Source organism: Coptis chinensis, chromosome 2 (assembly GCF_015680905.1).
Source record: "Coptis chinensis isolate HL-2020 chromosome 2, ASM1568090v1, whole genome shotgun sequence".
In the NCBI taxonomy this organism is placed as follows: domain Eukaryota; kingdom Viridiplantae; phylum Streptophyta; class Magnoliopsida; order Ranunculales; family Ranunculaceae; genus Coptis; species Coptis chinensis.
Genome location: NC_141457.1, coordinates 8473492 through 8530763, shown reverse-complemented (window position 1 = coordinate 8530763; position 57272 = coordinate 8473492). Strand labels below are relative to the sequence as shown.

The following is a 57272-nucleotide window of genomic DNA, read 5'->3' as shown; positions in this document are numbered from 1 at the left end:
AATCATAAACACATATCTGTATTGAGCTTCTCCCAAAAGTAGACAGATCCCTCATTTAATGCCATTCCTTCATTCATATAAAAAATGATTTCGTGCTCAAGTATAGACGTCCTCCATTCTCCTATCTCAGAAGAATATGTACTAATTTCAGTTGACATGCGATTGCAGCTCACGATGGAAATCACTTTGAATTTCATCCGTCCACTTGGAGACTCTCCGTTGGTATTGCAATACAAAAGACTAGAAATCCGATTCAGGCACATGATGCTCCTTAGGCAGGGCCACACATTGCTTACTAAGAGGATTGCACACGAATTTGTTACTAGTGCCTAGTGCGTGAATGCCAACCTAGTTTCGGCTTTTCCATGCAAAGTAAAAGTCCATTAAGAGACGCGGCCAAAACATAAGTATTGCATTTAAGAAAGCTAAAATTAAGATTAATAGACACATCTGGATTAAGTTTACTAGAAGAAATATTCAAGATGGTTATTATTGTAGATGAAACCAGTGATGAGTGGAGGGAATGATCTCAATCTTTCTATGAATGTAGAATCCGTAATCAAGAACTTCCAACGTCTGCATACACACTTTGATATGAATATTGATTTTGCAGGAAGTCGGATCAGAATCTCTGTGATCAGTTCGTTGCACAAGAAATTCATATTCTCCATTGAACTATCAAACAAATAATTTATATAATATACAACTTCCAATACATAACCACTCATATTATACTATAGAACTTGCTGCTGAACATATTCAATCCTCACTTAAAACTTGACGTCAAACACAACCCCGCAACAAGCTATATCTATGCTTTCACCAATTGCCAATGGTTGAGATCCTTAACACTTGCCTCGTTTTTATTTGGTAAAAACTGTAATAGAAGGCAGGTTAGGTAACTTAGGTTCGCTACCACTGACTGAAGTCAACTTGATCGACGACTATTACATTTACTGTAGCAACTGTGCAATACAAAACAAATTAAGTTGTGACGCCGGGTTTGCTGTGGTACTCCGGCATGGTAGCCACATTGTTCAGTAAAAGGATTTGTAGACGAGATAGCAACACACGTCTTTCTGTGGATTGTGAATACGAAGTATAATCCATTATGAGAGGCCAAGAATAGAGGTAAACAATCTTCACAAAACCATGATAGAAAAAACCAGCGATGAATCTTCTTATGAAGCTCCGATACGTAAACAATTGCGTAATCAAGATTTTCAAACGTTTGCAGATACACTTTGATGGGAGCAAGACTTTTTCAGGAACCCGGATGAGAATCTCTATCATGCAGCCCACTCATTACCCTAATTTAAAACCCCTTGGCTCATTTATAATGCGTATGATTTGAAGGTTCTTCAGTATTATTCTACTCTAATAATGTTCTAGTGTTCTGCGTTCAAGACCTCCAACTTATCCTCTGATTTTTATTTTTTTTACAGCAACTGATTATAAATCAAAGTTCAAGCCATCCTTTATGGACGACTAGGATTTTCATCTATCAAATAGTTCATTTCCAACGCCGAATCAAACTAGTTCAACTTTGAATTATACTTTTATCGTAACCAAAGTACCAAACATTGATGCATCTACTTCTCAAGGCTGATGGAGTCGAGCCATTTTCTATTCCCGCGCTCTCATTCATAAAAATATGCAAGCTCAACCAGAAAAGAACAAAGAAAAGAAACAAGGTTAGAGCCTCAAAGGCCTTCGAGCTCGACCATACTTCAATTAAATACCCTGCGAGGAGTCGTAGACTCCCAGTGATGTGTGTCTGTAACTTGCTGTACAAAGTACTGATCTCTGTCCAATGTCCATCCATAAAAAAGATGAAAAGATTTGCAAACTGAAACTCTGGGAAACGTCCATATTTTCGACTTCTGACATTTTATCGCTTGTTTCTCTGCTTGAAGGTTATTTTGCAAACACTTTAAAGATGAAAAAACATTTTTGAACAATTTACCAAAAACCGCAAGACAGAAATATTCCTTGAGAGGAATTTCTGTTGTAACCTAATACTTTTTTCTTCTACTTCCTCTTTTTTCTCTTGTTCCCCTTTTATACTTGGTTCATCCCCTAGTCTGCGCTCTATCCTTCTATACTAGCTTTTAGTATAGCGTCTGCAGACCAAAGAACTATGTCACTATTCTGAGACCCAATGGTCTAAGACATCAAATGGGGTCACACAGAATTCCAATGTAGGGATTGAAGGAGGTAGGTAGGCGAATCCACCCTGCTGCCCCAAAATACGCTGTTCAGCTGACATCTAAAATGCTGGTTCAGTACATAAGCCACTCATCCGTCATCTAAGTGCCAGGCAAACTTATGCTTAAAGCAAAATGATGTGATGCCCACTTGTTACTTGTATAGTTGTATAACTTAATTCACTCCGCATCTAATAAGTCAGCAAAGTTTTTTTTTGGTAAAGTATAAGTCAGCAAAGTTCAACCTACCAACCACTGCGTTTAAATGATTTTGGAGGTGGGTTGAGGCCTGTAGGTGGATTTTCCTACATGTGACCATCTAGGATTAGTTCAGGAGTCCACCCACCATCATGATTAGGGCCGCGTCTATGCTGATCACTGGTCACTCCTTTCAGAAAATGGCAGATATGAAGATAATGAGAGCTTGGAATCTGCTGATTCTTCTACCAAAAGCTCATCGTATTAGGCCATGTTGGTGGACACTGCCGGAAGAAAGCACAATTAAGATCAACTGTGATGGATCGACTGTAGGGAATCCTGGTTCAGCTGGGATTGGGTCTACATTTAGAGATGCTTCAAGTGACTCTCTTTGGTTATGTGGAAGAAAATAGGAGTTAATACTAATTATCTAACCGAGTGTTTAACCATAGTTGAGAGTGTGGAGATTGCAGTACAAAGAAACTGGAAGAATGTGTGGGTTGAATCAGATTCAGTAGCAGCAGTTTCTGCTTTTGGGTCAGGCAAACTTTCATAGCAACTCAAGACTAGGTGGAGCAAATGTATTTCTAAAATGCATCAGTTCACGATATCCTCAACTTGGAGAGAGGCAAACTTTTCAACATATCAGGCGGCCAAAAAGGCTAGAACTATGACTTCTGAAGCCCTGTATGTGTATCATGGCAAGCCACCATGGTTATATAAATGGGAGACTGCATCTAGTACCAACTTTAGGTTTGATTAACCGGGATATGTGCTTGATGAGATGCGCTTAGAGGCCTACCTAGTAGGGTTGCAACAACATCTCATTAAAGTACAATACCCAGTTTTTCATTTTTTTTCCTTTTACACTTTTCTTACTGTAATTCTTCCTCCCCTTTTTCCCATACTTAATATAATTCTTAGCTCACTTATCAAAACAATAAAAAAAAACCCTGCATTTTGGAGAACTGACATTGATGTATCTATTTACCAGATATGAGAATGTTCTTATACTACTAAGTAATAAACAGCATCAAATTACTGTATACCTCTGCCTGTGCATCAACCTATCACGACAACAGATACCATAAGCAATTAAGCATACATCTACCTATCACAACAACAGCTACCATAAGCAGAAACCTGGACCAAATGTTGTGCAAATTGAAAAGGCAATGCATAATTTTCTACATCTGATAAATAAGAATCGGACCAAATGTTGTACAAATTGAAAGGGCAATGCTCATTTTCCACATCTGATAAATAAGAATCAGCGCTCCTAGATTGCAGAACAGCAAAACATACTGGATAACTTACACAAGAAAAGGCTGAGTAAAGACTCAAAAGGAATGGACATGGTCTGGAACCGACTTATGAATAGATGAAAAACTTCCCAAGTGCAAGCCAATTTGGTCTGAGACTACAGAGGGATGGAGCATTTCAATCTGTCACCGAGGAACTGCAAAATCTAGGTAATGGACAAGAGGAAATAGAGAGAGATGATTAGTAGGGGAAATCCTCCACTCGACTAAAGATTAATACTGTTGAGTATAAAAGAGTGTCATAGGCGCTCACGAAAAAAGGACAAGGAGGAGTAAATGAGAATAAAAGGAACATAGTTTATGCAAGAACTTTACAGAACTTCAGATGAAACCAGAGAAAACAATAAAGAAATTGGAGGTGGTAGCTACTCAAGATGATTTCGGTGCTGAACTTGAAAGGAAGATCCAATCATACATCATATTCATATGTCCCACTAAAAGCTATGTTATCATGGGCGGAGAGGGGCAGGAGCTAGGCTACCCAACTGGCTCCTTGAGTGTCTAGGCGACACCTTTGGCACCTTTGACAACGTAGACTGATAGACAAAGAGAATGGCCTTTCAATAGCATCTAAAACAAGTTTGAACAAACAATACATAAATATACGCATGGGTTAGAAAAACGCACCAAGGCTAATGCCTCGAGGCACACCTCAAGCATCAAAGAGATAAAACGGCCGAGGCTATAACCTCTTTGCTAGTTGAAGAGGCTTACGCCTCACTGTAATGAGGCGTACAACTTGGTACCTCTGCATACCTCTGCCTCGAGGTGAATCAAGGCTTATTCAGCTCCTTCTAAATATAAACCTCTCTACAAATAGATTATCCTTTTAAAATTTAAACCTCTCTACCTTAAACTTATATACTAGTCCCACTCTACAAGTAGGTTATCCTTATAAACTAAACAAACCTATTGTTTTAATTAAGTAGCAAGAGCCTCACTGTAGAAATAAGTTGTCTGCCTAAACTGTTAGTTAACACACAGTCAGTCATGCCTCCACCATCCAGTAAGAGAAGCCTAAGTATCCAGAATCACTCCAACTCTCCATCTCCAATATTTCTAAACTGTTCATGTTGACATAATACTTGTATATTATGGCCTTCGTAATTTTTATTGTTCCTCGTAGTGCTGTGTCTCTTGCTTTGTTAAAGCTTTCCTCTATGCAGCTCCACCGAGTCACTTGCAATGTAAAGCATACAGCTGCAGTAATTTTTATGCTTGTCTAAGTAACATTATTAACAAGACCTGAGGTGCTTTGTTTTTCTTGATTAACGTACTTTCCTTCCAGAATTTTTCAAGTATTATTTTGAAAGAAAATGAGGCCTACACCTCATGCCCCTCTGAGGCTCACCGCAAGCCTCAAGGCATAATGATTGTCTGTTAAAACATTGAATCTACAAGCAAAAACATCTGATGGCATATCAACAATATAGGAACACCCACATCTATCAAAACTCAATGAAGGGATAAGTAACAGCACACATTTGCTTCCTACAAATTAACAATTGGCGAACATGTTCACGATAAAATGCACGAATCTGATCGTAAACTGTTAATATTCAGCACAATATCAAATAACTCTAATCATAAAAATAACAAGAAAACTTTCTCTTTCAATCCATACAACAATGTAGGATAAAGCATGTGATTACACTGGCATAAATTTTAGAAGAAATTGAGCACCTCGGCAGAAACAAAACAAATAGCTCAAAGTGTGTACTACAAAGTTATTGACTTGAACAAATTTACATTGGCAGTTCATAATTTTAAAGGGCCAAGAGTAAATTTGTCCTTTTCATAATGATAAAAGGATTCCACTGCACTTATTCTCCTTATACAGTCAGCAGCGCTGTCACAACGTTAGTACAAGTCCTATACGACGAAGCGACAAGAAAACAAAAGGTCAGAAAAAACGTAATGTGAAGCAATCATACAGTTTTTTTTACTGACACTCGTATATTTTATCGGTACTATTTGAGCATGAAGCAAGGGGTATCCAACACCACTTGATGCACTCTAGAGTAGCATATGAAATTCCGTAGGCTCTGCTTGGTCTAAAGCTAAGTTATATTGACAAGGATACGTGCATTGGTGTCCGACACAGAGACCTGTATGGGACCGACACGGGGACACGACTAGGAATATACTATTATCTTTTTTTTTTTAATTAGATGTTTTCAGAAGCACCGGTCAAAAAAAAAACATTCATGTTTTCGGAAGCAATAACTTGATTAAGTTGGCATAATTTTTATCCATACATTGAACAATGTAATGTATTCAAAATTTGGAAAAAATAAAAATAAATAGATATCTGAATATAAATCAGTTATTAGTTCTTTGGAGTGGCATAACAGTAATTCACATAGCATCTACGGCAGTGTATGTACAAAACTCTGTGTTTGTTAAATAGATAAAATGAGAATAAACTTGTGTTCTTTATTTTGACTTTCTATTTCCAGGTTTACATCCAATTTGTCTTTATCTTTTTTCTTTTTAAAAATGTAAATTTTATTAGAAACTGGTACAAAAGCACAAGAAGCGAGTGAGTACCTCACACATATCGGCGTAACTACATAAACAGAACAAGAGAACAAAGAAAAATCACCCTAATCACATGAGTCCACCTCCCCCGGTTCACCTAATGACATTAGTCCAATCTAACACCAAATCTCCGAAGTTGTTTTTTTTTTTTTTTTGAGAATTCTCTGACATCAAATCTCTGAAGTGCAAGTTTCTCCTATCCTCTGAATTGGACAGCCAGTACCATAATAAGCCCTTAACTTTCAACACAGTGTTTCGAACTAAGCCACGCCCCTGTGTTTCTGAAAACACTGTGGTTCCTAGTATTCCATACTACCCATATTGCCGCATATTGTAAAAGACTTGATAGCATTGAACCAAATGTCTTCCCTCTCCCACTTGGCCTATACCCAAATTAATTTATCCATCATCCTTTGATCATTGGGCTAGTAGTATACTCTTAGGATAGACTACTACTAACAATTGAATTGTGTCTGATACGATACAAACTTGTAAATTCATATGAAGCACAAAGCAATCATTTAAATTCTACTAAAGATTAAAATTTTACCTTGAGAAAGCCAACTCCAGCAGCTGGAATCAGCAGCAATGCTAGATTTCAGCCTAGCAGAAGCAATAGCACTGTGCAGTGGCATCAAAGACTCCACACATCCCAACACCATGGCAATCCTAAAAAAAGACAAAAAATAATAATTGAATTACAGAAATGATTTTAAGGGGGTTTAGGGTAATTTTACCTGGAAGTGCAAAAAGGATTGGCTCGTTTGGTACAAGGAAAGAGTGAAGGCATGGATTTGGGAGTTATTATGGTTTTAGTTGTTAGTGTTTTGGAGACAGATCTTGCACACTTCATTATTGCAGTAGACCTGCAGAGTGAAGCCATTTTCTTCTTCTTCCTTTGCCAAGACTCAAATGATGAGCTTAAAACCCCTCTTAAACCCTAACCAGTTTTTTTGGGCCGAACCATGGGCTGAAAATGAGGTTTTCGTAGACTTAATAGTTGGGCTCGATATATACGGGCCTATATAGTTAACTACACCAAGTCCATGTAGTGTATATGTTACGGAAGAATATGGCATGATTTTCATTTGCTTCAGCGTAGTTGCATGTCCTCCTGCACTTGTACCTATGAATTGTGAAGCAACATTTAGTGGGTGCATGATGTGTGGAGTCAAAGATAAGGAGACATGATGTTAATGACAAAATAAGCGTTTAAAACATGTGTTAATTTGTGGCCAATGGGAAATACACATTATCTGTGTCTATGGGACAAACCTTTTTTATATATCTTTACATTTTTACAAAGAAAATAATAGCAAACGTATAAACTTTTTTGTCCCAAGGTGACTTAGTATAAAGTGAAATATTTTTCAGTATTTATGAAATCACCTTTCGGCTTTGTCTTTTGTCGGATGGTAATAAAAATTAGGTATACACAATTTGAGGGTGATGCTCTAAAACCTCAAATCTAATATCTGATTTGATTTTTATTAATTTCGGGATGGAGAAAAATACATATCACGAGATGTTTAAATTATCCGGAATGTTGCCGAGATTTTGTCCTCTTCCCCGCCAAAACCACGTGTCAAAGAATCTGAATCCAGAACAACCCACCACTTCCCTACTCCCAACTTGCTCAAAAACGAACCCGCACCACATTCCCCCTCAATAGATTCACCATTCGATTCGAGCAACATGTAGTAAATCAAATTATAAAAAAACAAGGCATGTACTCATTTCCCATAACACAACCACCAACAAAAAGTAGAAGTATTCGAGGAGGAGGAACTGATTCGTTTTATCCACTTAACATTAAATGCTTAGTAATAATAAGCCCATTTGAATCCCCACCATCACAACAAAGGATGCGATTTCCTAAACGTCTTTCCTTCTCTTTCATTTCTCGTGAAACTATAAATTATAATTTCTCGTCCTCATTCCTTGTCCGCTTCCACTCACAACACCAACACCAACACCAACACCAACACCACAGAAAAGATCGTCCTCATTATAAGATGGATGATGGGAATAATAGTATATGGTCGTCGCCAGGATGGGGATGTAAGATTGATATTGGGAGACAGATATTTTGTAACAGGTCATTAAATATGAAGAATATTGTTGCTGTCGGCTTTGATATGGACTATACTTTGGCACAATACATGCCCGAGACGTTTGAATCTCTTGCGTATGGTGGGACAATTACAAAGCTGGTTTATGATCTTGGCTATCCTCCAGAGGTATACACGTTTGTTTTATCAACTAACCATACTTGATTATTATTATTATTATTATGTAACAATCTTGTCTTTCTGCAGCTATTGGACTGGTCATTTGATTGGAAATACATGGTTAGAGGTTTGGTTGTTGATAAGAAGAGAGGCAACATCTTGAAGGTTATTCATTCTCATTACTTACTAGTTTCATCTTGTGTAACAGTTATTGGATCTTTCTTTACTGTCAACAAAATTTTTATATGTATGCACTCCAAACTCCAAACTCCAAACAAACTGGACTAGCCTTGGACTTGCATACACTATGTTGATGCTATAGTTTGTTTTGTAAAACTCCCTTTTTTTCTCCTACATTGTGGATACCATAACTTTACTTGTTGTTTCTAATCTCTTTGATTTGCAGCGAATTAACTGGTGCTTGCTTGTGGTGCAGATGGATCGCCATAAATATGTGAAAGTTGCTTACCATGGCTTTAGTGAGATGTCCAAGGAAGACAAAATGGCTACTTATGGAAATAGCTTTATACGTGAATCATTTGATGAGCCTGACTATGCTCTTATTGACACTCTTTTCTCGCTGGCAGAAGCTTACTTATTTGCACAACTTGTTGACTTCAAGGATAATAATCCCGGAAAAGTTCCTGATGGTGTTGGGTATGTTTGCGACTCTTTGTAAAACTATTTACATTGCATATAACAAGACTTCTGTGGTTATATAGTGAAAGCGTATTGCCTTTAGATCATGCAAACTACTATCTTTATCTTTTTGAAATGTTTATTCCAAATTTGAAGTATTGTGTCATGTCACTGACATTGGTCAATTTTCTTATGTGATTTTACCATTGGCGTATAAAATGTGATTTTGTTTTCTTGGAAATTGTTAGTGCTGATTGTAGTCTAGTTCATCGGCTCACTATACTAACATACAGACTTGTAGAGATAAGTCTGAGTGTGTGTTCTGTGATGTTTAAACATGTTCATGTGTTTTGTTTCCTCCTGATAGCCATTAGACATGTTTGTGTTGCTATAGTGTTTAAACTCAAAGGAAATACTATTGTATAGGAGCTGGATTTCTTGTCTTATATTTGTAGCCTGGTGAAAAGTTACTAAAATTTGCAAAATGTGGCTCTTAGTCATGCTTTAGCATTAAATAAATATTTTTTATCTGAAACCTTTCAAGTTCAGATTGTCAGATAATTTCCTGTCTGTAACTCTTGTTTACTGTTACATCTGATCAAGGTGAATGGATCAACAACAGTCCCTGGGGTTGTTACATTGGTCCGCAAAATTCAGCTTATGATATAACGACCATGAAACGATATTCTCTTCTATTTTCCAGGCCATTTTGTCCAGCTTCTTTTTCCCAGGATGGTACAGCAAGTTTCTCTGCTTTTTGGCTTCATGAAATGCCCCATGACTTTGTATCTTCCCTTTCTATCAAGTATCAATCAACACTGGGAAATATTTCTCCCTCTTACAAAGTTACAATTTACCAGGTGTTTAAGGTTTTTTGCTTCAACTAGCATTGAGCTCCAACCTATGGCTTTTCCTTCTTCATATGTGCCCACGTTATTTAGTTGTTATGTCCTGGAGGTATCATACCTTTATGATGACTCTCTCTCTCTACAATATAGTGTGTGTATGTTTGATTGAATATGTCTACTTTGTTCCGGGAATATGTCATTTCGGCATTTGCTTTGGTTTGACCGCATTCACATGAAGCATGCATAATATCACCTTCTCCTTTTAGCATCCTTACTTACCCACATGCTTTGTAATTTGTATCATACTTGCAGGTATTCGAGAATGTATAAAGATGTTCGAGCTGCAGTTGACTTGTGCCACAGAGATGGAACTTTGAAACAAATGGTTGCAAAAGATCCTGGAAAGTAAGAATTGAACACGATGAATGACCGTTCTTTATTTATCCATCAGAATTGAGTTGACTACTCAAGTGTCAAAACAAGTTTTCCCCAAACTGCTTCAAATGGGAATTTTGGAACAAATGTTGCTTGTTTATCCTTAATCTTGTGCCACTGAAGAAAAAAATTAATTGAAAAAGGAAAAGGCTGGAAGGTGTTTTGGGTGTCGGACCATAATTTGTTATCCCAGCCATGAAAAAACAGATAGATATCAGGAAATCATTCTAGAAGAGTTGCCAAATTAGCTACTTCCCACTTAATAAGTTTTTTCTGACTTGTACTCCTTTGCGATGACATTGCACTACGTTCTTGAGACTTGGGTATTCCAACCAAATTGATATTTATGGTTTACAGTACATCAAAGTGTCTCATTGCGACAGGTGCACCTTACTTTTCTTCAAGCTCTTGCCTTCAGCCCCTTTTTTTTTTTAACACTTTCATGTGTTAAATTTGTACACACCATAAATTCCCATCCTAATCCAACATCAACCACCAATGCATGATCAACCAAAACAAATAGCTACACCCTCCTACAAACCAGTCAAAAACTTGATATAAGATTTCGTGAAGATGATCTTTCTTTGCTTTCTACAGAGGCATTTTTTGTGTGACAGTAGTTTGATTAGGAAGCAACTACGCGTTGTTCACTCCATAAATGTCCTTATTCTTGCATGAAAGATTGCTAAATATATGTGCATCATACAAACACACTTGCGTAGTTTAACTTATCTATTCAAGAAGATGCATAGTGAAGGTGCAATACCTCAAAGAGTTTGCTTATATGTTTTTTATGTCATATAACATTTTTCGGATCTCTGTCTAGTTCACCAATATTTCAAGAATTTCCATAGATGAAATGTATTATTTCGGCCTTCTCACACATTTATTTATAAATAGAAATAGTAGGGTTTATATGCTTAAAATTCAGGTCTGGGGTGCTGTCCACCCGAACCCCCAATGGACCTTCGGTCACCCTCGGGAAATGTGAAATGTCCCCTAAATAAAAGAACTATAACAGTTGAATGGTTTTAAATTTAGCCTTTTCTATTTTGTAGAGATGGTAATAATCGTTGGGACATGGTATAACGTATAGACTGATTATAGATCATCATTGACAACATTTTCAAACTATTGTAGCGCTAAACCCCTTTTTATTTTTATAAACGTGATAGGAAAAAGATGAATCCTCTGTTATTTAAAGGTATTCTCAAGGCATGTTCTTGTGTTATGTCTTAAATTGTAATTTTTTTTTCACTTAAAAATAACTTATTTTGCCTGATGTGCATTTATTAGATATATCAATGAAGATCTATCTATAGTACCCATGCTAAAAATGCTTCGAGATTCTGGTAGAGCAACATTCTTGGTAACAAATAGGTATTCAATGTCTCTTTTGATCAATTTTTTGAATATTCCACCTATTGGATTCTATAATAAGTCACAACCAATTAACTTCATTCCGTGTTTTTACTGCAGCTTATGGGACTACACGAATGTTGTTATGAATTTCCTGTGTGGAAAACGAATTGTGGATGGTAGTTCACCATGCAATTATGATTGGCTTGAGAACTTTAATGTTGTCATCACAGGAAGGTTCACTTTTTCCCTTGGACATCTTTATCCTCAATGAATTGGTTTTTGTCTTATATCATGTTATAGTTTTAGTCCTAATAATATATTTCCATTATCTTATAGCATTAAGTTTCATGTATCTGCTTTTCACTAGTTTTCACCTGAGTGCTACTGGGCGAAATGTAGTTGGACTCTATTTAATTTTAGCAGGAAGAAATTGAAACGAACTTAATGACACAAGTTGTGCGCAAGAAGTTCAAATGGAATGTGTTTTTTCATTAATCTTCTACGTACTTGATCACATGATTAATAGTGATTCCATGTATCATGTGTATTAAAAAGTAATCTTGGTTAATGTGATATATTACAGAATTTAGAGTTATTTCTATGTCATAATTTTATATAATTAAATTTTCATAACAAATGTTCTTTTGGGCACACTACAGACTGGTTTAAATGTGATTGTGTATTAGCTCATGGTTGTTAGCTTTGTGCACACATTAGTATCATGTAATAGATTTATTTTCCCTGCTGATTTGAACTTCTATTGATCAAATATAAGAATATAAATTATGATAGAAAAGGATGAGTGGCATAATTATGGAAACTACGTGTGTACTTTTGTTGTGTGTCTTTTCAGATTTGTATATCTTAAACTTTAGGAGCATCCAATGTGATGATTGAAGAGGCCCAGGAACTTAAATATTGTTATGCAAGGCTTTCAATGTCCCATGTGGGACTAAACTAAACATCTCAACAGAGTAGTAAACTAATTCCAAATTTACTATATGATTGTCAAAGGCTGTGTTTTTGCTATGGACTTTTCTTTTAATTTATTTTTCATGAATAGATGCAAATTTATTTTTCTTTAATATATATGACACGTTTGTTATTTTGCACCTCAATGCACATATTTTAGATAAACATTTTACTTATTTATCTTCTATCTAATATATACAGTTCAAAGCCAAGCTTTTTCCATGAAGATAATCGTTCAAGTCTGTTTGAAGTTGAACCTGAGTCTGGGATGTTACTTAATACAGATAATGGCAGTCCTGTGCCTCAGGTCAGTGAATTGAAACCTTATGTTTGTCTAGCCTTATCATATATTCTTAGTTGTTCTTCCCTTTATTTACACAAGTTGTGTTCTGTTAAAGATGGGCAACACTTCACCAAGATTACCACGTAATGGACTTAAAAAGGCATGTCGTGTTTTCCAGGTATCAATATAACCTACATGACTACATCCTTTGTAGTACATTTTAGGAAATACAACATCAGCTTGTGTTAATTCATTTTTATGATCAAGGACTACTAATTAGCCATATATATAATGGATAATTGATACCGAAGTTGTGGTTTTCTCAATTTAGGGTGGGAGCGTTGGTCATCTACATAGATTGCTTTCAGTTGAGGCCAGTTCACAGGTGCAGCTTCACTTGTCTGCAATCATTTGACTTTGAGTGTTGTTTTCTTAAATTTGTATTATTTCATGCATCCTTTTTTAGACTGGCTTTAAATCTTAAGGTTTATTTTGTTTTATGCTGTTGAATTTAACTGTCAAAGTCTCATCTTCTATCATTTCATTTAAAGTTTTGAACAGATTTTAATGGTGAGGTACTCAAATACCTATTGGCATTTCCCCTCTTCATTCTTGGCAGGTTCTTTATGTGGGGGATCACATATATGGAGATATTTTACGCAGCAAAAAAGTTCTAGGTATCCTTCAAAAAAAGCCTGACCGTATTTGAATTTTCTTTCTCTCATATCAATGGTTTGTAGATTTTTCTTTGCTTTGACAGTGGAATAGAGATATCCACGACTTAGTTTAGTTTTTGTTCGTACCGGTTCCATCTATAATAGTAGGCTTTGGTTGGTGGTGGTTCTGATTTCTCTTATAGGTTGGCGAACAATGCTTGTTGTGCCAGAGCTCGAAAGTGAGGTGGAACTCCTTTGGAAGTCACGGGATATCCGTAAGGTGTGATTACATTCTTATTAGAAAACCTTATTTATTTGTAGTTTACTTAAATCTATGAGCAGCATAAGCTAGTAAAGGGGGCATCAACTCTTAGAACTAAATTTGGGTTGAGTTGGAAATGTTATATCCATATTCTATATATAACACTTGAGGATTCTGGATGCTAAGTGCAGAAACTCCACCTCATCACAAGCTTATAGAAGTTGATGCCTTAAGTGCCATCACTGGTTGACTCAACTTTTTACATTACAATAATCTCTTACCTGACTTTCAAAAGTATTTGCGGTTCAGCTCCAACCATATGCTCCTAATAATGGCAAATGGAAGTGCTCCATGACCTTTTCTTAACCTAACAATGGGTCCATAGATAGTGTCAAACAGATATGAGATCCCGCACTGATCTCGAACATGTCCAAGCTGAGGATTCTGACTCAAAAAAGTAACCTTAGAAAAAGCAGAATGAACTAAAGTTACTACATGGTTCTAGGGAATTATGTGTGTAGGGTACCTTTTTCCTTGAAATTGCTGAAATAAAGATGTTGCACGACAATAAATTAGCTACTATGAGGTAACATACTTTGCATAAGGCAGTAGGTTTAACTATCACTGCTGTAACAGTGACGTCTATAACCCGTTTATAGCAGTCAAGTGGTTAACAGGATGTGTGGATGCTTTTAACCTTGCCGTTTCAGCTTCCATGCTTAAAAGCCTGAGGCGGTATATCATAACAAAAAAGGTCCTAAAAACAAAGTGTTTATTTTATTTTGTTTTATAAAGTTAGCTAGGGTTTCCCCGACCTGTATTACTTAATACTCACATCATCCTCTATAAAGACTTGAATTTTTCTATTTAATGGAGGGACAAAATGCAACAAGCTAATCCAATTTGACATGCTGAGACCAGCTAAGTAGTCAGCTGGTCTGTTTGCTTCTCTAAATACTTGGGAGCAAAAACAAAATAAAAACTTTAATGCAGTCTACTGTATGTGTCTAAGAATATCCCAAAATAAATTTAACCATTCGTGAAATATATTTCTTGTTAATCTGTTGTCACTCTCACTATTATGAGGATCATCAGGTATGTTTACCTTTTGTAATGATGACAAGTTACTGACAGTTGCTTGAAACTATGTTGAAGGTTGTTCAATCAGTTTAATAAATTTATAAATTATAATTACTCTTTCAGTTGCAGAACTAACTTGAGTATATTTGTGTAGGAATCTCAGCTGTTAAGGAAAGAGCGCGATCTTATTGAGGATCAAATCCATCACATGAAGTGGTCGTTGCAGTAAGTAATCTCCTGGATGAGGCGCTATACCGAAAAGTATTTTTAATCTAGAATTGGATACCAAATATTCAAATTACATTCTAATCTTGTCCCCTCCCCACCTCCCCATCCCCACCCCTTCTATTAGAAACCTGTGGGAAACTAAAATTTATTGCAGGAGCTGCTATTATAGTTAGTGAAGTTTGTGGGAGTACACCTTAGTAAATATGACCATCCAAAAAGTTAAAGTAAAAAAAGGCCAAAGTTTGTATATACATACTGAGAATGTACAGTAATTGTAGTAAATATGACCATCCAAAAAGTTAGTAAAAAAAAGCCAAAGTTTGTATATACATACTGAGAATGTACAGTAATTGACTAACTGACAACAACTTTGTTTTTGCATTTTGATTATAAATGCTACTATCAGACTGTCACAAAAAATGTTTTCTTTTGATTTCATTTTTCATTTTAATATTTCGCTCTTTCTTCTAACTTACTTTATTTTTGGTTTAGGTTTGAAGGTCTTGATGCTGATAAGAAGCTCATTTTCTGGTCCGAATTGAATGAATTGGAGGTTAGCCCCATAAACTTGATTTGACGTGCTTGTTAGATAAGGATATCTGTTGTTTATTTATTTAATCAAAATTTTGAAGTTCATCAAAGGAGACATGAAGTAGGATTTATTTAACAGTGGAAATTATTTGGGGTCAGCTAAAAAGAATCATTGTCATTGCTTGTAAGTCAAGTTAGTTCAAATCTGCTCCCACCATGGTGGTCCTTGCCCTCTTTCATCGATTCTTGATCTCTTAGAACTCATAATTTTCTTCATTTCTAACTGGATGCTCTTGCGGAATGCTTGTTATGCTCTGTTTTGCATTTGTGTGATTGGATCTGTATCTTCTTTGGGGAAAATGGGAAGTTCAGCGACAAACCCTGTCTTTATCTATACAATGTCACTCTGTTATATGTGCTGCACTTGTGCTGGACTTGGATGAAACAGTACTCTGTAATCTGTTTCAACAATTTGACATTTGGGAGGATCTAGGCTAACTTTTTTAGTGTTATTACAAACACAGGGTTGGAGAACTACAAACTTGTCAATTATGACTGTTTGGGCTAAATCGATTGACCAAGTATTAATTATGTGAGCCTGATATGTCGAAAGCATCTTCCAAAGGGAACTTAAGAAAGCTCTTTCTCTAGATATTTGAGTTACACTATTTAGAGAATAGAGAGCAACAGGCTGTGCACAAGTGTACATGCATTGTTGATTGTTATATACAAAGTGTGCGTAAATATTTTGCTAGAAAATATGTGTTTCTATGAAAAATTGTTCAATCTGTACAACTACATTTGGATTTATAATGCGAGAAACTGTAAATTTGGTGCAACTACATATCATCCTCAATGTCTTTTTTTGTGACTGGATTGAACTCTTATTACTGGCAATGTCAACAAGCATTAATTATTTGAAATCATCTTTATTGTTAGTCTCAAAGGGAGAAGTTACGCCTGCGTCATCAAAAGGCCCAACGAGAATGTCACCAGAAGGTGAGCAAAACTTACCAGAGATTCACTATCTGCTTTATACATGTTGAATTATATATGTCTGTCTGAAGGTTTATCCTTTTATTTTCTAATCTAATCATCATACCTCTTAATGGTATATGAATACACAAGTGAACTGTCCAACAAAGTGAAAATACTTTGGTCTGTATTCATTGTTGAGAATAATACCATCTGTAAAGGTGCAATTAGTATTATCCCAATGTGATATTCCACTATGTACTTGATATTTATCTATAAGAGAGGGGTCCAATCTGATCAACTGATTTATTTTTGGTGCCACCAATTTATACATTGAAGTTTGTAAGATAAGAGGTTCTCTTTTCCCTTTCCTCTCCTTGATCTATTCAAACCTAGGTTACATTGACACGGGCACGCGTGTCGGTGTCCGACACGGATACGGGGTGTCGGATACGGGGAGCAGTTGAAGATCGACACGGGGACACGGATAGGAATAATTAATTAATTTTTTAATAATTATAAATTTATTAAATTAGATGGTAAATCAGAAATTTGAGGTAAATTAAATACAATGTGTCTGTGTGTGTCCGACATGGATACGGACACGGACACGTGGATACGTATCTGACACAGATTTTTTTCAAAATATGGCGTGTCCATGTAACCTAGATTCAAACATTGTTTGTCCTTGAGCCTCTGCATGAAAACGTAGTAGTTTTGGTTTGGAGGCACACCTGGAGCAGTCACTCATACTCGGATTTACATTTTCTGCTTTGCCTTTTCAGTTTCACAAGGTTTGGGGACAGCTCATGAAGACTGGTTACCAGAACTCTCGCTTTGCTCATCAGGTTATATGCTTTTCTGAAGCTTTTCTCTTTAAGGTAGTATAATTTTATAGAGTATTTTGGAATTAGGATTATGTATTGGTAAAGAACTGATTTTATTTAGACAGAAAATCAGTTCTTGAATCTTCTTCCAGCAGTGGAACACTACGTAAACTTTGGAGTTTTCTTGCCCTCTCCTATCACTTTTAGTTATAATCATTTGATTTGGCGAAATCCAGCAAAGTATAATAATGTTCAGGAGATGCACTGCCTTATTACTGATTTCTGCTGAAAACAGGGAACATTTTCATGTTCACCTGACAACGGAGATCATGTTTTATATCTTCAATGTTTAGTTTAGAATTCTTTATTTTGTCTGATAGACAAATCATAGTCTCCTAAAATAATGGTTGGAGTGTTGGACCACAAGTCGTTATAATTACGATCAAATTATCGAGCCAGAAAGCACATTAGCTTGGAGCTGGAAAGAAGAAATCCTGATCCAGCACAATTTAATGTGAGAGTCATGGATTTTTTGGATAAAATCAACAAATATTAGCGAACCATACTGATGATAGTTTATTCAATTGGTGGCACTATGCCTTTCTTAGAACCTATTGGACCGAATTTTATCCAACTTTTTAAGCTGCATGCAAAACAGTAGAATTGTGATATTTTGTTATGGGGTGGTATTAAATACATAAACTATCATCTGAGAATGGCTATTAGATACGAAACCACCATCTTATAATTGTGCTTTTGGTTCTATGCAGGTAGAGAGGTTTGCCTGTCTTTATACCAGCCAAGTTACAAACTTAAGTCTATATTCTCCTGACAAATATTACAGACCAAGTGAAGACTTCATGCCCCATGAATTCGACATATTTGTAAACAACATGTAATGTGATATACTCTACAGTTTGGCTTATCGAACATGGTTTCCTGAAGAAAATATTTTGGGAGTCAGTGTAAGTCTGTGTAACAAGTAATTACAAGTTTTTATGTAACAAGTTGTTAGCAGTTTAGATATCTCTATTAGTAGCATCTCCTATAATCAACCTGGCCTCGTAAATGAATCTGGGTATTTTTCTTACACATAATACCACTTAATGAATAATTAAATCAAAACACCTATATACTATTTATATACTATTTAGAAGGACTAAAGTATTTGAACAAGCTAAGAGAGCTCCCTTGTTCGCTGTCCTCCCGAAATGTTACTACAAGGATCAGCAGCTTCCTGTTCTCCGAGACAGAAGTGTCAGAAAATGTCCCAACGATCTACTGTAGGCAAACCCACGAATATGCTTTTTAAAGGAACGCTTCACATCTAAGCTTGCAAATTTGACATTCCCCAACGCTTTTGATAGCTGTTAGCAACTTCTGCACATTAGAACATTGCCCTCCCATACTGCCTGCAGCCCTGCAAAAATGACCAAACTATGATAGGTAACTTCACGTAGGGAAAGGTTGATTTTATTTCTTTCAGTTACATACTTACATGACATATATACCATCCTTTTTTTTAAAGAAGATTCATTCATTCATAATCAGGTAACAACAAAGTTTTCATACAGACTCTCTTTGACTCGATGAAAGACATTACTAACAGATAGAGGAACCACAGTCCCATTACAAGACAAGTCTGTGCCATTTCTACCAGCATATATACCATCCTTAGCCATTTTCTATAAAATCTTTGAGAACCACAGGATTTCCATGAACACTTGGCCAAGAGCCCAAGACTGATACATGACGACCTTTTGCTGTGTTTTAAAACTAAACCTGGTTTTAATACTTCCTCAATCTTACACACTCACAACAATAGGAGGCCGAAGTTTGTTCTCTCCCAATAACACTATAACAGCCTTACCATTTTGCATAAACTAGCCTTGGATGCTATGGCTATCAATATCAGTTATATCTGCCGGCGTTGATTAATTGCTTATAATTTGTAACCAGATTAGTTTTTACCGATTTTTAAAATTTTCTCACTGAACCGATTTAATCACTAAATTGACCTATTTCTCACTAAACCGAGAAAAAAAATTATTGAAAATATCGGTTTCCCACCCAAAAAAAATACGTAAATTAACAAATTCGATTTTTAAACCGTATTAATAATAATGGAACCTAATAAACACACAAAGCTAAGAGTTTACTTATTTTTTTCTTTTAACGAATGTTAAATATACAAATTATTGTATCATCTCTCTAATATATATTATCTATTGTCTCTCTCTCTTTATTTCTTTAAATATTTAACATAATTGTTGTATTTCTGTAGTATTCTAAAATTGAGTTGATTAAATATGATTATGAAAATTTGATATTTTCTGTTGCCTCTCGAATAACTATGTAGAAATATCTTATATGATTATATTATTATATATTTTGAAAGTGTCAAATATATATATTAAATTACCGATTAATCACCAATTAACCAATTAATCACTATTCGACCCATTAATTTCAAAAACCGATTTTAACTCTTAGCTTGGATGTTGTGTTCACATCATTCGGCAACCTCTAGCAGTAGTTTGAAAGGAGGGCTTCGTTCATATCTTAAGCTCTTGTAATCAAGTTTTCTTACTTGCACTGGCCCCCATCAACTACACGGACGGACCTAACCTTTGGTTCAGTGAGTCGTCGTACAATTTGTCGAGCTATAGAACACCTGGCAGTCAAAAAGACTATCATACCCCCATAGAAAAAGTCCAACGATAGACGTTTGTGTACCTCTCTAGAAAGTAGAAACCCTGCAGCCATTTTCCGTCACCTCTTTTTGTGACTAATAAAAAAAAAGAAAACACAAAATGGATCCAATGATCGACATCGGCTCAGCCGTGAACGAAATCCACCAAATCGAAAGTCTATGTATGCGCTGCGGAGAAAACGGGACGACAAAAATCCTCTTAACTCGAATACCACACTTTCGAGACCTAGTCTTAATGGCATTCGACTGCCCACACTGTAACGAACGCAACAACGAGGTCCAGTTCGCTGGCCAACTCCAACCCCGCGGCCGAACTTATCACTTACGCGTAGCGTCTTCCGACAAAAACACTCTCGACCGGCACGTTGTTAAATCGGATTCCGCTACGATAAAGATTCCCCACCTGGATTTCGAGATCCCACCTGAAGCACAACGCGGGACTTTGAGTACTGTGGAAGGGATATTAATGAGGGCGGTGAATGAGTTGGAAGAGTTGCAAGAAGAGAGGAGGAAAATTGATCCTGGGAAGGCCAAAGCGTTGGATGAGTTTTTAGTGAAGCTGAAAGAGTGTGCTTCTGGAGCGGTGCCTTTTGACTTTATTCTTGATGACCCGTCGGGGAATAGTTTTATCCAGAACCCATTCGCCCCGGCTCCGGACCCTCCCTTGAGTATTAAGTATTACCAAAGGACCAATGAGCAACAAGAGGCATTGGGTTTTCTTGTCGAGGCCAAGAACCAAGAAGGAAGTAGAAATGTTGTTCCTCATGGGACATTCGGGGCTGCAGCTACTCATAAGGCCATTGCGCATGGGAATAATGAGGATTTTACTACTGCATTGTTGAAATACTCAGCCCCTGAAGAGGTAATGACATTTCCATCAACTTGTGGACTTTGTGGTATACCATGTGAAACTAGAATGTTCGTTACTAAGATTCCGTATTTTAGAGAGGTTATTGTTATGGCTTCTACTTGTGATGGGTGTGGTGATCGGAGTTCGGAGTTGAAAGCTGGTGGTGATGTTCCTGATAAAGGAAAGAAGATAGTTGTTAATGTCAAGAATAGGGTTGATTTAAACCGTGATGTTATAAAATCTGATTATGCTAGTGTGACAATACCGGAACTTGATTTGGAGTTGGGAAGTGGTACTTTAGGTGGAATGGTTACCACTATTGAGGGTTTGATTACTCAGATTGGTGAAAATCTTGATAATCTAAATTCATTACATCTCGGGGATAGTACCACTGATGGGAAGAAAAGTGATTGGAAAGACTTCAAATCAAGGTTGAGTCAGCTTTTGGATATTGAGGAGCCATGGACTCTCATTATTGATGATGCTTTGGCGAGATCTTTTGTTCGCCGGGTAACTGATGTCATCGAAGATGATCATCAGCTGAACTTTGAGGATTATGAGAGGTCGTGGGAGCAAAACGAGGAGCTAGGCCTCAATGACATTGATACTTCTGCAGCTGATATTTATTATGATGACTCAAAGACGCCTAAATAAAGTGTGGGAGCAAAATATCAAAGGTTGGTGCATTTTATTTTATTAGGTAACATTACTTTTTCATACAATTTGTTTGTAATTCTTGATCATTTTTGTCGAGTATAACTGTAGTAACCTTTAAGAGCACAGCCTTACAGGTTCATAGTCCTCGTATCCCAGAGTCGATAAGTTGCCATGAAGCTTTTGCACCCTGATATCGTCCTTCAGCGGTGAAATCTTTCCTTAAAGACAGCGCGATGGCACTCGACGCGTCCTTGCTATTTTGTTCTCCAACATTTTTTGTATTAAATTTCCAACTATCTCTAAGTGCAGATGATACTCTCCTACCTACCCCCTCCCCTAATGCAGATGATACTTTCCTTCTTTGTCAATTTGATTCAATTTAAGCTAGAAACTCCAACAAGTTTTTTCCAGAATGATATCTCCTGACGGGTCATTGTATAAATTATTCTCATACCGTATTTCCTTTTTAATTTCCCATGATGACCTTTATGTTGCATTCTTTGAATCTGTGATGGTCGCGGGCTTTTAATCTAGTGGTATGATTCTCGCTTAAGGTGCGAGAGGTCCCGAGTTCAATTCTCGGATGCCCCATTGGTTTAAATAGGTTCCTCAGGATCTTTAAACTTTAAAGATCCTGAGGACATAGCTAATCAAACTATCATCCTTTCTTTACCTTCTCCTTCGCCAATTGGTCCTCTTTGATATCGTCCCTTTAAATCTTCAATGGGTCTATACAATCTTGTCGTTTGGTAGATAACGTTTGTCTCTCTTCCACTCAATTTTTCATCTGAGTATATATAGGCAATATGTCAAGAAAGGTCATAGGGTTAAACGTTGTGTTATAATAGTCATCATCCGGAGATAACTCAAATGATAATTATGCTTGATAGGCTGGAGGAGAAGTACTCCGCAAGGTTCTCCTCCCACCAGTTCCCCTCACATTATGCACTGCAAAACACCAGACCCGCCACTCTCTATATATATACTCTTTTTTATCTTTTTTACATTTTGATTTACTCTTTTGAATTAAAACACTATTTGAAATCTTCGATAGATTTTTTGTTGATGATTGAATGTAAATCATTTCTCAAAGCATTTTTTTTTAAAAAAAGCTCCATTCACTCATCAACTAGTAACAAATAAATCAGAGACCATCCCTCACTGGAGGGACTCTATCGTTTGGTAGTAAGGGAATTAAAAATGAGCTTACAGTAGCTGTGTCGGCCATGTTTACTAATGATTACATTGATAGACTGCTTTTGGTAGAATAGTCAGTTATTATCTCGAGTAAAGAAAATTAATGGCTTCAAGATCATCTATGGCGACAATTAGAATTTGATTTCTGCTTTAAACATGTCCACTGCTTAGATCCATTGTTTGTTGCTATATGACGAGGAAGGGGGAAAAAAAAGTCCTTGCCAAAATTGCCTAGTACTTTCCCTATCACAAGGGAGAAATCAAACCCGATGCTCATGTATGGTATTGCATACTTGTTCTTAGACTGTAGTTAGGAAATCTCTGACTATTTGGTTACCGAATGCAGGTCTTGTTAGTGAATGATCACCGATTACCCATGTTTGCCTTTTTGCAACCAAGCAACACTGAAGAGATTTTGCAGTTTGCACCATTACAAGTTCAGGCCGAAATGTCAAAGCATTCGTTGTGCAAATGTGAAAGCAAGTAAGCAAACTTTCTTTGATCAACATACCGAAAACAACTGTTCATATCCGAGTCTAAAGGCCCAGATTGGTATATTGGACTCGTGAAATCTCAACAAACGGTCTCATCGTTGTATGTCTTAAAAGCTTGCTTATCGTCTATTGACGCTTTTCTTTCATTTGTTTTCTCAAACAGAAACGACAGTGGAATATTACTCAATCACAAGTCTCATGGTTAAATACGAGAACGTTATAGGTTACTTCATTCCACAAAGTTAAAATACTCAACGACGCAATTTGCCTCATGTTAATCCATATATACTGAGACAATGAGAATGCAGAACATTCAATCAAAATTTCAATGAAAAACAGCTAACAAAACGGAACTCTTAGATTTTTCATTCACAAGTATTGTATCATTTTAAGGATTTCTTGATATCTATCTAATAAGATAGGGTTTTTTTTTTCCGTTACAGGACAAAATTATAATAAAAAACGGTCCAGATAATTTCTATCACCATCCAACCGATGCTATGTACCTCGTCAACCTCGAGATAAGAGTTCAAATTTACTTTTTGAAACGTACCCAGTCGCGAGTTTGAGTCAGAGTTCATTATTAATTTCGATTTTTTTTGGGTTAAATCTTATTAAAGATCGCTTATTATTAAAACTTGTGAGAGATCTAAATTCGATTGTGTGCTTCCGAAATCTCATCATCTCTCGACAAATTCAACATCTACGAGTAGTAAGCAAAAAAAAACTCTAGCTTTCAATTTCTAATATGAATTTATTGTGTGTGTGCATATATTTTATTTAAGAGGAAGTGATTAATTTAAATCGACCGTTCAGAAGTAGATGAAGACAATTTCTTACTTCGTTCCACTGGTGGTCTTACTTTTGTTGCTAAAGTCTACGGGCATTGCCGGTTTGTTACCTTTTTTTTTTTAATCTTTTTACATTCTACTTACATCGAAGTGTTCATTTGGATAATCCACTTCCTGTTATTAATGTCATTAGCAAGTTTTTGATGAAACTTGGTAACAAAATTATTTACTTCAGACAAGAAACCACCGATTCTCTTGAGCGTGTTTGTTTCGCTAGCAATGGTATATACTGGCTTGGTTGGTCGTTGAAAATGAATCACTTTATGGAACGTATATACTGACTGCTTTGTTGCCTTTATTTGTTATGTGGGATTTTTTTCTTATGTATTTGATTATTATTACTGTTGTATGTTGTGGCCTTTTTTTAGAGAGTGTGTGCAGAATCATTAAACATAGTATTAAATCAGTTGGTTTGTCTTTCGAGTTAGAATGAGATTGGTAGTGATCAGTGATTAGTAAACTGTGAGAATCAGTTGCCTACTTAATGGGAGTGTAGAGAAATGTGTTATTGTATAAATAAGTTATAAATAATTACTGAAATTGCCAATCAATTGTTCGCAAGAATGCTCTTGGATTGATGAGGTTGGAAACCAGTCTACCGATTTCATATTGAAAATTAAATTAAGGAGAAAAAAATTGGTGGAGAATATAGTGAACTATCCAACACTTCGTATTCAAACATTTATGTGGAAGGCCACATTATAAATTGAGTAAACACAAGCAAAGAACCATAGACAATATATACGATTCTTTAGTTCTCATGTTTTATTTGCAAGATGTACGTTATGATTTTTAACGTATTATATTGTGTAAAATATAAGTTACTTTTGTTTTCTGTCACGTGTTTTTTTTCTTGATTTTAGCTTGGGGACATAATAGGGTGAGGACGTGAGGCCAGTGAAGTTACACAGAAATGAAGGGAAATGAAGGGAAACCATGGGCTATATCTCTGTTAAGCTTGCAGACCGAAAAGGACCTAAAAGTTACATCTCTGAACTTAAAGTGGAAAGCAGCACTAAATGCGATACAAATGAAGCACTTCCAGCTCCAGGATTGGAAATTTACTCCTGGCCAGGTTAATGTGATGGGGAATATGGAAGAAATTCCAAAAATTATACCAATATGCAAGTTATTGGAACTGAAATGCCCTAATTTGATTCAGGAAGAGGTAATAGGTTGTCCATACCTTATTGATGTGTTGATACTACTCGCTCCTTAAGATTACTTCATCTTCAAATATCTATTTTTTATCAACAGAGGATGTTGCTCAATTAGATAACAGGCTTGGGTCGTTTGGAGATGAGTGTGACGAGAAAGAGAATGGTAGATTTCTTGAATATAGTTGGGAAAACATTGGAATCTTTGATGATCTTGACAACATGTTTAGGTAATACGACATACATCTTGGTTTCTTGATGCGTAATTTAATTACTACCTCTCAATACCTATTAACATTGGATTGGATCTTCTGGGCTTATCATGCAAATCGTTTTTAAGTGATGATTCTGCAGAAATGATGAACCTATATTTGGACGTGAAAGTCTTGGTGATGTAGAACTCTGGTCATCCTCTGCAGATCTATTCAGCAGTCCAACAAAGTCATTCCCTATATGCTCCCCAAATTTGGGTATGGCATGAATGCATTGAGTATGCCGGAACATGAAATGAACATGGAGTTTGTGCAACATGAAGACCACCCTCTGACCTCTGGCTTTTGTTGTCAGGTTTCATCTGAGTGCAACGGATTTAGTAGAATTAGTCCCAGGTGAAAAATTATGCGGAGTTTTCTTTATGGTTTAATGAGTTGTCTTATAGTTTTAGAAGTAATTTGTGTTATATATAAATATAAAGTTATATATCTTGGTATCGATCTATGAGGATTATATTGTTTTGATTTTCAAGTTATGATAGAATTTAGGTTTTTGAAATGTTGAAAATACAAAGACTGCTAGATTTTTTTATTTTTTATTTTTTTTTTGAAGACATTCTTCCCTTATTTTCCTCATTCTCATTCTGATATGTTGAATTAATGAATGTGTAAGGGATATGTGTAATGAGTTGGTGAGAAATGAAATGTATAGAATTGCATAAGCTCACTTGAGTATGCGCATGAAATGATTATGAAGTATAAAACTGTTAGAAATGGTTATATAATCGATTAAGTGCTACTATAGAGATGGTCTCTTGGGGTGTTATTCAAAAACAATATGTCTAGAGTGCCGACTGGCACGGACATTTACTAGTCTTTTAATACTACATGTGCAACATTACGCCCAGGGGGCCCCCATTACACCACCTCCAGGGTGGGCACCACTCCCACATATGTAAAGGCCACGCTTGGGTGTCCTATATCTTGACCTGCAAGTAGGGGTGTGCACGGGTCGGTTTTGGGCTAAAACCGACCACCAAACCGACCATATCGGTTTATACAATATTGTAACCGAACCGACCCGACCCTATAGACTCAACCGACCTGCAACCGACCCGACCATATTCTGTTCTAACCAATGCCTAACCAAAACTAACTGTTGGTCGGTTTACCCGATTATAACTGACCCAACCCCAAATTCAAAAGATCAATTGCAAACAAGCCACAGAGATTGAGTGGAAGTGACTGTCACTTCGAGGGCATTCAAACCTTTTAACTGATGGAACTAACATGTATATTTAGTCTGAAAACTTTACAGAAACTAAAGCATGTACTCTTGTTCAATATCCATTCTTTCTTTCTTTTTTAAATGGGTTATATCTGAAGTGGTTACGCTTTTGTTGATTTTTCAGAGAAAACGACCAGTTATGTTCCAACCGGTAGTGTGAATTCTTGCCTATGATTGATGAGGTTGGTTGATTCTTTAATTTTATTGGAGTGTAAATAAAATTTTGTAATGAGTACTGTTTGTAAAGTTATATAAAACTATGAAGTTAATGTTGTTTGGCTTTTGACAAAAATTATAGGTTTATAAAGCACTATAAGAGAAAACCAAATCAGTCCAAGGTGCTAAAGTGGAGAATAATAGGTTATGTGTATCTGTTCACTTCAGATGTGTTGATGAAAAGGTAGATTTCATTTCCATATCTTATATTTTATTTTCTCACGTTCTTCACCATGTGTGATTGTGTGTATTGTTATATTTGGAGTTAAAAGATATGAACCAAGTGTTTCACTGTGTTTACAGAGTTGGACTACACTAGCAGAGCAAGTTAGAACAGTGCTCAAAGAGTACCCAAAGCTTAGACTGACTCCAGGAAGGAAGGTAAGACACTAAGACATATGACATTATTTTCATTGGCCCCAAATTTTCTAATAATTTATATATTATTCCATAATAATGAAGATGCGTTTAAGGTAATCAAAACCCATGTACATTTTTGTGGTTATTATTTTCTGTGTCATTTTAGCTTTCTTTTGCTTACAAACTTATTGGTGTAAGATGGATTCCTTCTTATTTAGGTATTGCGCGATAGAGGACAAGGATTTGGCGTTCTTGTTTCTAAAAGTCCAAAAGATACAAATGCTTCTTATTCTCTCCAGGAACCAGCAAAAGTAAGATCTTAGTCATGCATCTATCCATGCAATTCTTTTGAACTTTTTCTTGTTTTGGGTCTATTTTTGCATGCTAATGTTATGGATTTTTTGCACTGGTTAGTCAAATGGAAGTGACTGTCACTTCGAGGGCATTCAGGGGTTTAGTTAGAAAGGAGATTTTACCCATCCATGAATGACAAATGATCAATGAGTGGGGGAGAAAATTAGTCTAGAAAAAAAGGCTATTCTCCTTTGTTTTTAACAGGCTTGGAGACCTTGTAAGTTGTAATTACGTATGTACAAGGGAAACTTTATCAACAACCTAGCCTAATCCCATTACCTGGGGTTCACAACATTACATTTGAAAATTGTAATTTTCCAATTTTCTAAAGGGATCAATATATAGCTCTTTATATATCTTTCTCAGTCTTTTGTCTCTGACTCTCTGTTAAATATTTTGCATTATGATGTTTCACTATGATATAGTTCAGCTTTCAGTGTATACTTTAGAAACTATATATCTATAATTTTGAATAGTTAAATACCACGTTTACGGGAATGTTGCAATCATATTATACGAAAGAATTTGTTCTTAATCATGTGCTTAATACAACTGATTGCAACCTGCAAAACAAACAGTGGGTTACAAAATCAACAGGAGCCAATAGTTTCTACAGAATTCCAAACGAAGGTTACAAACAACTGCAAAAATACTTTGCTAATAGTTCTATAATAGGAGTACGTGCGTCACCAGTTTACAGGAAAGGTGACCTGCTGACTGCTGTTTTACACTTTTACATTTCTCATAAGGAAAAAGAAAAAGAAATTTCATGTAGGAAAGGTGACTGCTGAATTGCTGTAAACTTGAATCCGGAACACAATTTCCTAAAAGCAAAGGGACCGCACGAAAGCAAATAGCCGAAATTCTTCCATCATATAGCCAAAAACCAATAGCATCCACAAAGGCCAAAACTATCCACACAAGCCACAGCTATCAAAACAAAAGCTATCCACATGATCTACATCTATCTGCCTAGCCACACCATCAAGCTCTACGCACAACTGCATTTCATAACAAACAAAAATAATCCAACTTATTCAAGTTCACAAATAGACATAGTGAATGAACTCCACAAAAAAATAAACTTAAAAACCTGATTACCAATCAATTCTCCGCAGCATTGGCAGCATTAGACTCAGAAGAAGTCGATCCAAATAATTCTGCAAAAAAAAAAAAAAAAACACAAGCATATACATACGTAAGTCGAACTACACAAATACATATTTTAACAGAAAAAATAACAATAGACTAAACATTGCAATGCAAATTATTACCTCCATCTAGTTTATCATATTGCTCGATATCATCCATTGACTGTCGAAGATTAATTGGAATTGATGGAGAACGAAGCCAATCTTGTGCACAAATAAGGGCTTCCACCATGTTAGGAGCTAACGAACTACGGAAAGGGTCAAGTATCGCCGCCCTTAAATCTGGGACTTCGGAAGCTACGGAAGATATCGAACCCCAAAACATCACGCATAACAAAGAGAAAGAAACGATACCTAGAAGCGTTGATCTTCCACCAACCCAAAATGTCAAACTTATCCCCACCAACTTCATTAGTTTCAACAAAATCCTCTCAACCTCGGACTTATTCGTAAAGTTATCTTCCTCTAGCAAGTGTTGCTGAAATTCTAGGACTAGTATAGTAGGATCTTGCTCATCATCATCAACATCTATTCGCTTGTCGTTTGGCTCCACGCTCACATCAATAGGTGGTGATTTGAAGAAGGATAGTGCCCAACATACCACTCATACAACGCAACCAAAGCATCTTTCACTTTCTTTGTTTCATCATTAGCTTTAGTTTCTTCATACAACTGTTTGAAGGAATACGGCACATACTTCATCTTGAAGCGGGGATCAAGCACAACACCAACATATAACAAAATGTTAATCTTATCCATATCCCAATATACGCAGCAAATGTGCATCCTCACTTCCATTAAACTGAATCAATTTCTTCTGAACAATTAGAATTTCACTAAAGAAATTATTCGAGGTAACATAACGAGAACCTGAAAATCGCAATGTTGCCTTATAGAAAACTCTTAGAAATTTCACAAATAATCTAGCACTATTCCAATCAGTTAAGGTTGGAGGCCCTTTAATCTTGTCATCATCAAAGTAAAGGGTGTATTGTGGGTCTTCAGGCTCCAATATCTCAAAGGCACTTTGGAACTTCTCAAAGAACTTCTAACATCATGAATGTCGATTCCATCTAGTTGCCACATCTAAGCATAAAAATTTGGTGCACTCTATTTGTTCTTCCTTCACACACTCCTTGAACCTCGCCAACCTAGATGGAGATGACCTCACATACCTCAACTGCGATGACGCATCTTTCGGAAAATAGCATCATTAACATCTTTCAAGCCATCACAAACAATAAGATTCGGGATGTGAGCACAACATCTCATATGTAAGTACTTCGTTCCATAACGGTGTCTTTCCCAATTTTTGCTTTTCTTCAAGTAATCAATGGCAAATGTAATTAGAACTTGCATTATCAACGATTCTGATAAAAAGACTATGGACACCCCAATTAAGAAGACACTTCTCTACCATCTTTTCAATAGTCTCACCTTTGTGATTTGGAACTAGACAAAAATTCAGAATCCTTTTTTGTAAGTTCCAATCACTATCGATGAAATGAGCAGTCAAAACTATGTAGATTTCCAAGTGTCAGTTGTTATACATATTCTATTACCATGCAGAACACTCTTTAACTTTCTTCTCTCCTCCATGTAAAGTTCAATGCAATCCCTACCAACTTGAGTCCGATAGGGAAAATTTGTAAACTTGGGCTGTATAACCTTCACAAAATGTCGAAACCTTTCACCCTCCACAAAACTAAACGGCAACTCATCAATAATAATCATTCTAGACAGAGCATCTCTATAAGCTTTTAAGCTAAAACTAACAACAACAAACTCTTTATCTTTGAAAGACAATATTTGTTGCGATTTATCAGCCACCACCTTATTGTTAGCATTCTTCTTAGGGCATCTCCAATGGGGGGTGTAAAATTACACCTCCACCTAGGCTCCACGTAGGTGCCATTAGGATTTTACACCTCTAATTGTATAGTATTGTATAGCTCATAAATATCCACACTCTATACTCTCCAATGGAAGAGTGTAAAAAAAATAGATTTTAAACTCGGACGTCACTCCAAATGACGTCCTTCTTTAATTTAAACTAGGACGTCACTTGGAGTGACGTCCGAATTAAAAAATAAAGCTTCAAACGTGTGTTGAAGTGACGTCCGAGTTTTTAAGTTAAACAGACGTTATTTTAAGTGACGTCCGGGCTTTTTATTAACTAATAGCGAGAGGGGAAATTTTTCACCCTCTATTAGCTAATACACTATTACCTACGGTATAACACCCCCATTGGAGAGAGTTTTTTTATATTTGGGGTGTAAAATTTCCACTCTATACGGTTTACACCCCCCATTGGAGATGCCTTTACATACTTTCATATGACTCAACATATTAGAAGTTCCACTACTTTTCGAAGCACAAGCATAACTAACAGGACAATAATTACATTTGGCTCTTTGATTTTTGGGATCACAACCCTCTATCTTATGAAAATGATCCCAAGCAGGAGAAGATAAGGATTTTCTTTTATTACCTACCATAGTAGGATCGACCGTATCTGTAGGATTTTCGACAGTTGACTGTAAAGATGGGCCATCACTAGGAACCTCAATAGAAGCCATCTAATAAAAATGATTAAATGACACATATTAGCAATTGAGATAAAACAAAAAGCCTGTGACAGATCGATAAATTTAGCAAGTGTGAAAGACTGAAAGTGCACTCATTTATATTTAATTGTGGGAAGTGGGGAACCATGTGACAAATAAATTGAATCGAGATATGTAGTCAATGAGAAAGGGGTCACCATTTCATAAAGAAAGGAAATAGAATAATAACTCTTTAAAAGTTTAAAGTGACAATAGAACCACCTGCTTAGACACGAATTCTATGAAAACTCTCTCTCTCTCTGTCTCTCTCTCTCTCTCTCTCGTCTTTAAATCTTACAACAATGCAACAACAAAAGAACCACACCTGTATACTAGGTAGTTATTTTGGATCTCCAGTATGACCATATTACCTTTTCAACATCTCTTTAACCAACAACAACAAAAGCAATTCTATGACGGAAATAGAATAATAGCTTGGCCGGACTTCAGATGTGGGAATATTGTTGTAGAAACACGCCATCAATGCTTTTGGCTCATTTAGATGTTGTTGTAATGTTGTTAATTCATTAATTAGATTGGTTTTGGCTCTACTGTTTGTTTTTTAGAGAAACACAGAAACAAAACAAACAAAAAAAAAAAAAAAACCAAATAATTAGTTATTACCTTTATTGATGATGGTGTTGACTGATGGAAGAGTGGTGGAGGAATGGTGGAGGCCTAGATTGGTGGGGGATGTAGCGGCTCAGCCCTAGTTAATGGGTTTTTACTTTTTACAAATTGGTAATTTGGTACGATATATTTTTAATTTTCTACTAATCTAGTGTATTTAGATATTGCGGATCGGGTCAGTTATTTTCGGTTATACCAAATCCAAACCGAGCACCGAACCGACCCTGTCGGTTTTGCCATTTAACAAACCGATCCGAACCGTCTTAAATGGATAACCAACCTGTATAGATCGGATTGGGTCGGGTCGGTCGGTTTAGTCGGGTACATCGGTTTTATGCACACCCCTACCTGCAAGCACAAAATTACAGATGTTTGCAGAAAATACTTAGAAGCGACAACAACAAATCCATTACATGTAGACTGGTAGAGGTTGAGATGTACTACCATCCTTTGACCGGTCGCATTAGAAAAAGTGAATCCAGGCCCATAGTACCATGGAAGATATTCCCTCCTGTCATATATATTCAGTTTGTGTAGTCATGAGAAAACCATACAGATCAACAAAGGTGCTACTTTGAAGAAGCCTACCTGCTTTAAACAACAATATAACCCTTGCCACTTTACACCATGTCAACCTTGAAGACACGAGTACCTTAATATGCATGCAGGTTTCAATTTGTCAGGCTGACATGACTCTAGGTGGCAAGGATTCTATCAACCTTCTGAAGAGGCTAGGTCCCAACGTACTTTCCCAAATCCCAATTACATTGAATAACCTCAACATATTTATCCTTAAACAACAAATTATAACTACCTTGCAATGTAGCTAAGAACTTTTAGAAGATAAAACAGAAACCCTAAGCATATTGAACTTGGAAATGGGTAAAGAAGGCATTATATATCTGAGCATGGATTTTGACTTAATTCAGTTCAGTGGCTTCAGACTAGCATGATTTAGAAATACATACCAAGCAAAACACAAAGTTTAGAAATACATCGTTGTTACAGATATAGCTGTTTTAAGGTGAAGCTTACTAGCTTCAACTTCTTTTGGATGTTCCGCTAAACACTTTTGAAAGAACTCATTAATAAGCATATCTTCCTATACAAAACATTTAAGAGGTGGCTCTCACTGGGTTGGTGTCAATTTCTCCCAGACTCGCTAAGCAAGAGATTGAAGACATTACATTATTGAAACTATGGTACCTGTGAGGCCGAATCCCCTTTTGAAGGTCTGGTGGTGTCAACATGTCATAACCAATAATTGATGACCTAAAGCCTGGAGCATATTCATCTATCAAGGAGAAACATCTTTTGGCAAATGATTCCTGAGAAAGATATGTGAAGCTTTAGGGCAACATGTCATTAACAATAATAAATGATTCCTGGACATATTTTCTTTATCAATTTTATCAGAAATTGCACCTTACCTAGCAAAAAAAAAATAATAATAAAGAAAAAAGGATATGTGAAGGTAGTAACAGAATTTGAAGACGCATTTAATTTCACGAGACACAACCATGCAAAAAGCCTATGGATCTCAGTACAAGCCTCTTGAAGACGATCAATATCATGTTAAAGTTTTGACAAGAAAAATATAGAACATGAATCAGTAAACAAACGACACCATTAGTAAATTAAATTTTACATATCTAACAAACTTGGAAGAGAAATATAAGACTTCAGAGATGTATCATACGTACTCTGAACACGGTATCTTCCCAGCTGCCTTCCAAGGGTTTATAAGGAGTGTATTGAATAAATAGGTTAATCACATGCTTACCTACAAGGAAAATCGTAAGAAACATTCATATTCTCTTCTCTCTTCGTTTCCTTTTCCTTTAGTGTCAATCTTCACTAACCAAAGAAATAAAACCAAATTTACTTCATTACATTATCTTCACTTAGTATTAAATGCATTAAGATCTACATTAGCAGCACAGCTAGAAAGTAAAAACTTAGTTTGAAAAATTAAAGCCTATTACTATTTGAAACGCCCTTAAGATCTTTGTACATCTCATCAAGGTTTCTCAAGGCCATGATTAATCAGCGGCACAATAATAAACATCTTCCCATCTCTTATTAATCTTTCTCTTCCATCTAGGGTTATCTCCCTCTCAACTGCACAAAGGCACATCAAATCAGTTCTCTCTCTTTTGTACCTCATTAGCACTTCATTGTTTTCTTCATTAGCTTGGTTTTTCTACCTCTTGTGAGATTGGGAGAGGAACCTCAGGTCTTCATCTTGATGAAAGCGAACCTGCTTAACATTTCCCAAAAATAGAACAGTAGAACACCATCAGGTGTCAACCTTACATATTGACATGTTTCAACAACCCAATAGTTTTGCATGAGCCCCAATCTCGTTTCTAAATTCTAAGAGAGTGCATATATCAGTTCTAAAACTCTTCAATGTTTCTCTTAAAAGCTCACAATGTTGAAGCTCAGTACATTCTTCTCAAAATACAAAAGAAAAACTATACATGATCAGATGCTATGAAGCGTAGGATAATAAACCAAGTACCAGTTGGAGAAATAGTCCTGTCCAACACAGAAGGAATCGTCATCTCAATGAGCGGTCTTCATGACGGTAAACCATTCCAAGCATCTCTAGAAGCGGAATCAATCTCTTCCATACTTCAGAGAATAACAACAGAGAAAAGAGTCTATGAGTTTAGATGTCAGATAGCAAAGGGAGATATATGTTGGTATTATTGATAGTAACTTAAACCATGAATCATCATCACACTTGTTAGTGGTTAAGTGTTTGTTCAAAATCAGTTGACTACTGAACTCCATTAATTAAGCAAACTAATTAGACAACTACTGGACTCCATTAATTAAGCAAACTAATTTAGACTGACCCTATATGAATGTTTAATGAAATGCCAAACAAAGTGTGAAAGCAAAGATACATGTGAATTACATAGTGGGAAACTTTTCAAGGAACTACACAAGTGAGCTTGAAGAAGGAACTGAGACAATGTGGAGCATGCTGGGAGGCTCCACAAACAAATCTGTCTTTCAGAGGATACTTTAAAATGGATGCAGATGGAGTGCATCAGAGACCATTTACAAAGAAAATACCGATTTATATCGAGTCAATCCCATGTCAAGGTGAACTTCCCGTTAAAGAACAGAGCGCTTCTTTAGTCCCTTCTTATGTGGAACTAGATAAAGAATTGAAATATAATACATGGAGATAGTTATCTACCTTTCTGAACCAATATGAATGGTACCAACATGCTGCGGTCCAGCCTCATGAAGAGTAGATTTACAGCACTGAAATTGGGGCAATCTGAACTGCCAAAGTAATTTTTGTCGTACCCTGTTCGCATAAACGATATCTGCATTAGCAAACACCATCTTAAATTTGTTACATCTGTTTTTTATTTTTAATATTCCAATAGGCAAAAGATTCACTTCGTCATTTATCTACCAAATATTTCTCACAAATTGGTAGGCACTCCCTAGGCAAGTGCAATCAAACAAGTACAATTCGTGACATCCTTTAAATGCCTAGCCACACTTATCCATGGACCTTCACCACAGGGCGTCATAACGAGCTCACGAACTGGCATTTGTGTCAGTAAAGCCCCAGGCTAAAGGAAGCCAAAAATGTAAATGGGGAAAACAACCTTTCAGTAAAGTGCTAAATGCAAAAAACCTAGAAGCCAATTTCCACTACAAATGGAAAAGACAAGACGATTGTGGTTCATTCATCCAGCACAGATACGTGTTGTTAATAACCAGGATACACAGACAAGACGATGCGTGTCAAATGAGAATCTGGAATGGAATAGGATTTAGTGTTGGGCTTTGGCTTCGGCATTCCCATTATTGTTTTGCCTTTTGTGAGTTCAAAGGAAAAACACATTGGACTGAACGGTTAGATCCAAGGGAGGCATATCTAAAATCTTGGTCTATGAGCCATGCAGGGTAGTGAATACTGAAAAATCGATGTTCTAGCTTCTCTTATGGAATGGCTTGAACAGTTTCCTCTTGTTCTGCAAAACTAAGATTAGTGAGTGAGTTATCCCAGGGACAAAGTTACATTTTCAAACAAGTCTTTCTACTTTTCTATTTTTTTGTGGTTCTCTACACCTCATAGGCCTAACTCTATTCCCAGCTTTCCTCGTCCTATTATCCGGAGCGGTAAAGTTTCTTCAGTGATTGCTTTATTTGCCTACAGAGCCAAATGCAACCCTAATTCTCCTAATATCTATTTCTAATATATCTGTCAAATAGTTTGTTTTAATACCTAACTTAAATACAATATACTACATAAAAAATAAATAAAAAGAAAAGGATATTATACCCGCATGAGGGCAATGTAGAAAGGCCAAATAGAGGGCATTTGGTCTCATTCCAGTACACTCTAATTTGGCCTGAATCATGCTCAATGTATCAATTGGCCAATTTCATTTTGTACATTGCATCAATCAGCCAATGTACAGTTTTCGGAAAGTATGTTGTATGTTCTGGTATTTCTGTCTTAATTTTAAGAACATAGAAAGTGGAATTCGTGTCAAAATGATTGTCACTAAGCAACATGATCTCAGAAGTTGGATTTTTCAATTCTACATAAATATCTAACTTTTTGCTCATTAAGGAACTTAATTGGTCATATATGAAACAATAGCCATGGCATTCATTTTTTTTCTCAACTCATAATACCAATTAAGAACTTGTAAAAGGTAAAAAGGTCATGACCTTTTCAGCAGTGATGATCACATACTACATAAACTGACTAATGTGTAGAACTGCAAATATTTCAAACCTAAGTAACATGGACTGATGGACACTTCATACTCTCAAAAACATCTGTGGGACACACGGACAAGTTGTGCATACTATTTCAAGCTAGGGTTTCTTCTATACCTTAAAGAGTAAGAAAATGATATATTAACATAGTTACAACCCCATGATGATATGTCACTTTAATATTTATTTATCTGTAAGGAGCAGCTTCTTAATGTCTTGAGCCCAAGTATTAGTTGTGTAACTAAGAAATAGTGATAGATTTCTTTTTTAATTTGTTGTGTCCCCGTGTACTACTCCACATAGGTCCTGTGTCGGACAAAGATGTGTATCCGTGTCGATGTGATTTAGTTTCAAACGTGATCAAGCTAAGAATGAATACAGAAAGAAGGAAAATACAGATTTTATCTTCACTCGATAGCTCAATATTGGGATAAATAACTTACAGAACTGTAATCAGAGTTCTTGATCGCGTAATAAAAATCTGTGGGTAGAGCAGTTTGTGGAATTAATTCCTGTATGAGAAAGTGAAGAAACATTATTGAACATTACTCATTCCGCAAGATGAGTATTTGTTTGAAAATTTATAACTGGTCTATCAGCTACTAAAATACTTGTTGTGGACAAAAAATAAAAGAGCAGAAAATTTGTTGTACCATAAAAGTGCGATAAGGAGTTGCATTTGACAAAACAACCGAAGACTGCACTCTTGTCCCATCAGCCAACAGCACCTAAATTGGTTGCAGTCAAGCAAGCCAACATCATAAAAATGAGAATAATTTTGTGAAATTTTGAGTTCCACCTAGTATAAGGGCTCTGAAAAGTGAACTAACCCCATTTATAGCTCCAGAGTCCTCGCTAATTGTGCACTGCACAACCTAAGGATAGAAGTTAGGTGATCAAGCCAGTAGTAGATGAACTTTTGATATAGCATAAGCAAACACAAATGGACACAATTCCCAAAAGTAGGCTGATACTCTGGAAACAGTTTTTCCATGTTAGTTTCCTATCCAGAAACAAGGAAGCTGACAGAGAGCTTAGATAGAGTACTGAAAGATCTACAAAGCCTATGTTGACAAAGACATAACTTTACTGACCTATAAAACACTAAATTTAATTAAAAAAACAGTGTGATGGAGGGGTCACACTACAACCTATTTACAAGCAAATTATATCGCAATACAGCCATCATTTCAGATTCCCAATTGAACGTAACATCATCAAATCTAATGTGCTTCAAAGCACCATAGACAAATATCCAATCCCAAACCATATGAGGCTTGTTCTTTGTTTTTAGTAGCTGAAGAGTCTCATGATATCATAAGTTAAGCTCTCTATCACTTGGGTTAGATCTTTCAGTACTCTTTAGCTCTCTATCATCTTCAACCACAAGTAAGCTTCTTCAGCTACTCAAAATATTATTTCTAAGTTGATTGTTCTTTGTTTCAATCGATCAAAGAAAAGTACTTGACTAAAGCACCTTTTGAGCATCAATACTAAGGAGTATCAACCAGAGAGAAACTTTCAAAGTCTATAACACAAGTTGAGAAAATGAACCTCAGTGTTTGTAACTATATAAGCCCCAGCTTCTGTGGCAGCATTACTTATAGCCAAGGATATTGCACCCATACCACCCTCAACGTACCTAAAACAAATATTCCTTCTAAGTTTAAGTTTCTGATCCTATAGTTACCAAAAATATGATATTATCAGTCATAGACCATAATAACCATAGCCAAGCTAACACATTAATACAACACAGAGCCAAGGCTGCGCCATTATGTTAACAAGCAAGTCCACAGAGTATCAAATCAACATCTAAATGAAAGGTTGCAAATGAGATACTTACGACCAAATGCCACGATCGCCATCAGTTTCTCCCATGACATGATGTAGCAACACGTATCCACTTCCAGGTGTATGGCCCTAGAAAGAAGTTCAGGACCCAAGCACAGAAAAATTAGGCATCATCTAGCAAGAACAGTTTACAGCTAGGTTACATGGACACGCCATATTTTGAAAAAAATCTGTGTCGGATACGTATCCACGTGTCCGTGTCCGTATCCGTGTTGGACACACACGGACACATATTGTATTTAATTTACCTAGAATTTCTGATTTACCATCTAATTTAATAAATTTATAATTATTAAAAAATTAATTAATTATTCCTATCCGTGTCCCCATGTCGATCTTCAACTGCTCGCCGTATCCGACACCCCGTATCCGTGTCGGACACCGACACGCGTGCCCGTGTCAATGTAACCTAGGTTTACAGTTATACAATAAAGAAAAGATGCAATATTTGCGGAAAGCCTCTGCCAGCATTCCCACTAATATAAAGCTCTTGACTCTTTAGTATAGTTGATGGAATTAGTAGTATTAATTAATTAGTAACTTGGTCTAATTAGTAATTGGTATTCTGGTAGGATCTATTTTAGTAGTTGGTTTCTAGTTAGGATTCCTTGGAGCTCAAGGAATGAATTGTATAAATAAGACCTTTGGTCTAAAAAATTAGTGGGTTGGTCTATTGAGAATATAGTAGTGATTTTCGGATTAAAAGTGTGTTGATTTTAGGTTTTACTAAAATCCCATTTATCTATCAAATTAGGGTTAGAATTAGCCTTAGTTTATCAATGGTGTGTTGATTAAAGTTGCTTCTGCCTTTCATTCACATCAATAATGCTTAAAAGAAATTGCAAGGACACAAACAGTTTCTCAAGCAGTGAAGATTTGGAAAACAAAGTTAAAAACACTGAGCTCCATATAGTCCATCTGTCCATGTCAACATTAAGAAAATTTGTTTAAAGACTGAAAGGTCAATAACTTGTCTAGATTTGAAAATTGAAACAAAAAAATATTAGTATAAAAAGTAATTTTGCATCCCCAGAAAGTTAATATTAACAGAGGGTTGAACTGTCAACTAACGTATGAGGTCACAATTTTACAAACAGTTTACCCTGTTAATAAACACATAATTCAATCAACACTAACTTAAAAATCCTAATCCCAATGTTTGGGGTTGGCTGAGTGAATTACTCTCCTTAATGAAACCTAGGGCCTTTTAAACATGCCCCCCACAACTATGGTAGAATTAGGGGTGCTCCCCCAAAACTATCAAGCAAACATGCCCCCTCTAAATCCAAGATCCAATGGTAAAGCTGCTTAGAGTCAACGAAAAACTTCATCTTGTAAACGTTGGATCTTGGATTTGGGAGGGCATGTCTGCTTTTGATAGTTTTGAGGGGGCATCACTAATTCCACCACAGTCATGTGTGTCTGTGTCTGTGTGGGAAGAGGGGAGGGGGGGGGGACGTCTAAACAGCCTTTAAAGTTAAAAACCAGGGCTTCTGATAATTCAAGTGTCAATCAATCTTATAAATACCACCTCACTCAAGGTCCTCTGCTACCATTCTTTTCTTTTTCAGGACCTTAAGGTCAACAAGCTATTATTTCTCCTATTATTGGCCTAATTTGCAAATAAAAAACAATACCAACTGAGTTACCTTCACTTTGACAAGTTGATAACTTTATGAATGTAAATATGTAATTATTGTTATGAATAATGTTAAAGGAAATGAAAAAAATATATCATCAAAAGAAATAATAAAGGCATAAATACAGATCTCGGGCACAATCGTCACATTTCAAATTCCCAATTGAGGTGCAATATACTCGATAAGGTTACAGTTCTCAGAAAAGATATGCATATATGTCCCCATGCACAGAACATATTATGATATTCTTTAACTGTGACCATCTTGCTTTATGTTTGTTCTTTCAACTCTTTAACATATAACAATTGACTAATTTATGGAATAAGACATTAAGAAGAATGATTTCACGGTGAAGTCCTACTATGAAATCCTAGCTAAACAACATGCTTTCGAGGTGCTTTAAAAGAAAAGTATAGTTTTATGGTCTGAAGTGACTTCCAAAATAAAATAAAATTGGAAGCCAAAAACAATGTCAGTATTTTGGTCAACAAAAAGTATTGTTCTACAAATAATGGTCTCCCATATCTTTTATGCTCATGAGAAGTTAATTTAGAACTAGATTAAGAATTGGAAGATAAAAACAAGACTAATTATGTATTTACCAATCTATGTCACAACAGGACCTTAAGACAGATGGATATGACATTTTACAACAGGATATGACATCACTTTAGAAGCTACAATTAACATTTTCATATTCTATGATACCAATGATACCAAGAGGTGTCTCGACATCCAAATTAAGTATGAAATGTCTGACACAATTAGGGAGATAAAACTAATGCACAAAGCCTACGGCAGTGTATCCTCATGCGTTTGACATGCGGGGTATGATATTGTCAGAATGGAAAATTCCCATAAACAGTTACATCAGGCTATAATTATATGTGGGGTATGATAATATTCTTCTTATACAACAAAGGACGCATAACGTAGACAATAGTTATACAGTTCCACAATGTAGATGAGGTCAAAAACTGTACCATAGTTCCAATTACAGCATCTGTAGCCAGTGTTGCCTTCAGGACATCCGTCTGCAATCAAATCAGTATGTGGAAGTAGGTTTCGTGAGAGTACTGTTTTACAAATACCATGCTTAACAAACAAGACAACAATATCAAACTCATGCAAGGAAAGTACGTATTCAACAAGGTATAGTATCAGAGAAGCAATCACAAAATTGATGCTGATTACAGTTCAATTGAAAAAGAAGGAAGAGACTGAACAACAACAAGAAGAGAAGTAGGAAGAGAGAAAGAAAAGGAGATAAAATCAGTGGTAGAATAGGGGCACACAATTTCCATGTATGAACAATTCAATAAGAAAGATAAAATACTCATTAAATAAGACCCCCAATGCACAAATAAGAACCAAATAGTTAAAAGTAAAAAGAAAATATGACAACCTCAAACCAGTTATTCAAAACCTTTGATGCTGGTGCTACTAAAAGATCCATAAAATCCCTGTCAAGATAATTCAAAGATAAATTAAAGTAGGGACGGAAGTGTAACTCCCCCACAAATGAAAGACTTGGAAAGCGAACTCAGTCGGCTTCTAAATGATTTAAGTATATATATTTAATAGTATTGTTTTTTGGGGAGGGATAAAACCACTCCATCGACTTACAAATTGAATTAAGATCCGATTTTTTGTGGATATGATCTTCTCACAATGGATACCATGCCCACAAAATTTCATCCTATTTGGATATGTCTAACCTTGCGAAAACTAGTGTTCAATTTTGAACGTTTATCTAACGGTCCAAAATTTTCCGATTTCATAATAACATTTGATTAGGTTAAACATATTTGAATGAGCCAAAATTTGATGGGAATGTTATTTACGGTGGGAAGATCATATCTACAAAATATCAGCCCTTAATTCAACTGGTAGGATGAGATATGGTTTCATACGTTTTGGGAGTGGCTCGGGAGTGGCTCTATCCCTACTTGTTTTTCAGATATCGGTCGGTTCACCTTTATTATTATTATTTTTTTCTTTTCATTCTTCAAAATAATAAATAGCTAAGTTGCATTGACACGAATACATGTGTCCGTATCCGACACGGACACGAAGTGGTCTGATGCGGCGAAATATCAAAAATTGGGGTATATTACAAACAATATGTGACTAGAACATGTCAGTGCTTCACCAGGAGCTTAATGCTATTCTACATGGGATGAGTGGTTGTCTGCAAATGCAAATCAAGAGGATAGCTATACACTCTGACTCCCTTATGGTTGTTAATCTCATTAAAAGAAGAGTTGAAGCACCATGGAGTTCCTGGAACTTTCTAGGACATATACAATCTTTATGTATTAGGTTTGAATCTATTGATTTTGTTCATGTATTCAGGGAGTGTAACTTTGCAGCAGACTACCTTGCTGGACTAAGTACCTCTCTTGAACATCATCTTGTTTACTCCGTCCCTCCTCTAGATAACAAAATCACTACTATTGTAAGGGAGGATGTTACAGGGAAAGTGTACTTAAGATTCGGTCTGCCTAACCCTAGCTCAAAATTAAAAAAATAAATAAATATGAGTAAACAAAACTTACACCATATCATTCTGACCCAATTTGAATGCCTGCCGCAAACAATGAGCCCAATATGCTGATTTACGCAACTTATCCTTCACTATATCAGTGTAGGATAACAAGTGATGTAAAGCTTCAGGTGGAGGTGAATCCAATAAAGGATCCATGAACTCACAAAATTTCACCAGCTGACTCTCGTATCTATATTTATTATTATTACAAACCAAAACACGTCATCATCAATTATATTAATATAATATAATACATTAAAATACAACTTAAAGTTAGTAGTACCTCGGATAAGCGTCAGCATCTCGTTTAGAGAATTTAGATATCTGTGAATGGTTAAGAGCAGCATCTGGTCCCAATAAAAGATACCGCCCATCAATACACGGCGTAAATGACGAAGGGTTCCTTTTTAGTAATTTCAACCCATGTCTCCCCAGCTCTAATTCCCTTCATTTAAAAAATAATAATAATAATAATTAAGTAAAAAAAAAAAAAACAGTTATTTGATGTGAAAATATTTTTTTTACTTGATTATAGATGGGCGAAGGAGGCTTTGGAGGTAACTACAACGAGAGAATTTAAAGCCAGGGATAATTTCTTCAGTTACAGCTGCACCACCTATATGTTATGAGATATGTAGAGCATGAACATGTGTGAATATCAAGGATCACTCTTTACCTGTAGACTTCAACACCAAAGCAAGAAGCCTCGCAAAAGATTAACTATTGGCACTTCTACAGATTTCAGGCATTAACAATGCACCGTCAGAAGGTCCATTTGAGTTACCCAAAATATGGAAATTCCTTCAGTCTCAGGCTTTAGGCATCCCTCAGTCTCCCTCTACTTTTGCTACAACTGCTTAGAATATTGATCCCACTCTTTGTGCCACAGTGCATATCAAATTTCTACAGAGCATCACTTTAATCTCAATGATCAAAGCACTAACCTGTATACTGACCATACCAAGGAACACTGCACATAGTAATTTTGCTTATCTAAATACACTGCCATAAGGATGTCTCAGTTGTCCAAATACTTAGGATCTCTCAGCCTCCTGCTTTAATACCTTCAGCATCAGACTTTGGGCTTCCTTCTATTGTGCTCTGCTCTTGCTCTGACTGATCAGAAACTTCATCAGGGAAAACATCGGACTGTAAAGATGGAGCAATATTGTTCACATGTAACCATGTCAGTTCCCACAAGCTGTCACCACCTAATGCACTTCTCTGCACGAGCACTCCTCCTGTCCTCATAACAAGCAACGTGTTTTTGAGAAGCTCAGGCACTAGTTCTTGAAGCTTCTCACTCTTTTTCCCTCTGACCTTGCACTTCATATACTTCTCCATACGGCTGAGAACTCCCAGCCACAGTTGGCAGAAGGCAGTTAGCTGTGAGAGATCAGGCAGTAATTGTAAGAACACCTTCGACAAGAGCTTCATAGCAAGAACAAGTGTTCCTTCCAAGTTACGATAATCCTTTGAAGAATGCCCCTGAGCAATCTCTAGCAAGTCATCAAGCACAGTGAAGATGACAAGGTCAAAACATTGCGACCACAAAGTATGTGGAAAACAGACACCATCGACCCCCATCAAGCACCGCTGCAATGATAAGAGAGCTTGGTTTCTAATCTCTTCTCTCTGGTCCAAACAAACTTTCCTTTGTCCCTGTACTAGCCTCAGCCACATCCCCCCTATATCCTGAGACAACTTAGAAGTTGTCTCCTCACCCACAGCAACTTTGGCTTCACTAGACCACCGCGTTAAACAAGCAAGAGATCCTTCCATCAGATCTAGCGCACACAAAGACCTGTCAACCTGCCCAACTCGAGACTCAGCAAACTGTCTTGCTGCATCCACACAAAAAATATAATTTGCTGGCGAGAGATGGGCGCCATCAGACATAATAAAAAGTAGCGCCTCAAAACCTGGTTCAGATGCTTCAGGATGGCGAGCAGTGATTGAAAGCAAAGAGGTGATTGTGCGCCATCCCATCTGAGATCTAATGTGTGTAGCATTGGCTTTCACAAGACGCATGACTTCTTGCGTGATGTTCTCACAGTATGCATCAGCAACATGAGCATCAAGTTTCAATACCAATTGCAGTGACCTCAGAAGCTCGTCAGCCAAGTTCTCTTTATATGGAAGTAGGCGCTGACATATTCGTAGGAGTCCAAACACTGCCTTCTCCACAAGAGCACAAGGCATCAGAGTTGATTGAACGATGCTACATGTGTTCGTAAACACCTTGCCACAGGAGAATGATCCTGTCCCGATTGTTGAGGGTGATTACAATAAGCAATTCCAAGCAGAAGACTGCAGCGTCCTCATCCTCAGGAGAGGTACTACCTTTTTGGGGTCTTCCTGCAGCCCAAATGAGAGCTCGAGCAAGCTGCAACAAGGAATCAGACTGTAAAAACTTGCTGTCCGTAAATATGCTATCAATGTGGCACTTCTGAATTGTTTGCAATGTACGTTGATGAGCCTGAAGTTGCTGCTCAGTGGGTTGTGACCTTGGCTCTTCTGTGTCAAGTGATAAGAGCTGGCTGAACCTGCCCATGAGCCCAGAGGATCTCCGAGGAGTACCCATAGAAGGCATTTGAGATGCCTATAGAGAGCTTGTAACAGGTTTACCTTGACCAGGGTCCGCAGGGAGCTCAGAATCATCAGCAACGTCACTGGCGATACGAGCAGGAAGAAGACCAAGCTTGTGCAACCTTAAAATACAATCAAGAATGTTTCTCCAGCCAGAACGGATGTAATTACCATACCTATTTACTATGGTGAAAACTGTTATTGTTGCCTTCCTAGCTTTCGCATCGTCACCGAAAGCAAGAACAGGCTCCTCAATGGCAGATGGGTTCAAAAGGGTAGTGAACTTGCACAAAGACACAACAAGATCATCCAATACATCTTCGAGATGATGACAAGCAGAAATCTTCGCAACCGCTAAAAATCCATCAACACATGTTTGGAAAACATCTTCATGCTCAGCGTGATCAAATACCACTGAGATAGCAGCAATTGTGGGACCCGACATGACAGTAAACATATCATGATCAAGGAAGGCTCTTGAATCAGAGACAATAAATGGAGAGGTCTTCTTCGATTTGCGCATCAGATCCACCCACCGGCTCGGAGTCATCTCAGGAAAACCAACACCTTGTTCAGGAATAGTCCTAATCTCATTCTTGCAGATCGAGTGGTACAGCTCAGAAAGGAACTCACGGGGAAGATCACTCCCGCCATTAATGTGTCGATTGTTTTTGATAAAATCTTCTTCTGTCATCTTCTTCTTAACCTGGACATTGTGCTGATCCGTGTTAAGCATTATGATTGGATAGGACAGTAGCAGTGCCGCATCCTTGTTGGCAAGAATAAGTGGTGACTGCACATAATATCTTTCTGAGAATGCCTCAAGAACCCTCTGTATCTTCTGCGATTCCCCAGGCAGGCGGAAAGTTTCCAAGAACAGACGCAATGCAGTATCCAAATTCATTTCTTGAAAATCAAAAGTACCAGCGAATTCATGGAGCACTTGCACACAGAAATCGTCATGATTTCCAAGAAAATCCCCTACTAGATTGTTATCAAAACCGGCTGTCAGGCTGTGTACCTAAAAATGCAAGCCACACTTTGTGGGTCAAGTTTCTCAGGCAGCAGATGAGTTCCTTGTAGAAATTCTAACCCTTTCTTTGGATCTCGGTTAAAGTGATCAGCGCCAATCATCAACCTTCTCTTAATATACTTCCTACGACGGACAAAAGGAACCCAGTAATTAGGCTCGACATAGTTCTCACACTTCACAGTCCAGAACGGGGTATATTCCTCAAAATCCACCGGAACCTGCTCCGAGACAGGAGATTCATTGCCAATCCTCTCAGCCATTCCCTGGATCACAGCAATTAGACCATCCAAAGCTAATATGTGCATTGCAGACAGAGGACAGTTCACTGGAAATGCGCTCTTTGACAACAAATTAGCAAGGTCTTCAAACACATTGCTGCAGGTTATGTCACAATCTAAGTTGGCATACATCTCTACCATAAATGTTTTCTGTCTGCAGATGTCAACCAGAGCTTCCATAGCAACTTCCTGCTGCTGGTAAGAAGCCCCAAGCCTGCTTTGTGCAAGCCTCAAAATCACACAGGAAAAGAAAGCTTCAAGTTGTAGCTTTAGCTCTGTACGCAAATGATGATAGAGGTTGAGAACAATGCTGCATACCATGGAAAGAATCAGTGGACTCATTGACAGACCAAACTGCATGAGATTACGGAAAAGCTCATCCTGTATCAATGCCAACAGCTTAGGATGTTGACTAATAGAGGGCCCGCCCAATTCAATAGCCGAATTAATCAAACCCAAAGCAAAAAGGGGCACGTCTTCATCAAATGCTATAGTATTTGATCTGGGACCCATACCAATGTGCTCGATAACATTTAAAAGGGAACACAAAAAGTGAAATATCTCCACCATGCAGGGGACTCCGTATGCCTCATTCATAAGAAGCACGTCATTTGAAGAAGCCTCCTTATCATTAATAGTTCCAAGTGTATTCTCACTTGTCATACTTCCCGCTGAATTTGCGGAAGCAGATGAAGCAAAGCCAATTGAATTGGCCATCATATTCAGAACCGTTGTTGCCATTGTCTAACTGTTTACTCACAGAATTAAAATCCTTGTGATCCCCACCAAACTGCATAAGCAAAAGCAGCGCCCATATGAGAGAGAACAACTAATAAAAAACAAAAACAAAAACAAAAAAGGAACTATTCACAAATACCTCCTGTTTGCCAGAAGATACAGTCCCATTAGCCAATGAATCTTCCACGATGTCAATATTTGGTAGATGCGAGAAAATGCACCTAACAAGTTCATGCATCGTGTGACGAGCTATTCTTTGTAATAACTCTCCTTTCGCTCCAGCCTGATGAACTACACGAAAACAAGTATTCACTATGGTGCATACATGCTGGTTACTCAAGACAATTGCTGCTTTGCTTTTCATGCAAGCCAAAAGAACCTGAAGTATCTTCATCAATACCACTTCTTCTGAGGCAGGATCTGTCACCTCAAAACGGTAACTTGTCACTGCATCAACTACCAGATGCATTGCATTCTCTACATTCACAGTATCTAGATGAATTACATCAAGAGACAAGATCTTGTAAACAGAAAACAAGGCCACACTGGTAATTGGTGCACCAGTTTCATCAGATCTAATCACTTCCAAAAATGGTTGGAGATATAAAACTGGATTTATTGTATTCCACTGTTGTTGCCATGAAAAGATCTGCTTCCGCAATGTTTTCAAAGATTGGATAAGAGAATGCTCTAACTGATCATCACCCGCCATGTAACGACCTCCCCACCGGATGTTTCTCCTCATAACAGCTAACACAGCACCAATTTCTGAATTCACCATACATGATAATGCCCCTCTGCTAGATGTATGTTATACAAGACTATCATTCTTATCAATCATGTTTTTCGTATACAACTGAGATATCCAGACAAAAAAGCAAGTTCTTTCCTCGCTGTACAAGACTAATTGTAGACTTGTAGTCCACAAAAAACAAGCACGCGTTTTAGATTTTAAATTTTTAAAAGAATAAATAATGAAACTGACAAATTGAGTGACTGACAAAGGGCAACATTTTTCATCTATTCTATTCTAGATATGAAGGAAAATGAAATTGCCGAGATTGAAGTTCAAGATGCAAAGACATTATCCCTGTTGGCATAAAGGAGAGGCAACGCCAAATTATTATCAGGAAAAGGAAGGCACAAAATGGGTAAACTGAGGAAAATAAAACACTTTATAAGATGAGAAATAACAATAAAAGGGAGCCAGAAATGTACATTTTAACTTGGCTAGTTATCAGCACTCAATTCGCACAGACCCACTTTCTGATGATACAAACTTGGGCTTCCTTTTAACCTGCTCTAAGCACTGGATGACATCTCCAATCTGGAAATCATTGTAAGCATCTATTGCAAGTCCACACTCATTCCCCTTCCCTACTGCATCCACATCTTGTTTCTCCCGCTTTAATGACCTACAAGATCCCTCAAAGATGACCTCTCCACTCCTCAAAAGCCTCATGGTTGAGACCTTGGTGACACGACCATCAGTAACTCGGCAGCCAGCGATTTTCATATCCCCTCCCTGGGATTTGGTCCTCCCCTTAAGCTCAAAGATGCTCAACACCTGGGCCTCTCCAGCAACTTGTGTTTCTAAAGTACCCGGAGCCTTGTCAACAATAAAATTCCCCAAGTCCTCCAGAAGATGGTAAATTACCCGATGGACCTTTATCTAGACAGACAAGTATTAGTATTGATGATCAGAACTTCAGAAGTGTAACAAAGGGGCAGAGGGCCATGACATCATTATCCCAATCTACCAAGGATATATATGTGATTTGGTTCACAAGTTAAAAATTACACTAATTCAGTAGACAGGTCATGCCTCAGATGACTGAATTTCTAGAGCATCCCCAATTATGTTCAAGATAATAACAATATTTGACAAAAGCACATTCAAAGAATTTTCATACCATAAATCTATATAGGACAAGTTCATTAAGTACGATTCCAACCTTTACCAGTCTTTACTTGAGCCCTAGATGAACCATGGGAGCAATGAAAACGAGAACGAAATTCCATAACACCAAAGTCCAATCAATAAGATAACCTGACCAATTTCCCATCCTCCCATCTCCCCTCTCTTGGATCGCTATGTTAGCAGTGTTTAATACGTATTGTTCATGTTTCCTTAACAAGATGCACTAATGACGTTTTAAAGCTGTCAAATTCAAAATAGTAACGATAATAATAATCTAAAAACTAACTTAAACTTCCTCCGCATCGTCCTTTTGCAGTATTCCAATCCATAACTAGGATATGGCTACAATGAAACAGGAAAAGCCCTCTGATCTTGACATCAGAGAAATCTTAGTACTACTGGGTACACTTATTCTTCAGCAAGGAAACCTAAGGATGGCCATTACTAAGTTCAAAACAAGAAAACAATAGAAAACAATCAAGCACAACCCGAGTGGCACAAAGATGGCCAAGCCAAAGGATGCCTATAGTTTCTTCCACTCAAGCATCTTCAACATGAATGTAGTTCTCCAGACATGATATTTTGTTCTTGCAAGTCAAAAGAAAACTCCACACTCAAAAGCAATAGTAAAGTAAAAGCATTACCTGGATACTGGCACGATTTGCTAACTGTGTAACAGAACTTGGTGGGCTGCGTATGTTAAACCCAACAATGCATGCTCCACAAGCTTGTGCTAAGTCCACATCTGACTGTGAAATGACGCCAACACCAACATGGACTATATTGACAAAAACCTGTCAATGATATTCAAGGGAGGAAGCATAACATATTGGATTAGTTAGTTCCGGGATGAAGGCATGAAATGGGCACTTCATCATTACAAAGTAAGATGTCTATGGATTAAAAAGGAGTCTTTATTTCAAAGCACTTTTTCACTTGATATAGCAATCTATATAATATACTATGCAGACTGCAGAGCACCAATACGTTCAACTAAACCAGCAAACCGTTTCACGCAACAGAAGCTAAACAACAAGCATGCCCCTAGACAACTAGACAGAACCACAAATAGGGGTGGCAATGTCCACCATGGTGTGGACTGTGGACTCAATCTATGAACAATTTCTAAATGAGCTAGATTATTAACGCATTCTATCAATGCACGCCTTCAATTTAAAACTCACCAGAAAGGAAGTAATTAACCATATAATCATAGAGTTCACTTTTTAAGGCAATGCATGTCAATAGATTGTAGATTAGATTACAAAAGAAGGTCAGGTATACCTGAGGACTGTTTAGACTCTTCAATGCATCTGTGACTGCTTGAACAGTGCCCTGCACATCTGCTTTAACTATTATTGGCAACTCAACCCTCTCGGGCACATCTTCTGATTCGTCAGGAGTTTCTATCCTGCCTTCACCAATCTTCTTAAGCCTATTTTTTTCCAGTTTTTTCCCCCTCCCTTCACTCAACATCCTTGCTCTCTCCTCTGAATCTACAACAGTAATATCATCACCAGCCATTGGAAGTCCCCTAAGCCCTTCGAACTCAAAAGGCATTGAAGGCAGTGCCTTGTCCTTGACCTTCCCCAGCATATCTCTAATAGTCCTTATCTTTCCCCATTCAGCACCTACAACCACATATTGCCCACACATCAAAGTTCCTGCCTTCACAATGGCAGTAGCCATAGGGCCACGGCCTCGGTCAAGCCTTGCTTCCACTACATAAGCTTGAGCAGGGCCATCAATACGTGCTTTAAGATCCATCAGCTCTGCCTGGAGGAGTAGTGCCTCCTCCAACTTATCCAATCCAGCTTTAGTGACTGCAGAGACTTCAACTACTTGAACATCTCCACCCATGTCCTCTAAAAGTAAGCCCTCGGAACCAAGCTGGATCCTCACCCTTTCAGGGTCAGCAGCTGGCTTATCACATTTGTTGACGGCAACCACAACGGGTACATTAGCTGCCTTCGCATGGGCCATGGCTTCAAGTGTCTGGGGCATCACACCATCATCCGCAGCTACCACAAGAACCACTATATCTGTTACTGCTGCACCTCTTGCCCGCATAGCACTAAATGCAGCATGTCCTGGGGTATCCAGAAATGTGATCGATGCTCCTGACGGCATATCCACAACAAAAGCACCAAGATGCTGGGTGATGCCCCCGGCTTCCTTTGCTGCGACAGATGTTTGACGCAGAGCATCTAAAAGAGAAGTTTTTCCATGATCAACATGACCCATGACTGTTACAACTGGTGGTCTTGGTAGGAGTTCTGCACCTTCATTAGAGTGTAGCCTTTTGACATTGACTCCAACTTCCTGTACAAAGATACATTATAAGATTGATCTACAATTACTCAAATAATAGTTTACAATTATCATCCAAAATTAAAATGATAATGATCTCTATAATTGTGGCCTCAGCTGAGTTGTGGATATGAATAATATTCAGTTCAGAACTTCAGACCGTTCTATTTTTGCAAGATTAACAGCAGTCACAAAGAAAAAGGGGATTATACCATGGCAATCAGCTCCACAACATCAATGCTAACAGGATCAAAATCTGATCCAACCTCTTCCCCAACATTTACAAGGATCTCTTCAAGAAAAGGAATTGATCGACCAGTACGCTTTGCAAGCTCTGAAATAGTCATACCTTCAAAAATATTAATTGTTCTATCAGGCATTGATTTTTCAATTTTCTGGATAGGCACATATGGAGTGTCTACAGGTGGTCGGCCTCTATTTTTTTTCCTCGGATATTTTACTCTCTTGAGAGGTTTCAAACCAACAGCATCATCGCCTGTTCTCTTTGATGCCAGTAGCTCTTGGCTAGCATGGAAATGCCTATACAACATTAAGTTCAAACAAGTTAATTATCCTAGCCAATCAAAAAAAAAGTTAATTATCCTACTAATCATTGCAGTGTTACATAGCAGTTTTAACTTGTAAACAAGAGAAGTATGGCCTGACATCAATTTATAACTCTAGTTGAATGCCTTGTAAGGTCTGTCTAAAAATACTGTAAATATTCATGTCTGATGCAGTTTGTTTTCTTCATTTGGAAGAGAAAAACAGGTGATATATAGCTCTTCCTTTGGACGTAAGGTTACTATTTTATGGCAATTGATTATGTTCTTTTGAACTGGAAGGAGAAAAGGGAGAAGCATTCATTCAGCTCAATACTTTCTCTCTCTTTTTTCCCATCTTCCTCCCAATTTGTTTAGGGACACGGTAGGCACTGGTTCCATTGGCAGTAAGGGAGGTTGATGCAACCCATGTTTGACATGATATCCAGTGGCCTACTGGTCAAAACTTGGGACATTGGGTCCAAGGAAACAGAAATATAAGGGATTAGGAAATAGCTAAGTTACATTGACACGGACACGGACACGGACATGGATACGAAGTGTCTGACACGGCAAGATATAAAAAATTGAGGTATATTACATACGATATGTGTCCATGTGTGCCCAACACGGACACGTGGATACGTATCCGACACGGATTTTTTTTTAAATATGGCGTGTCCATGTAACATAGGGAAATAGAGTTCATACTATCGAAAAATAAATAAAAAGAAAAAAGAATGCTATGTTTTGGTTAATGTGGTCTGAGAGACAGGTTTTGGCAATGAAATGGGTTAAAATTGTGAATTTTATCTTTCCAGTACAGAATTCTTTATTTTAGCTCTAACATTGTGATGTTTTCAACAAGTGCTAACTGTGTGCAGCAGTTCCAATGAAAAATTTTCCCCATTTTTGTCCTACCAACACATCAAAGGAAGCATAAATACTCAATGAATCTACTCTACTGCTAATGAGGACAGTGGTTGGTATTGTGGTAGGAAGCAACATTTATTTATTTTTTTGCAATTTGCAGTATGCGATACCTACACACAAGCATTTCTTTGATTTGTTATATAGTTATCTCAGAAAGTAATTACTCAAAGAGGAAGAAGTGTTACACATGGCATTGTCAGAGTGTAGCTAAGAGTCACCATTACCATATTTCTTATAAAGGTGTTTTAAAGCATAGGTGGATTACCCGAATGGAATTGTGCAACTCAAAGGCTAAAAACAGCCTACATACAAGCATTTCTTTGATTTGTGGAATAACTTAGTTTTGATGACACTATAATGTAGAGACTAGACATGCACAATCACAACAATGGCCAGGAAGAAGATTCAGTAGATTAATTATTTACTTCTGTTCACAATAAATAAATAATAATAATAAAAAACAAGATCAACTAACCGAATAATGTTTTGTTTGGTTGATACTGTGCCATTTCCAGTACATGGGAACGATGTACTAGCAGAAACTTCTGCGCCACAAATATCCAAGGAGTCAAAGAAGATATTCAAAACTAAAATTTGGACTAACTTTTTCCTCTAGAAGATGTAATATACAAATTTTTATCAGTACAAGACTACAAGCAGCAAAATGAATGACGTAAAAATAACCTGGAATGAGCCTGATGGAAGTAAAAATGGAACGTTTGGCATCTCCTCCAAGGGCTTTTGACGTCAAGACTTTTATAAAACTATAATTGTTACCCTATAAAAATTTGTAACATATTATTTATAAATTCAACTAATATATATATGTATAAAAAGAGAGATTAATACATTGAAACTCACCTTTGTCTTAAATAATAATCTAAACGCCATTCACAAGCATATTATTATTATTGAACCCTGTATGTACAAAATACAAACACGGAAATGTAAAATGTTAAAAATGATAAATTGGTGTAGAAAGTATTGATATAAAAGTAAAAAATTATTTACCAACTAATTGCCAACGGGTTTCTGAGGTTTAAAGAGGAGCGCGGGCATTGACCAAGGTTTGGTTTTTCAGGTGGGGTGTGTGGGCGTGTTGGAGTGAGAGTAAAACGAGGGACCAGAGATTAATGGGTTTGCTCTTGTCCGCAGTTCGCACTCACAAAGAAACGAGCGCATGCCCAACAAGAAGTACCAAGTCAATATTTCAAAACTTCAAAATTTCATGTCCTTATGTATGTAAATATCGTAAAACTCTGTGGCATTTTATGCCAAATCGGTAAGCGCGATTTTAGTTTTAGTTTAGCAAGGCTTCCAAGCTTATTTCTTTGATAGCAACATGCTAGTTCGGAGTATTGCGTTGGTGAATGGTAGGAAAACTGTCAATTCTCTGAAAAACTTATTGATTTGTACATTTTTGATTTGATATGCTGATTGATGATTCTGCTTAAGACTGCACAAAAGGTACTAAAGGGTGCACCTGAGTGCACCAATATGACTTTTCAGGTGTTTTTTCTCTTTTTCATTGTAGGTTTTGATCCTATTTAGCCAACAATTTAAACTAATATATCAAACATTGCATGCATTTAGAATGTTCAACAGTTGATTCTAATTTGTATGATGACATTTGAGCATAGCATTTTTCTTATAATTGTATATATAGCTATGTGTTGCCTACTTCTATTTTCACTGTTTCTGAGACATGTTGCCTACACACGCGCGCACACAAACAGAAAGTGCTCAAGCAGAATTGATTATCTGCAATTCCCTAGATTTACATGGCTCTTCCTCTTTCATGCCTTGCTCATCGTTCATAACCCTAGCCCTTTCTCCCTCACAAGGTCCATAAGCCCAACAACAAACAAGGAAGTAAAGAAAATTGATGGCACTCATGACTGTAAGAAGCCAATAGTAGTAGTCATAGTGACCCTTGTTAAGGTTACTTGAAACCCAACTCTCCTCCCCACTTCCTCTTGTAATACCATTCACAATATTCACTATAAGACCAACTAGCAAGTTTCCAAAAGCCATCTCCAGACCAAACAAAGCCGTTGCAATGCTAGACATACTCTTTGGGAGTTCGGAGTAAAAAAACTCGGTTTGTCCTATTGCAAATAATGCCTCAGCTAAGCCAATTAAACAATGTTGCAGTACAAGCCACATTGCCGACATGTCCAACACGCTTTCAGGATTTTCAGCAAAGCCTTGTTCAATTGCAGTTCTACATCTATGCTTTCCACTATAGCCGACACTGCCATAGCCATGTGTAAAACCCGAAATTTAAATTTGCCACTGTTGGGCCATGGTTTATATTGGGCCGAACTTTAATTACATTGGGTCTTATGTGTGGACCTTGTGCTATATTTTTGTGTTGAGTTGGGTGCGATCCAGACACCCAAGTGAAGTTATTGGGAAAATATGGAAATTGGGGATTCTCTGGACCAGCTCTCGGGATGTAGAGAGAGAAAGATTAAGGGTTTTGGAGATCGATAAAAGCTCTTGGCTTGGAAATTCAAAGTGACTTAGAGGGGAAAAAGGAAAGCTAACTTGGGGAAATCCATGCTAACCTATAGTCCTTCTATCATCTATTATTTGGTTGCTCTTTGAGAATCGGTATGCAAGGGTCAGGCTGTTTAATTGGTAATAAGACTAAGGGAGTATAAGAAGAAACCCAGTTTCAGGTCAATCCTTTATACTCTATTAATTCCTTTCGTTTGTTATGTGTAGGAATATATATATATGAATATATGAGTTTCGTCATAAAATACTGTTTTAATTTTTTTTCAGAGTTTTTCTTTTTCTTACTTCCTCCAATTAAGCTAAGCTAAAGAAGGTACAAATTAAGCTAAGTGTATGTATATTAAGAGTATACAATACATACCTTTCCAAATGGGGAAACTAGCTGGTGAAGAGCTGTTATTCTATCACCTAATTTTTCCTTTCTCACCTGCAGGTAAAAGAATTTGGGGAAAGAACTGTATAAGGACATGATTTTTTAAGTTTATGGTATGTTGTGCAGTTAAATCGGAAATCGGACGCTACTCGGTCGGGGATTAATCGTGATTACTCGGACAATTTTTTTCAAAACACTATATTTCTATACATACACCTGTTAAATTACTTAAAAATAATTAACAAGTAAAAGCATTGATATACCAACATAATAAAGCCAATAATGGATAAGGCACTGGTCTATAAAACCAGAGATTCTGGGTTCGATTCCCAGCAGAGTTGTTCCATACTTTCCATACTCTATTTACTTAGTTTACCAAGCGAAAGCAAAAACACAACAATAATGGAGAGCAGAGCAGATACTCTATTTACTTAGTTTACTATTGCACTGCTGCCTACCCTCCCAAGTCCCAACACAGAGCAGATACGCTGTCGAAAAAAATCACAGTAGATACCAAATAGTGTAGATAGTCTTGCTTTTGAAATCAAGCTGATGTTTTATAGCAGAATACGGAAGCTAAATTGTAAAGTGAAATGGGAAGACTTGATCCTTCCTAATTTCAATATGATTTTTTGTAAAATATCAACAATATTGTATCAGCAATGGAAAAACAACAGTTGTCCAATCCAATTTTCTGGTTTTCGTCTCAACCTGAATTGATAGTAAATGTCATTTCACATATATGAAAGATATTATTGAAGCCACACAATTATAACGATTCAGCAAACAAACGGAGCAAGTTTAAAAATGAAAGGAGCATCGGCATGGTTGTCAATGAGACAAGACTATCTGAGCCTTTTTGTTGGGCTTGCCTGGTTATTCAAGCATAAGCA

General features: G+C 37.0%; 4 protein-coding genes, 1 non-coding gene and 1 pseudogene across 7 annotated transcripts; 3 read left to right on the top strand and 3 right to left on the bottom strand.

The window, feature by feature from the left end:
* The first annotated feature begins 7926 nt into the window (after positions 1–7926).
* LOC147514707 (HAD-superfamily hydrolase, subfamily IG, 5'-nucleotidase) lies at positions 7927–18619 on the top strand. Its single transcript, XM_086584816.1, has 16 exons — positions 7927–8508; positions 8587–8664; positions 8936–9156; positions 10299–10391; positions 11718–11801; positions 11901–12017; positions 12957–13062; positions 13154–13216; positions 13370–13423; positions 13658–13715; positions 13898–13974; positions 15191–15261; positions 15757–15817; positions 16735–16794; positions 17556–17618; positions 18368–18619. The coding sequence occupies exons 1-16, from the start codon at positions 7996–7998 to the stop codon at positions 18494–18496; spliced, it is 1848 nt and encodes a 615-aa protein (XP_086440942.1). The 5' UTR covers positions 7927–7995; the 3' UTR covers positions 18497–18619.
* A 1701-nt stretch (positions 18620–20320) lies between these two features.
* LOC147514705 (uncharacterized) lies at positions 20321–28304 on the top strand. Of its 3 annotated transcripts, XR_015209367.1 has the most exons (9): positions 20321–21837; positions 23361–23497; positions 25223–25527; positions 25617–25746; positions 25857–26124; positions 27141–27198; positions 27315–27416; positions 27536–27613; positions 27811–28304. XR_015209367.1 is itself a non-coding variant. In XM_086584794.1 (2 exons), the coding sequence occupies exon 1, from the start codon at positions 20411–20413 to the stop codon at positions 21812–21814; it is 1404 nt and encodes a 467-aa protein (XP_086440920.1). In that variant the 5' UTR covers positions 20321–20410; the 3' UTR covers positions 21815–21837; positions 23361–23740. The 3 variants fall into 3 exon arrangements, 1 of the variants encoding a protein (XP_086440920.1); XR_015209364.1 differs by lacking the exons at positions 25223–25527; positions 25617–25746; positions 25857–26124; ... (2 more) ...; positions 27536–27613; positions 27811–28304 and adding an exon at positions 23672–23740; XM_086584794.1 differs by lacking the exons at positions 25223–25527; positions 25617–25746; positions 25857–26124; ... (2 more) ...; positions 27536–27613; positions 27811–28304 and having other exon boundaries at positions 23361–23740.
* Positions 22337–22408, top strand: TRNAL-AAG (transfer RNA leucine (anticodon AAG)). The gene has a single exon. It is a non-coding gene; the product is annotated as a tRNA-Leu (tRNA).
* Positions 28305–30406: 2102 nt separating the features above from the next.
* LOC147514704 (uncharacterized) lies at positions 30407–37991 on the bottom strand. The gene is made up of 8 exons (XM_086584808.1): positions 37928–37991; positions 37751–37825; positions 37541–37609; positions 35548–35680; positions 34037–34116; positions 33540–33661; positions 32778–32844; positions 30407–31676 (listed from the first exon to the last, which is right to left on the bottom strand). Exons 2-8 carry the CDS (start codon positions 37751–37753, stop codon positions 31326–31328), a joined length of 825 nt encoding a protein of 274 aa, XP_086440934.1. The 5' UTR covers positions 37754–37825; positions 37928–37991; the 3' UTR covers positions 30407–31325.
* Positions 37992–38942: 951 nt separating this feature from the next.
* On the bottom strand, positions 38943–48527 carry LOC147514703 (ARF guanine-nucleotide exchange factor GNOM-like). Its single transcript, XM_086584762.1, is given in 8 exon segments — positions 38943–39020; positions 41575–41625; positions 43423–43584; positions 43816–45363; positions 45365–46743; positions 46746–47729; positions 47731–47829; positions 47917–48527. Coding segments are annotated over 5 exon segments (4248 nt in total). The 5' UTR covers positions 48523–48527; the 3' UTR covers positions 38943–39020; positions 41575–41625; positions 43423–43584; positions 43816–44183.
* Positions 48528–55226: 6699 nt separating this feature from the next.
* On the bottom strand, positions 55227–55658 carry LOC147514702 (protein NRT1/ PTR FAMILY 1.2 pseudogene; annotated as a pseudogene).
* Between the last annotated feature and the right edge of the window lie 1614 nt (positions 55659–57272).

What these genes read in the sequence shown, in the direction of transcription:
- LOC147514707 (XM_086584816.1), top strand. Translation starts at nt 7,996, where the DNA reads ATGTACTCATTTCCCATAACACAACCACCAACAAAAAGTAGAAGTATT. An exon ending in AAAGTTCCTGATGGTGTTGG is followed by an intron (nt 9,157 to 10,298) that starts GTATGTTTGCGA and finishes TCATACTTGCAG; the next exon opens with GTATTCGAGAATGTATAAAG. An exon ending in GTTGCAAAAGATCCTGGAAA is followed by an intron (nt 10,392 to 11,717) that starts GTAAGAATTGAA and finishes TGCATTTATTAG; the next exon opens with ATATATCAATGAAGATCTAT.
- LOC147514705 (XM_086584794.1), top strand. Translation starts at nt 20,411, where the DNA reads ATGGATCCAATGATCGACATCGGCTCAGCCGTGAACGAAATCCACCAA.
- LOC147514704 (XM_086584808.1), bottom strand. An exon ending in ATTCATATTGGTTCAGAAAG is followed by an intron (nt 34,117 to 35,547) that starts GTAGATAACTAT and finishes TTTTCCTTGTAG; the next exon opens with GTAAGCATGTGATTAACCTA. An exon ending in AAGGGGATTCGGCCTCACAG is followed by an intron (nt 32,845 to 33,539) that starts GTACCATAGTTT and finishes TATATATGACAG; the next exon opens with GAGGGAATATCTTCCATGGT.